Source organism: Centrocercus urophasianus, unplaced genomic scaffold (genome assembly GCF_019232065.1).
Source record: "Centrocercus urophasianus isolate 14NV4802_14NV808 unplaced genomic scaffold, USGS_Curo_1.0 seq_10, whole genome shotgun sequence".
NCBI lineage: Eukaryota > Metazoa > Chordata > Aves > Galliformes > Phasianidae > Centrocercus > Centrocercus urophasianus.
In genome coordinates, this window is record NW_024884142.1 from 80,083,705 (window position 1) to 80,155,793 (window position 72,089).

Here is a 72,089-nt window from a genome sequence, read left to right on the forward strand (position 1 = left end):
CAAACATATTTTCTCATGTAGTTGGTTTAATCTCAAAAGTGTTTCAGCTGTTCTGATCACTTTTTAGACATAGAGAGTTAACAATCTACTGTATAGTCCTGATGGGTTTTGCTGCAAGTATTCATACCCGGCCCAGAACATCTGTTGCTATATCCTGAAGTCACTCTTGACAGAAGTCATGAAGAATAGCCTACTACCACAAAAGGATAGATGTAGCACCTGTGGTGAGGTGATAGGTTGATAGCTGGACTAGATGATCTTAAAGGTTCTTTTAAACCTTAATGATTCCATGAACAGAGAGGAAAATTGAGATACTTTCTGGCTACAAGGGACATTTCTAGCTGTACAATGGAGACAATGGGATGATCACTTCCAAGGCATGACTGAGGAAGGAATCATTTGATATATGGGGTGAGAAGTTAGTACTTCTAGAACCAGATGCTAACTCATGCCTGGAGTGCAGCAGTGAACACAGGGAACATCCATGTAATTTACTTGGATGTTGAGAAAGATAACGTCGGCACTTGGGTAGGACTGTAAACAACTTCTTACAAGCATCTGGGGATAACACAGCCTCTTTGCCAGAAGCAGAGTACTGTCCAACACATTAAAGGTAAGCCAGATGAGTTGCAGAAAATACTGAGGGATCTTTAGGTTCTATCTGTACAGCAATGAGAGACAAACTTCCATTCAACATCCTATGGGTAAACTCAGGAGAAGCTTTATTGGCTTCCCTGTAGCTGCAATGGAGCTATGCTCCAGTTGTTCCTGAAGCTCTTACAACACAAAGGTTTTAATACCTCATTGCACTGCAGAATTGGGTCTGCCAATGTCCTGAGGAGGGATATGAACTCACTGAATCCTCCAGCACTGCCACAGCCTCAGGAAAGGAGGATTTTTATGAGGTCAGGTCTCCTCACTGAGAAGCAAAGGGATCTCTTTATGAACAGAACAAAAGACGCTGCTGTTTTATTAACTTTAACTGCCTAAGTACTTTACTTCAGTTTTAGTATGTTAGGAACGTGAGCAGCTTCTTTAGGTTTAAAATAGTTACACAAACATTCTTCAATGTATGCAAACACGACAATTTTTTATAAACTGTAGTCAACAAGACTTCCTGGAATTTCTGGAAGAACACGTAGGATTAGACAAAAAGATGAACTGTTCTTTTTCCAAATAAAAATCTGCACACAATTTGTTGAAGTGATTACATTATGTATCCTCAAGTGTAACAGTAACAGGGTTTCTAAGTCGCATCTCCTTCCCCTACAAGCTTTAATACCTGCAATGGAAAAATATACTGTTTCTCACCAAGGAACAAAACATGTTACCCAGTGTTTTCTCTTTGGAATATTTTTTTCACGTATCTGGTAGAACTGTACTTACTGGGCAGTAACTCACTGTGGTTGAGTGATGGCAGTGCTCATCACCTGCCAATGAATGAGCAGGCAGGCTCAGTCCTGTGCTGCCTCTGCCGGCCCTGCAGGAGCTCTCTGCACTCTCTCCAGCCCTGGAATTCAGAGTCCCAGTAACCTTTTATGTTAGCTATTTCAAAAAATGTAAGATACCAACAAAATAAAACTTAGATACATTCATCGGGACCAGTTTTCTCCCTCTTCTCAGAGCGAACTATAGATTCTCCTTGAACACAACTTCCCTATGTCCCAGCATTTCTCTCCATCTCTGCAGAGTTTCCCTTCCTCTTGGTAAGAATTTGCAATGGATCTCAGTAGTGTGAAAATGTATTCCTGTGTTCTTCTCTCCTATGAAAATAAGCTCATGCCTTTGAATTCCCCATTAGCAAGTCTCCTTCTAATCACCTTCCTCAGGCAGGCAATGTCCTCCTGTCTGTGCTTGGTGTCTTCCTGCCTATGGTTCTCTGTAACAAGTTGGCTGAGCCCATCTCCAATCAAGAGAGCTTCATAGGACCCACTGATCATTGAAATGTAATGAACTTCAATACTTAGCCCAGTATCATGTTCAAGAATCTTTGCCAGACTTTATCTCAACATGGAGGTAAAAAACAGGGAATGCAGTTGTACGTCATGCTACAAAAGCTCAGTATGACCCACACTGAGCTCCCGATATAAAATCCATTTATTCATGGCCAAATTTCCCAAACTGTTAGCATGTTTCATGCAATAAGTTAGTCTAATTCTAAATATCAACCACAGATTGTATTCTGTGCACATGTATATATATGTGAGTACCCAGCTCTCTCCTAAATGTCATTCAGCCGCTTTTAGAAACATTCATATTCAAAATTATTCAGATTTTTATAAGTGCCTCAGTGACAAGGGAACTGGTGCTCTTATGTCAGGTGCCACTGACAATCCCAGCTGCATCTGTCATTGGACTTTGGTTTGCAGTTCTACATGGCAATAGCCTCTCTTCTCATAGGTTTTCCAGGTAGCCCACAAACCATACTGAAGCAGTGGGACTCTGGTGCAGAAAAGCCAGATTTAAGAAATGGTTCTAGCAGAAATTGTTTTTCCCCCAAGATCTAAACTAAAGATAACTGCAAACCACAGCCCATCTGTGCACACCGAACCTTCTGAAACATTTGTTCTATTCTTTCTTTATTGCCTCTTTGAGTAATTAAGATAAATTTTGTCAAAACAGCCCCTTTAATACTGAAAAACAGTTTTCCTCTTCTAATTTTACATATACAAGCTGCATGCTACTTAAGCAGGAAAATCTTTAGTTCTGTATGTACAAATCCATCATTAGAGGATCCTGCTGCACAGCTGGATCTCCTGTGCAGCAGTCATAAAGCATCCAAGGATCCTGAGGGAAGACACCAGTAGCCAATGCTGCCTGCACTAACAGCACTCAGTAGCTCCCTCGACTGGAGCACAGTCTGACCTGGAGTTACAAGAGAAGCCTGACAGCAAAATACGCCGACTCACTCACAATAAAAGACTGAAGAACTTCTGTTTTTAAGAGCAAACACAGTGCTGCACTCGAAATACAGAGCAATGGGCTCAGCATGAGGCCAGAAAGATTTGGAAATGGCAAAAAACATTTCAAGTTCATTAAATACCCTTAGGAGGCAATAGCACAGAGCAAGCCAGGAAAATAAATGTTGATACACAAATAGCTATTTTTACATAATGACTATTAATTGTGAAGTTCCTCCTGGGCAGCAAACTGTAACATCAGGAGAAGTGCAGTTGCTTTGATACAACAGCCAGTGTGTATTTCCAAAGCATTTTAAAACAAGGGCGATGAAGAGAAAAGAGCCCCCAACCACCTGGAGAGCTGAACTCAATCACTCCCCGGGAGAGGGCTTCACTGCACTTCAGGTCTTTAGCCAGCTCAGTTCCACTGGAGATCCACTTTAATCTCTGCGACCACAACCTTTAGAAGTGTCTTCTTCTGCTTATATTTGCACTTACACTTTATGCTTATATTTTCTGTTTATGGTCACACTCAGTCTCTTTAAGTGTCTTTCAGGATCATAGAATCACAAGGTTGGAAATTACCTATAAGATCATCTAGTCCAACCGTCTCCTCATCACCATTGCCACCACAAGCACTAAACCATATCACATAGCACGTCATCCAGACGCGTCTTGAACACTGCCAGGGACGGCGACTCCACCACCTCCCTGGGCAGGTCATTCCAATGCCTGACCACTCTCTGAGAGAAATAATTCTTCCTTATGAACCTAAAGGATCTCCATCCTGCTCTTCAAATTTCTTCACTCACAAAATGCAACAACAAAAGTTTTTTCTGCTCAGTGAAACTTCCTGGGAAATAAGACACACGCTGATCTGACACTTGTAATGCCCAAGTAATTCCCATGAAAACATCCAAACTTCCATGAGTTGACCAATAAAGCTGCGATTCCATTTCTACAGCAGCGCGACCAGCCGCAAAGGGCCACAGATCAGAACACTTTCTGGGAAATCTCAACTCCTGACTGAAATCTGAGTGTTTGTTCCCAGCAAATTGCTGTTCCTGGTGAAGGAGTGCATGGTTTACAGCTACTGACACCAGCTAGATACAGCAAATCACTATTGAAATGTGGTAATACTGTAACTAAAGTAACTGAAGTGCAACATGCCTGACCACAGAGAGGGAAGAAAAAGGCAACCAACATTGCTGTCATCAAGTTAGTTTTGGTTACCAGCGTTGATCTAAAGGAGAAAATCACCGTATTCAGAAAAATCGAAAAACTCACATAGGAACCTGTAATGCTTCACCCGCTGGGTCACTTTCAAGCTACAACGTGACTGCAGCACCCTCAGCATGTTACCTGCTCTGCCACGGGGCTTCACAGTGCACGGAGCTCCTCTGCCTCAGATTGAAGGCACACTGCCTCTCCCGAAGGCACACTGCTGCGCTGTCGCACAGGGCCCTGCCTGCTCTGCTCTCCTCCTCTGCAAACTCACAGCAAAGTAGCGGGTGGTGAGGTGTACAGAGCAGGAGGCACAGCACAGCGTGACACTGGAGGCACTCGGATAATCTCTTATTGCTGACACAGCTCCAGACAAATCCTGCTATTTTCTCTCTTTTCTTTTCTTTAACCAAATATTCTAATAATTGTTTCAGAAAGAATGAAGGGCAGAAGCATACACGTCTAAGCAAATAAATAAATAAATAAGTGCAGAGATTTAGAAGAGCTTTTGCTGCTTATAAAATTAAAGAGCAGAAAAAGCACACGAATCAGCGGCAGTTGTTGGAAGCAAACACTTTTCCAGCCGTATGAAAAACAAAAGCCCAAAAGAATGCTCAAAAGAAAGCAGAACGACGTTGATGAGGAGCTGAAGGGCTCACCTTCCCACCTTCCCAGCCGGCGTGGGGTGGTTCCCCGCTCCTCCCGGCGCTCTAGGGCAGAACAGTGACGCGCGGGGACCTCTAGCGGCCAAGCGGGGTCAGGCGGGGCGGTGGGACACAGCCGACTTCATCGCCTTCTCCTTTCAATCACAGCCGCCGCTACAGAACGGCTCGGCCGTCCATTTCTCCTCACACGTGTGCAAACCTCGGCTGCGAAAGTAACGTGGCGGCGGCAACAACAACCGCCACGTTGTAAAGACAAACACATGTACCGAGCGACACAGAACGGGGACGGTGAACGCCGTTCGGACTCGGGGGTGCTCCCACAGCCTCACCACGGGTTGCGCCGGGCTGGGAGAGGCGCGGCCGGGAGAGTTGCGGTAGGACGACGAGGAAACGAACGGACAGAGAGAAGGGTGGTGGGAAGGGACTCCCCGCGCGTGATGCGAAGCCGTGAGCTCGGAGCGCTGGGGAGCTGCCAGCTGCTGGCGGGGTGATGTTGCCGTGCTGGAATAGGAACGCAGGCACGAGGGCTGAAGGCGCTGATTGACTTCAAACTACTCGCGGCGTCCACCCAGCAAAGGAGAGAGAAGAAAGAGGAGCGCCGCAGCCGCCTTCTCCAGCTGTGCAGGAGAGGAGGGCTGAAGAAGCCCAGCGACGGAGCCGGGCAGCCGCCGTCCACGGTGTGCGAGCAGCGCTCGAATCCCAACTCTGAGCTTTTTCGGGGTAAAACACCCTAAACTTCTCCCGCGCTTGGGCGGGCGCTCGCGGGGCCGAGGCGAGGGCTGGGGATCCGAGCGGCGCGGGGGAGGCGCGTCCCCTCCCTTCCCACCCCGCCTCCCGCCCGCCCGGCACCGCCACCGGAGCGGTGCGGAGCGGAGCTCCCGGCCCCGCGGCCGCACCCGCGAGCGGAGCCCGAGCCCTCTGCCTTCCTTCCTTTTCCTTCTCCTCCTTCTCCTCCTCCCCCCGGCCCGTCGCCGAGCGCTGCGAGCGGAGCCGGGGCAGCCGCTGTCCCCCGCCGCTGCTCGCCGCCCTGCCCTGCCCGCCCCCCTCCTCCGTCCCGCCCAAGCCATGAACTTTGGCCGCGGCCCCGCCGTGGTATTGAACGTCGGGGGCACCCGGTACTCGTTCTCCCGGGAGGTGCTGAAGGATTTCCCGCTGCGGCGGGTGAGCCGCCTGCACGGCTGCCTGTCGGAGCAGGACGTGCTGGAGGTGTGCGACGACTACGACCGGGAGCGGAACGAGTACTTCTTCGACCGTCACTCGGAGGCCTTCGGCTTCATCATGCTCTACGTCCGGCACGGGCACCTCCGCTTTGTGCCGCACATGTGCGAGCTCTCCTTCTACAACGAGCTTATCTACTGGGGGCTGGAGGGCTCCCACCTCGACTACTGCTGTCAGCGCCGCCTCGACGACCGCATGTCCGAGACGCGCACCTATTACTCGGCCGAGGAGCCGCCGGGAGAGCACAGCGCCGGTCCGAGGGGCAAAGCCCGGCGGGCGGCGGCGGCCGAGGGAGGGAAGTGGCTGGAGAGGATGCGGCGGACTTTCGAGGAGCCCACGTCTTCGCTGGCAGCCCAGGTGCTGGCCGCCGTCTCCATCCTCTTCGTCATCGTGTCCATGGTGGTGCTGTGCGCCAGCACCCTACCCGAGTGGCGGGCGCCGGAGAACCGCAGCGTGGAGGAGCAGAGCAGGTACACAGCAGAGTCAGTCAGGGAGCCCTCAGGGTAGGAGGATCCTTTATTTTCCCGCTGTCCCGTGTGTCCCGTCCCGTCTGTCCTGCCGCTCGTCCTCGTTCTCTGTAGCTGCAGCCGCGGCGGGGAAAGCCCCAGTGCCGGAACGGGAGCCGGGGGCTGGGGAGAGGGCGCTGCCCCGACGGCCTGGGTGGCTCCGCGTTCCGCTGCCGGGGGATCCGCCGGTACGGGTACAGCGCCGCTCCGCTCTCCGCGCAGGGTCTCGGAGCTGCCGCGCCCTCCCTCGTAGAAGCCGCGGGGCTCCTTACCCACAGAGCGAGGTTCGCACGCTCGGGAAATCGCGTTAGACCGTACTGTCTATTTAGGGAATCGAAGCTTGAAAAAACGCAGGTCCCTTCTCCTTTCCTTTGGGGAAAACACTTCGGGTATTCACACAGGTCCTTCTGCTGGAGCAGACCCAGCGTGACGGATCTGACCTGGTAAAATCTGGCACGTGGGAGCAGCCTCACCCCGTCCACTTTTGCCACTCAGCATCTCTAAGCAGACCATCGGGCTGAGCGCGGAGCTCCTGAAATGCTTCATCCCGTACCCCGCTGGGCGAGCGTAGCATATGTTTACATTTCTTATAGACACAACACGTGTAAACACGCTACACGTTGTGAAACAGTTGCAGAAACAAGAGCCCGCGTTTTAGGCTCAGCTCCGAGTCTTCCAAGCTAGAACAACCCCTTTGTTTTTCCTCTTTGTGACCTCGGCTCGGGGTTACAGCCATGTAACTGCTGACTTCGGTATCACCACTCTCCATCTTCTGCTCTCCTAGGGAACAGAATGAGCGCTGCTCCACTAAGAGTTCTCTCATAAATAAGCCTCAGACAACACCATTTAAAGTAAACGCTTCTTGTATTTCCCACATCTCTTCGTTTAAAACCAATAGAATATTCAACAAGAAGTGTTCAGCTTCTACTCTGCTCAAGGGGCCCCACAGTGAAACTGCAGCCCCGTCATTATGAAATTACCATCTTTTACCATAGAGTTAATTGGAATGTGATATATCACATTCAGCTAAATTAATTCCTTGGAAAGTATTTTCCTAGTTTCCATTAACTTAATGGAAAGTGCACCTGTATTTCTGTTTGTAGCCGAGCCAAAGCATTAATTGTATGAACAACAAGAAAGCAGCTACAGAGTGAGAAGCTCTTGGTTCCTGCCCAGATGCAGCTATGTCAGAAGCTGCTTTTACACGTTCTTCCAGTTAGGAAGCCTTACATAACCTCTGCGGACTTACTTCAAATGGGGGATGCTCTGCATGACCTCTGTGTAAGGCAGGACATGTAGATTTCCCCACTAGATACGGGAAAATACGTGCAACAGCAACATAGAACCAATGCGATCAAAGAGACGGCACTTCGGCCATATCTTTGATCACATCTTTATGATGTGGACATTAACGATTTTCCACTTAGAGTTTAATGTGCAGATGGACAAGGCAGATGACCAAATTTTTATTTCATAGTACCTTCGTCTTCAAGAACATGTATAGAAGCACGTAGTTTTTTTCCTCTGATTGATTGTATGTTGTGTAACAAATGTTGGGATCCTAAGTACTCATGAGATTTTCTGTATAGCCAAGCACCTGCCAGGGTAGGGAAGGCTGCTTTTAAAATGGAAAGGAGCACTGCCAACGATAGGGTAAGTTTCCTTAGAAGCAGATGTAGTAGTCTATGGATTGGCAATAACAACTGTAAAAATTACTGTGAACAATTTCTAACCTTCTTGAAAAAGTCCATTGCACACAAACACACAGGCTGGTTCATTTCATGTGTGTCTTTGCCCATGTACTATCTCTGTATGTCAACCAATAGCAATTTAATGTGAACACACTGACAACAGGCACGAATGAATTCCTGCCTGTTCAGAGCTTGCTCCTGAGGTGACCTTGTCCCAGAGCCACTCCTTTCCTTGTTCTGCCTGCTGCATAACGACTAAAATGCCTGCGATGTCTGGAGAAAAGGAGTGAGCTACCGTTGCTTTTGAGCAACCCAGTTAAGTTGCATCTATTGACACTTGCCAGAGGATTTGACTTAATGTATCTGGTTGTCATCTGACTTCATGTCATTTACATTTCCTTAGGTTTCCAAAACCTGAGCAGCTTACCTGAAAGTCTGACCTTAGAAATTGCACAGCAGTGCATAGAGTGCTGTACTCTGGCAGTACCACCTGTCAGTGAGAATGCTTGTAGAAACTTGCCACTGGTTTCCTAGCTATCCAAAAGTTTGAAGTGAAATTCTGTCTTTTGTTTATTAAGTGAGGTATCTTACTGAAACGAAGAAATTCTATGTAACATATAATATGCAAAAATGTTTATTGCCAAGAGAAATTGTGACATCATTGCAATATGGAGATGGGTTTTGACATATAGCACTGTAGTTACCAGTACAAAGACTTGACATCCTTAAAACACATTTCAAAAACTTTTAGAAATAAAAATTGAATGAGCTTATCTAGAATTCAACAGAAGGGAGATTTTGGATAGATAGTCAAATCAGTATCCATCAGTACTTAGAGCAGATGAGCATTACCTCAGGAAATTCAGTGACCCTAAAATCTTGCTGACACTTTCAGTCTTTCATAGGTTTACCAATAAAAACAAACAACTGTCCTTTTCTCAGTGTTATGTTACTTATGGTTGGAAAGGTGCCACACAAGTCATTTCTGTGGCTAAAGTGAGGTAACCACCCACAGAACTGCTTAGGGCAGCTGTAGTGGAAACAGCTCAGCCAGGGTGTCTCCCCCATACCTGGACGTTGTTTCTAAGGGCAAGGTAGTGACTAATTCCATAATGTACAAAATTAGCCTCTTTAATGATGTTTGCAGTAAGGGTTACTACTGCTGCCAATTAATACCAGCTGTGTTTTTATCTTTTTTTTTTTTTTTTTTTCTCCCTATTATACAAACACCTCTTCACCAGAAGAGGAATTGAGTCCACCAAATTTTTCCCATATCCTTCTTGGAGACCCTCATGTTGTTATGACTTTTCACTACGATAGGACTGTCAAAAGGTGAACAACATACATCCGTTTTTGGTCCTCACAATAACACCCTTTAAAGGGCAGCAACAGGGAACTCCAAGGCTTTTAAAAGAGAGGGGATGAAGAATCTTATCTCTGAATTTCACAGATCTCAGAGACAACGTAATTCCCTCATTTGAAGAGGGATTGCCTTCCTCAGGTCTACATTTAGGATGAGGGATGAGCTATTAAAATTTTCTCACATTCTATGATTTCTCTCTCTTGCCTAACTTGGCAAGTTTCACTTACCAGAACTAAAGATTTGCATCAGATCTGCACAGTTTAGGAGCAGACAGGAGGGACACATGTCTCCCTTCTGTTGCTTCTGGCAATTTCAAGTCATCTTTGCTCTCTTCTGAACTATGCCAACAGTTGCATTCTGAGAGTCTCTGATCACAGATCCATCCATAAACTGACCAGAAGCATCATCTTCTGAAGAGAGTTTAAACCTGTGACAGGATGTAATTTGAAGCTGCTTGACTCAGAGCCAGTGCAGTTCTACCTACTATTTTTCTAAGACTAATATGAGTAGCTAGGTAGCATAAAAAGAGACTGTTGCCTCTTTTCCACTTATGATTAAATTGACATTGAAATAATCTCTCAGTTGTCACTCGTATATGATTGCTGTGTTGTTAGGCAAAAGAATTTAAACAACATTTCTCAACAGATGCCAGTCAGCTTTTTTTTCTGTCTGCAAAACATCAGCTTAAAAAGTTACATTTGAATTTTAGAGGCACAAAAATCATTATTATTTCAGAACACCCAAATGTTCCTGCTCAACAACTGTTCATAAAAATAATAAATTCTTTCTTGGAGAAAATCTAAACACCTTTTTTCCCTAAATTCTAAAAGCAGGCTGAAGGTAATAAACAGAACTCCAGATTTAGTTTAAAAACCCAGATGTGGATTCTTCTTGTAAGAGATTTTTGAAAAGTTGAGATAATACAATGAATGGACATGCATCACTCCCTGGCCACAGTGGAACCTGAACAATCTCACCAAGGCTGGGTGCTAATCCCATGTTCCAAGAATGTGACAAAAATGCTGAGGAATCTCAGGGCTGGAATGCTCCTATCCAGATGTTGCTTGGAAGCTGGGAAGTGCATTTTCCTCTTCTCCAGGCACTGCTGGTCATTGCACCTCCCCAAGAGGCAGGCACTAACCAACATTTAATGCATTAAGAGTTACTGCTACCAGAGCAGGGACAGAAGGGGAAAATGCCTGCAAAACTGGCTGTTCTATGGTCCTTGCTCTGCACTTTGTAGGCAGGCAGAAATCCTGTTGATTTCAAAAGGATTAAAAAAGGCTTTTTGCTGAAATGATGATAAGTCTTCCTGAGCAGGAGTTTGATCTTTCTGGCTACTTCTTGGACGTTCTTCAGGAGACACGGAAATAGGATTTAGCAACAATTTAACACATCAGTGCTGACAGCCTTGAATCCTGCCATAGACTGTCTTTAACTGTTTCACGTTTTCCTCGTGTCTTGTTGATGTTTATGTTCTACTTACAAGCTCAATCAGTAACAGTGCCACAAATTAATATTTTGGGGAGATTTCAACTGAATCACAAGGGGATATTAAAAGTATACAAACTGGCACATTGGGCCAAGGCATAACAGCAAGCTTAAACACTTTATGATGTTATTATAGTAAAAAAAAATTAAATCATATAACAAAACGAATCTTGTTAGTGATTGAAAAATATTTTGCAAGCACTTTTATTTAGTGTACATAAAACTGCCTATTCCAAAAGGAAATTATCAGACGGAACAGAAAATTAAACACAGACTGGATTACAGAGGAAGTGAGGCTCAGAAAAGCTTCACTGCCAGTTTATGGCCAAAAGACTCATTAAGTACCAAGAGGCAATTTCTTGAAAAACAACAACAACAACAAAATCTCATTCTCTTTTATGTGACTTAGGTCTGGGCCAATGAACAGTAAATTTGTGCAGAAATAACCTATAATTAAAAATTAGAACTTCATATTCTCTTTGGTTATTCAGATTTTGTGGGGTGTTATCAAATAAATACTTCATGAGCTTGTTTTTCATTTCCTGTCTCCTTTTTGGATCTCAGCTATTTTAAAACTGAATGGATAAAACAAATATACACTAAACAAGAACAGGTATTACATTTTACCAAATAAAGCTCATGATTTAATTATACACTTAGTTAGATACAGATGCTGAAGCAGCTTATTATTTCAGGAACAGGCAGTCTGTCATGTGAACATGCAGCAATATTTTAAGAAATGATTACAGTTTGGTAACATTAGTCTTCTTAGTGAATTTCAGTTGGCCTTAGCTTGATATAAATTCTTTTAAGGATTTTAATTTTCTTACTAGGTATTACTTCTCCATTAACAAGGATAGCTTAGTTATAAAGATAAGTCACTGTCAGGAAGAGGGAGATGATCTGAGAGTGGAAACATTGTATGTAGCACTCTAGGTCTCACAACAGGTCAGAGGTTTCTAGTTGTGCTCACCAAATCACTTACTCACTTAGGTGATTCATTAGGATTGAAATCCATCTACAAATGAGGAAGAAAAAAGTGAGAGGAGGAACAACACATTTCACTTATGTCTAAGTAGTAAGAAAATACCCTTATTTGTCAGCTCCCAAGCCAGTATGTATTGAAATTGATGAGAAAAAGGATTGATTAATAAAATGTGTATATATATATATATATATATATATGGAGAAATGGAAGTGCAATATATTGTCACGTAGATGTAATACATCTCCACTATTTTGATCTTGCTTTTCATTTTACATCATTGATGTTCCTTAGCTCTCTTGTAGTCCACAATAAAAGGTTCTTCAGTCCTTCCTAAAGCAGTATAACTGACTTACAGTATCTCTCATGCTCAGGACCATTGGAGTAAAAGAATGGATTCATCACATTTCATCTAACATGGATTTTTACTTGCACAACTGTTTCCCAAAGTTATACCAGAGCACTCAATCAATTGTGATTCATAAAGATAACTTCTACTGAATCACAGTGATTAGGACTTAGCTTCTTCAAGATTTGACTCACAGATAACCTGCCAATTTGGGATACAATTGAGGAATTACACCACCATTGTTTTAGGGGCATCAGGAGGAAATACCAAATATAGCAATTTTTAGTGGTAAAATTAAGAACAGCTTTTTCATTTAAATGCTCAGTGTCATAGGTCACAGGTATTAATTAATTAATTAATTATCAGAGAAATCTCACAAGGAATGGAACAAAGTTGGTTGACATTATTGAATTCTTAGCTGCAAATTTATTTCCAGCCACATTTCTTGTAATAATTACAGGAAGATTCAGCCAACTTAGAAGCACTTCCAGCCTTCATCAGTTTATTCATTAGCATAACTTTTCTGTTTGGCTCCTTTTACTGAAGAAGGTTTTATGTATTTTCTAGCCATGTATGTAAAAAATGAGTGAAGTGAATTTACCCAATTACATTTTTCTCTCGATTTTTCAATGTGACGATAATTCACATTCATACAATAACTTTCACATATTCTGTACAAGACTTGTTCAGAAGGCCAGTTATGATCCGAACTTTCTTTTTAAAACCAAATTGGGATCTGACCTAGTTGCCATTCACTATTATTATTCACAAGAACACTAGTGTCTTCAAAGGCTCAGTGTTTAAGAGAACACATAATTCTTAAGGGAAAGCTATTTTTGAAATTCGTGGGTCCTTACATCAGAGGTTGCTAACATGAACAAGCAATTTATAAGCCCTTTATTAAGAATGGCTCCTTGCTTACAGGGCTTTCACTGGTATTTGTGAAACACAAATAAGATCATTATAAGGTCTGCGGCTGAAATCATAGCATACATTATGAATATACATCAACTGACTATTACTATTGCCTCTACTTTTTAGTATATAACTGAAGCGAATAAAGGAATAAAACAAAGTTAAAACAAAACTTTAGTGTATGAAGCTTTTGTGAAAGTTGTTTTATAGTCTTTTAACATAATTACAGCAGTTATAGAAGAATCTGTCTCTCTAGCAGCCCACTGTCTTAACAACAATGTCAACAGATTTCAGAAACAGTAAATATGTATGTATATATTAATGTGTTAAGGAAACAGAACTTTAAGTGACAGCTAAATTATTACTTACAAATCATTATTCTTCCTATAGACAGTACCTTATTAGAAAACCTGCAGTAGAAAAAAGTTGCATCTAGTATTTTCAGGTCTCCACTCTAAGGTCACTTAGGTGTCAGACCTGTTGGTAGAGATGGTACTGGTGAGTGGCTTTTTCCTTACACAAAAAGTTAGTGAAAGCAAACAAAGGAAAGAGGGAAATACTAATTGCCATTCCATCCAATATTAAGCAAGTGACAACAGTTTGAACAGTTTTTCCTAAAGAAAAGGGTTATTTTGAGATGTGATATTCAACAGAATGTGCACTACCGTTATCAAATAATTGCAGAGAAAATTTATTTTCTGTTTCTACCTTACGTAGAAGTTTCAATTTGAAAATGCTCTCAAGTCTCACATGCTCATGCAGGACTTTAAAACACTCAAGAGAGTGCTGAAATCACCGTCCAGAAGAGCAGTGCTTTCTTTTATCAAGGCAGCTGTTTGTATTTGAGAAGACAATCCTGCCTATCATTTTGCTCCCTGACATTTTGTTATGGCACAGTTTAGAGGGAGTTACATTTAAAAGAAAATATAAAATTCAGTGATGTTCAGCATAAAGGCATACTAGATTATTACTTTGGTACTGTGTTTATCCTATGGCGAAGAATAAAATACTATCTGTATTCAGTGGCAATACTATGAAATCTTGAATATAGTTCTAGGTAAGCCCCTGTTTGGGATGCAAATAAGACTGGTTTCAGCTGGTTCTTAAAGAGCCAATTTGCATGAATTATCTGATGCAATAGCTGATTTCCACCTACTCCATCTTCATTTTCATTCTAGTTTAGCAATCTGGATGAACACATCACCAGTTCACTGATCCACAGTCCTTGGCATTCCTAAATGGATCAAGCCTCGCAGCTTTAAAACAAAACCACGAAGTATTTTAGATTATGTTACACACTGGCATTGGTGGCACACCATTTTGTCTAGGGTCCCAGATTTTGTAGGCATATTTCTCCAGTATTAGGATAGGCATATATAATCCACAGAAAATGATCAGTCAATGAGGTCTTAGCACAGATCAGTTTAAACTCCTCATTAGATCCTAAGGTTATTTGCTGAAATCCAGTGCTTCATGCTCAGAATAAAAACAGTGTGGCTTTCTGTTTGTCATTTGTGAAGGTCTGAATGTCAATTTGGTAATGTCTGTGAAAAAAAAACATCAAACCTCCACCAAAGCCCTTTCACAGAACATAAATGCTGTGCTTTCTTTTTTTTGACAGGATAATTGAAGCTATCTGCATAGGCTGGTTCACTGCAGAGTGCATTGTGAGGTTCATCGTTTCAAAGAACAAGTGTGAGTTTGTCAGAAGACCTCTCAACATTATTGATTTACTGGCAATTACTCCTTACTACATCTCTGTTCTAATGACAGTTTTTACAGGGGAAAATTCTCAGCTCCAGAGGGCTGGAGTCACCTTGAGGGTCTTAAGAATGATGAGGATTTTTTGGGTGATTAAACTGGCTCGTCATTTCATTGGCCTTCAAACACTTGGTCTGACTCTGAAGCGTTGTTACAGAGAGATGGTGATGCTCCTTGTCTTTATCTGTGTTGCTATGGCAATTTTCAGTGCACTTTCCCAGCTGCTTGAAAATGGGCTGGACTTGGGAACTAAGAATAAGGATTATGCCAGCATCCCTGCTGCTTGTTGGTGGGTGATCATCTCTATGACCACAGTTGGTTACGGTGACATGTGTCCCATCACAGTACCAGGAAGGATTCTTGGAGGAATCTGCGTGGTTAGTGGCATCGTTTTACTAGCCTTGCCAATCACTTTCATTTATCATAGCTTTGTGCAGTGTTACCATGAGCTCAAGTTCCGATCTGCTAGGTATGGTAGAAGCCTCTCTGCTGAATTCTTAAATTGATCCAACTTGAATTCTGTTGTAGTTACTTGCTAAGCTTTGTCTTAGCAGAGAATGGTGGGAAGTCCCTTCATGTTTCCTCCTTGACTGGACGGTCCTATGGAACAACATTCTCGCCTGCCCGGAGAAAGCCCATCACCATTCAGACAGGAAAGATGGCTACCTACCTTGGGCACCTTGCAAGGAGAGAGAGTGATGTTGTCAAATTTGAGAGAACAAAATGACAAAAAAGGATTCAGAAGTCCTCAACCAGACTCCAGCTTGATCTTGAGTTTGCCTCTCAGCACAAAAGCAGAACAAATTAATGGGCTTAACACTGAGGTCCATCATTCCCATAATTACATCTTATATCATTCAGAGCAATGTTTAGCAGAAGTACATGCAGCTCTGAACGTTGTAGCAAAGATCTCCCTAACCACAGTTACTTTCTTCTCTGGAATCAAACCTTTAATAGAAGCGTTGTGCTTTTTGAAGATCAACACAAAAGTACTGGCATTGATAAATGTATTTTGAGGTAGTTTAGTGAGAGAGCTATCCAAATTTTATATACACTCAGTTCAACTCCATCCACCTGAAATTACATATTCATTAGCATTGTTTTTTTTTCCACTTAATTAAACATTTATATATATCACAGTGAAAGCTCTTAAGACAAATTATAAAATACCATCACTTGAAACAGTCTGGAGAAAGCATGGAAAACAAAAGTAGCTGCTCCCTGTCAAATAAGACTCTCCATCATCTTTAAATTACACAGTCCCTAACCAAGGATACACTTCATGGAAGTATTAAAAGCAACTGCCCAAAAGATGTCAAAGAAAGTGAAAAATAGAAGTGCAAGTTGCACTTGGCAAAAGGGTATATTCTCCAGTGTAACTACAAATTAAAGTGAATCAAGTTAGGTTCTGAAATGCTGTTCACTACATTTCTTGTGTAGTACTGCTAAATAGCCTTGTACTGTATAATTCTGAAAAGCTGCTATGTAGAACTGTGCAGTTACATATTAAAACACGTTTAGGTACAGCTTTACAAATTCGGGTACCAATAAACATCAGTGAGGAACCTCATTACTAACCTCAAAGTTCAGAGTTGTCAGCATAGTTGAATTTGGTGTGCTTGCCTTAAAATAATGCATTTAATATTACTGCGCTGTAGAAGCATCTTTTGTATATGTATTTGTTAACAGCTTTAGAAATAAAATGAGTACCACCTAGAAAACACAGATTTGGAACTGCTCTCTCAGAGAAAAGCATCACATTGTCCAGTGACTGGTATGTTGAAGGCTCTACTCTGAAAGAACACTTGAGACTTGAACAATTTATTAGCATTTTATGTGGTCTTAGTCTTAAGTAGTCTTGAGAAATACACCGAAAAATAAAATGTTTCTGAAGACCTGAAAATAATTTTAGCAGCTTTCTCAAAGACAAGCTTGACTTTTCCTTCAGCAGTTTTTAAAGGACGCGTTATTGAGTAACATTGCAAACATACCTCCATTTCTTGTCACTGACACATTCTGGTGCGCAGGTGGTCAGCTGTAAACTTCCCTATTCTGCTATACTTATGCCTTTTGTATCAGAATTGTGTAGTTCAGGAATGTGCTCTTGCAACCACAAAGTGGTGAATATCAGTTGAACAAAAAATTCTTAGGTGAGATTCACATCTGATGTTAGTTAGGCAAGCAGTGACTTCAGAGACACTCATATGTCTTACTCCGGTGGAGATGCTGGCTCTGTATTCCTGCATGTGTACCTATATATCCTGCATATATTATATATTATAGTCAGTTGCAATATTTTCTCCTCACAAAAAAACTCCTCCTTGATAGAACTGAAATTTCAACCTTAAATCCAAACACAGCTGTTTGAAGAAAATGATATTTTCATCTTCTAATGAGAAGTTTATTTTGACAGTATAAAAATAATCCAAATTTTAAGGAGAAAACTTCTATTTTTTTTAAACTTCTCTCCAAATTTTTTCTTTTAAAAATGGAAAAACAAAAACAAACCAAAACCAATGCCCAGTTAAGATCTCCTACCTACAGATGTTCATGTTATTTCTCAAGCATTAACCTTGGGAAAAATACCAATGAACGCCCTTAAAAATGACTTTGTCTTTTGTTCATTGACCAAATCAATATCTGAGGTAGAACCCTCCTCCCACAAAACAACTCATCATCAGGATGACAATTGTTTGAAATGAGTATACAATGGAAATGCACTTTAAAGTATGTTGCAATCTTGATTCCAAGACAAAATAAAACACATTTCAGTATTACTCAATACTACCATAAATCTAATTTTTAGATGCCTGTACAAAGGAAAAAAATTAATGCACATATTAACTTGTGAATATCAATTTGCTTCTTGAATCATTTTATATAAGCAATTAAGTACAGGAAAATTTCATAGATGAACAGATCCAGGTTATATCTGGTACACAAACAAAATGTTTGATCCTTTATGAATTGTTTTCCAGCTAATGAATTCGTTCCCCAGTATAAAAAGATTAGCTACAGAAAATAATTGTGTAAAGGAATAAGACTGTGGAAATATATGGAAATATATACTTTTTTTAAAGTTTATGTTCAATTTTTGTATGGCAAAACGTGGACAAAATGACCTTATGTATTTTTAATTCAGCTATAATAAAATATTATTTTGAAACTGCTCTCTTGATAAGACAACTAAGAAGAGATACTGTTGGGTTGGTTCTTCTGTTGTAACTTTTGTGGGCTTTTTTTTTTTTTTTTGGATGTTGTTTTGATTATCAGCATGTAGACTGGTTTCTCTAGAAACCAAGTTGAAATAACACGACCTCAACAGTAACCTTAAAAGAGAATCTTATACTAAGCAATTAGGGTTCTTGATTTTTAGCAGTATATGTTATACCATTCTCTATGAACAAGTGTTTTTCTTTTTTTTTTGTTTAGTGAAACCGTAAAGAAAATGAATTATATTCGTGGTCCAAAATAAGAACATATTTGAACAGGTGAAATTTTTACTGAAAGTGTACTTGAGATTGTGTGTTTTTTATGCAGCCATTGGGTACAGTGCTTTCTTTTAAAATATAGCATGTCAAAGCCAAATGAGGACAAACTGGCCCATTTCTAGTATTTGCCAGTTTTAATCCAGTACAATAAGAATATTTAATGGTTGGTACCTCTTTGATCATGAGAAACATTTGCAATTGAAACAGATTAGATAAAACACAAACAATAAAAGTGAAGATAAATGAAGACAACTTACAATTGTGACTCAGCCTTTCTGTTCACCTGAAGTTAAACCAATGCCAATGGATTCTGAAGTACCATTATCCATCTCAAAGACAGCAAAAGTTAATCATACCTTAGAGCAGGATCAAACTTCAGATTTGATCCTTAAGACTGACCTACTGGGTCATCAGACCTTCGGGTACTCAGTGCTGCTTAAACATTTGAGAATTACTGAAATCACTGTTATTGAAAGGTGCCCACACTACATCTATCTTCCTTCTAGAATTCCTCATGGAGCATCATCCTCAAAAATTGCAAAGAATGAGAGACAGTTTTCTTTGATGTAAGTCTGTGAAATAATATTTCTTTTATGGACTCCTGCAAAAAACAAACGAAAAACCCCAATTAATTTAGTCAACTGGTGATTTTACAGTTTTATTATCATAGCCATTTAAACACATGGAATTCACTCTTACTGCACAGTGTAGGTGTGCACAGTGCTGGTGTACACAGCAGCAAGTTTGAAGATAAAAAATCCCATATGCCTTTCTTGATACCTATGTATTTAAAGCAAAAGGTACTTGGTTTTCCTATTGTCTATGACATTTTGTCCCTGTGAAGGAATCAGTCTCCAACTTCTTTAGTGTTCAACTTTGCTGTTTCAGAAAGAAACTCATGTCCTTATGTGTTCAAACCACTTGTCTCTTCCCCTTTCAATAATGATAAGAAAACCTTACAAGCCTCAAGAGCCTGCCAGCAGTAGCAATGCACACACATCAGACACTGAATTCCATATTCAAAGCAATGAATCTCCCATAAGCTAGCAAGATGAACAAGATCTGTGCTGCTCTGAACATTCTTCCTCATAAGAGATTCAGGATAAAACAACCAATTAGAATTTTGATCTCTGGAGGTACCTTCATGTTTTTAATATTATCCTTTCCAGTGTGCTCACAAGATGTTTGCCAGAAAAGAACCTTAGCTTTGCAAAGAAAAATAAAATAAATAAAATAAAATAAAATAAAATAGAAATAATGACTTGTTTTAGACAACAAAATTCTTCAGAAAACATTTTCTGTTATTTGTTTGTGAAAGAAAACATACACAATAGCATATAGGACACCAGTTCTTGCTATATAAAACAAATTTCTGTTTACAGTAAGGAGACTTCCTTAAGCAAGAAAGGTCTTTTGGCCTCGATAGAGCTACAGCAGTTTACATCAGCTGAAAACGTGTCCCAACACATGTGGAAGAAACAACAAAATACCACTTTTATAGTGGAAAACTAATATGACCTGTAACCTCTGAAGTGCAACGTAAGGTAGGGAGTATCTTTTACAAATGATGTAATAGGATAAGCATCAAGAAGGCTGCATTGGGAGCAAGCACAACTGATAGTATGGTTGACAAGAAACTTTAAGAGCCACAGAAGATGAATAAAATAAATCCTTACTCAAATTAATAAAATATGAATGTTTGCAACTAGGTGCCAAACTCCTTTATTCTTTACAAACTCAAATGTTTATAATTTTATAGAACATTTATATATTCTTTGCTTCTCTGTCAAGAAAAATGTATGCTATCATTTGGAAATGTAATGGATATGTTTTCTTGATGTGAATACAGAATTAGATGCCTAAATTCATAAAATAAAATTTACTGATTTTGTGAAATCTTTTGTGGGTAATAGGTCAAGACAAACATGTTTAACTGTATAAAATGTTTTACTTTTAACAAATTCTGTGGCTATTCATATTAGTACCATGGCAAAAACTTTCCTTTGACAAATTTTGGCTTTTGAGAAGCTTGTCATTTAGAACCTTGAAGCCTTACTTAACAGAAAATCTGTATATTTAATCTACAAGCTACTGTGAGACAATAAACAAACAATAGAAAGGATTATTCTTTTCAACAACAGTAACTGTATGGCATTAAAACAATCTCTGGACAGAGATCACTGACAAATGGTACACTGCAGGGCTCAGTACTGAAACCGATGTTCTTTACTTCTTCATTAATGTGGAACTGAGTTCACCCTCAGCAAGTTTGTGGATAACATCAACCTGTGTGATGTAGTCAGTGCACCCAGGGACAGGACACCATCCAGGAACCTAGATAGGCTTAAGCAGTGGGCCCAGGAGAACCTCATGAAGTACAATATATCCAAGCACAAGGTCTTGCATCTGGGTTGAGAGAACCCCCACGATCAGTACAAGCAGGCAGATGAAAGGGTTGAGCATAGCCCTGCCAAAAAGAATTTGGGGATACTGGTGGATAGCAAGCTGGACATGAGCCAGCAATGTGCCCTCATAGCCCAGAATGCCAACTGTATCCTGGGCTGCATCAAAAGAAGTCAGCAGGGCAAGGGAGGTGATCCTGCCCATAAGTCTGTGACGGTGAGACCTCACCTGCAGTACTGCGTCCAGATGTGGAGTCCTCAGTACAGGAGGGACATGGACCTGTTGGAGTGTGTCCAGAGGAGGGCCACAGAAATGATCCAAGGGATGGAACACCTCTCCTATGAAACAGGCTGAGCGAGCTGGGGCTGTTCAATCTGAGAGTGACCTTTCAGAATCTAAAGGGGGGCTATAAGAAAGAAGGGGCTAGACTCTAGCAGGGACTGCTATGACAGGACAAAGAAAATAGTTTCAAACAAAAAGAGAGGAGATATAGATTGGATATAAGAAAAATGCATTTTATGATAAAGGGTAGTGAAGTGCTGGAACAGGTTGCCTAGGAAGGTGGTGGATGTCCTGTTCTTGGAGTCTTTCAAGGTTAAGCTGGACAGGGCAGCCTCATTGAGCTGTAGGTCTTCTTGTTCATTGCAGGCAAGTTGGACTAGATGATCTTTAAAGGTCCCTTCCAACTCAAACAGCTCCATGTTGATGATAATTACAGGCAACAGAACTATTGGGAAAACAAAACAAAACAAAACCAACCAACCAACAAACAAACAAAACAAACAAAAAAACACCAAAACCACAACAGAAAAGAAAAAGCAACCATGTAGTACATTTATTATTCCAGAAGAACAATCTAGAAAAATTGATCAAATTTGGCTTCAAGTTCACTGAAATATATTCATACTTCTGGAACTACAAAGTAACAAGAAAGTCCCCCAAGAAAGTGCAATGCTTGCATTGCTGTGGCTCATGATAGGAGCTAAAGCGATGAACTAAGAGTAGAGATGCACTTTGGTGATTCATTAAGTGCAGCCATTTCAAGTGTACTTCCAAAAAATGAACACAACTAATGTTCTTCAGAAAAAAGTTTGAATATTTTAAGAGATCTCTGAATTATCAGCTACTCTGGCATCAGCTCACTGCATTATTATGAAAACGAACAGACTTTCGTTTAGAACTCATGAGCATTTCTACATCTCACTTATTTATCAGTTTTCTAAGTGTTTACATGAAATAAATGATATGAGCATGCTCTGCAAACATTTTGTTAAAAGAACTTCTGAAATATTTTGGAAGCAAAAGTTCTCTGTTTTTAATGCTTTAACACATTATTTTACAGACACCTTCAAGCACTTGCATCTCCTATCAATCCAAGATGTAACCACAAATATACTGAATACCAAAAAGTAAAATAGGATTCTTGCTATCCCAGAGAACATTTAACACATTTTTTTTTGTCATAAGAATTTCTAAAAGACAGTGAAGAGATTCAATAAAATCTAGAAAATCAAAAACGTCAAAAATGACATTATTTCCAGACATTGTATTCCAGAAACTCCTTCAGACTTCAATTTTTGTTTTTCTATTTTTTTCCATTCATGCTTCATCAATATTGAAGTAGCAACTAGGAACCAGGCTTCTGTTTTCCTAAGTAATATATAGCCATGGGCCAAAATTATAACGTTGCTGCAAAAAACAAAGAGAAAAACAAACAAAACAAAACAAAAAAATACAACAAAAAAATCCATAATCCAAGACCAAATCACAACACCAAACAGGAAACAAGATGAAAGTGCAAGCAAGCAACACTGTTTTTCTATGCAGCACGAACATCACTACTTTGTTGAGTCTGGTATACTTTTAAGTACTCAAATACAATTCCTCTCCTCCCCCTCCATTTTACAGTTGCTAAAACAGGATGCAGCATTTAGAAGTTGATTATTCCTATGTTGCCAAAAAACCTTTGTCATCAGTACCAGCTGCGCAAAGATAGCACAGCTTCTCACCATGATTTTGTTGCTAGTGTTTAACTGGATGTCAGTGGAATCACTTGATGGAAAGCTATGAACAAGTAAAACCAAGGCAGTTTATATGAATCCTGAATCCTTGACACGATATAAGGATGCTATTGTATAGAAACTATATAAATGTTATAGAAGAGAAACAATCCCAACAGGTTAATTTCTAAGCACAGTCAAGCAGAGGCCATGAAAAGAAAATCTTCAGTAACAAAAAATATTTCAGTAAAAAATGAACTCAAATCTAAAAGTGTGGATTCCTGCTACAAAGTCTGGCTTATAGCCTTCAAATTTACGAAGTTTCCTTGTGTATCCCTGCCTCTGCATGCAGTGACTTCAGGCTGTACCTGCTGGGTACAAACTGAGCGTGTAGGTCACAACAGATGTTTAAACTATGTTGCCTCAAGAGACTTAAGAATCAGGTATATCTGAAAAGAAATAAAAAAAAATAGGGATGGACAATGAGTACAGAATTAAAGTTAGCTAAGATAAATTTTGCTTTGCTTCTAGAAAAATCTGCTTGACATCTGAATTTTGGAGGACAAAGGCTTGCATGTACCTGCCAGATTATTCTCAGCAAGACCAGGGACTATGAAGCCCACTGGCTTCCCTCTGAATAGCAGATACCATCTTCAGCATCTCTATCCTACTTGTTTCCTTACACTTTCTCTTTTTGCCTGATCCTCACTCAAGGAGCCTTAAGGTTAAACATTAACATCCCACAACTGAGGCACCTCTTACCTTTGCTTTCTTTTCACTTAAATTGTCCCAGTCGCATTTGAAATGCTATTCAGATTAGATAGCTGAGAGCAAATATCCATTTCATTTCTCTGTGTCAGCGTAGGCTAAAAAACTCTCTCCTCCTCCGCAGTAAGTGTCACATATAATGGGAAAGAAACAGTCATTCAAAGCAAAGCAGTAAGTCATGCGAAGCTTTTACAATGCAATACAGAATAGCCTAAATCATCCTACCCTTTGCCTACAGCTTCAGCCTGGCCCCTCACATCCTGCAGCCCGCTCAAATCTACTCAAACATCTGCAGTAAAGCTCACCAACACTAGATAACCTGGCAGCTGAATAGGTATTGCCAATAGAATGTCCATGTTGCTGATCTGTAAGTATCAAAAGAATAGAATATCCTGAGTTGGAAGGGACCCACAAGAATCGTCAATTCCAACTCCTGGCTCCTCATAAGACCACTCAAGATTCAAAACCTATGTCTAATAGTGCTGTTAAAAGACTTATTGAACTCTGGCAGCTCGAGGCCATGACCACTGCTCTAGGAAGCCTGTTCCATGCCCACCACCCTCTGATGCAGAACCTTTCTGTAACCTCCAGCTGCCCCTCCCCTGACACATCTCCATGCCTTGCCCAAGGGTCCTGTTGCTGTCACAGAGAGCAGAGCTCAGCGCTGCCCTCCACTCCCATGAGGAGCTGCAGATTCCATGAGCCTCCACTAGCTCCTCTGCTCTGGGCCAAACAACTAAGAGACTTTAGCTGCTCCTCATGCACCTTGTCCTCCTAACCCTTTAACATCCTGGTAGATCTCCTTTGGATACTCATGTTTTATGTTCCTCTTAGATTGTGGCACCCAAACTGCACCCACTGCTTGAGGTGAGACTGCACAGTGCAGACCGGTGTCAGACAATTCCTTCCCACTCCTGGCTGGCAGTGCTAGGCCTGGGGCACACCAGGTATGGTTGGTCTTTTTGGTTGTCAGTGAACACTGCTGACACACATTCAGTATTTACCACTTTATTTTTTGGTTTATTATTCTAAGTCATTATTTCTTCCAAGCATCTGTAAAGCAAATCAGACAAGCTTGAAACAAGGCATGTCCACTGGCTAGATCCTTTCCAGCAGTATGTAGAAGCAGTGCTAGCAGCAATTGGCAGTTCAGAACTTGGGATGCTTTACTTTCACTTGGTGTTTAAGAATTCAGTTTAAGACCCAGGTGAGGACTCATTACTTTATATTCCATGGCCTGGGGGCATTTATCACTACTTAGAGGCTAGGACTGTCGTGCAAACTCAAAGATCATCACAGAAGGCTGATTCATGGGGAAAAAAAAAAAAAAAGAGATGGGACTAGAGGGATAGGCAGAGGTTGAAAATACTCTAGCTGTGCAAAATGCTCTGAGACAATTATGAAGTCCTTTCTAAAAGCAACTCACCAAAAATTAAGAACAGACAATACAGATGATTCCCAGACACCAAACACAATAGGGCTGCACTGTGTTTTCCAGCCCTCCACCCCATCACTGTTAATGTCCTGCCATGCCCCTCCTGAGAACACATCTCTGCTTTCCTTTGCTAGACTTTTTTAATCCAACTCCCTTCCTCTTTGTTTCCTACCCTTTTCATAGCTGCCCCATTTTCTTTTTGTTACCGGCTGTACTGGCCTCTGTATGAGTACCAAACACTTCTGAAATGGTCTGCTTTCTCATCCTGTCTATTTCTTTCTGTTTTACTGTCATCTCTGCAGGTACATCCATAAATCACTTCCTTCAAGGAACTGTATTAAAAAGCATTTCTGCAGTCCACTCATCTCTTGTAAGCATAATCCAGTGGAAATCTGCCTCCTTTGATAAGAAACACTTTAAACCCTTTCTTCAGGTTACACGCTGTGACAATTTGTATTCCCAAATTTGTGATTTACTATTTATCTCTAAACATCTTGTGGAAGTGTATGCCTACAGAAGCGATTTTTCATATCACAGAGAAGAAAATCTATCACCAACCCAGCCCATTCAGCAGCTTTCTCTCTTTCCATTGACTGATAATGTCTACCCAAAAAACATACGGCATCTACAGTAAGGAGATCCAAGGACTGGTCTGTGCAGGCTGTAACGCAAAACACACATAAAAGCAAACAAAGGGCTTTGACTTAAAGGCTCAGAAAAGTTACATCTCCTTTGAGAAGAGTGCTGGAAATCTCCATGGACATGTGTCATCTCAGCATGGAAAGTCCCTATCCTAGCTTTTAATCATGACAGTTGATAGACTAAACACAACCTGTTGCTGCTTATACAAGCTGAAGTTGTAGTCAGCACCATGTCAGCCAGTTTCTTGCACTCCAGGCTAATACTAACATATGCAGCAAATTCTGCTGTGGTCCGTTCCAGAATCTGGGTTCCCAAGCAACATCCTTAGCAATTTTCTCCTGATATTCTAAAGCACAATATACTACAAACAATCCTTACTAATTTGCTTTTGAAAAGAGAATGAAACAAAAGCTCAGCTGAATTGTCTTGGAGACCACAGCAGGGAGATGACAACTACAGTACTGCATTAAGCATTTTCACTGCTCAAAGACGACACACGGATCTGAAACAAAAGGCATTTAATGTGCATGGATGGCACATTTCAGAGTAAAAACAGAGTAAAACCATTATAGAAACATGCAGTTATTTACCTGTAGTCATAAATAAACCATAAGATCTCTATGATGTCTCCTATTTCCTCTTCACCCACCAAATATGTAAATCATATTTCATTATTTCAGATTTTTTGTAACCAGCTTCAGGAAATTTTTAAGCTTTAGGGATAAAATGGCTCAAAAAGGAAAAAAGTGAAAACAAAAAGACAGGTATTGTTCCAAAGTCCAAACCAGTTTATGTGCGAAGCAAAGCCAGCTCTTAAATTACCCTGAGTATATATAGACCTTAAGTAAAAACTTTTTAACGGTGTTTGGAGAACAGTTCCCTTGTCTATACCCATAACATTTTTCTGTAAGGATAGAAAGTAGATCTCACTCTCAATTCACTTCTTACTGCAGCAGTGCAAACATGATGTTATAAATGTAATAACCTAGTGAAAGCAAAAAAGAAAGATGGAAAGAAATTACAGTAATATGGTTCCTTTTGTTTTAGCGTAATCTCTACATTATAAGGCAACTGTTTAGCCAATGCTGAGAGGCTTGAGTCTGTAGGTTCAGATTCTAGTAATCTAATATTGTCTGTGTGGTGGCAAATTGATTTGGGATGAGCAATTTAATTGGGGTCAAAGTAGTACCACCTCCAGCAATTCTGAGAACACATAGAAGCGAGTTTCTATTCTTTCTTTGAAAAGCAAGCAACAGGAGCTCTTGTCAAAAGGACACAGGGAATCCATCCAGAAACCATAATCCCATTGCAAAAATCTAAAAGGAGAACTAAATCAGGGATGTGAAACAATCAAGAAAACATGAATTAAAATGCAAGTAAAACCATGCTGCCAAAACTCAGTTCCCATACTTCCTCATCTTTTCAGCTCTCTGAAGCTACAGAGCGGGACAGTGCACTTACTAGAACATGCCTGCACTATGAATGCAAGCTCTAATACTCCCCAGCAAAAGGGAACTCAGATTTTTCCACTACAAGAGCCTAGACTCCTATACATTGAGCCACATGAAAATCTTCACAAACAATTTTCATAACAGAATCAAATCAAGACAAGTCAGGCAGAGTTGGTTCATCAAAGTTTACTGCGAAAAACCTTTCGCAGACAAGCTGGAGCACTCTAGCACTCTTCAGTCCATTTTTGCAGAGCTGCTACTGCATTTCCTTCTTTCCCTCAACTTCAGATTTTCTCAGTGTTCTCCCGCACTTTTAGCAAATCTTCCCAATTTCTTTCTCCTATGCAGGGAAATGCTGTTAGGGTTTTTTCATTTGCTGGGACACCGAGTTTTACACGTTCCTTTTCTGACAACAGTAAGAAAGCACAGACAGGTATACAAGAGCTGACAATGAAAATATTTTAAAAAGTAAAAAATATCACTTTACCATGGGAAGACAAAGAGTGAAAGCATCTAAAAACTTGCAAAAACTCAGTATATCTGAGTTACGCTACCATGTGAAGAGACTGCACTGGCACACTTGATACCTGCTTACAGATGTCAGCGAGGCTACAGGATTCTGCAGGGAAATTAACAAGGGGAGTTACAGATGTATCACAGCATAAGAGATCCTGCTGCTGGCAGAATGCAATCTTCAAAAAATAACATTTTTAAACCTATTCAATTTTCAAAGCTGGAGACACTGATCACATGGCAGCAATCTATTTTTATTGTGTTACCTCTGATGTACTAAATGATTCATAAAACAAGAACATTTTCTGTGAGAGAGCTTTCTCTAGTAACCACACAATTGACATTAGTATTACTAAATTTAAGCGTGTCTTTTTATATTTTCCCTTCTGCAAATCAGCCAAACAAAAACCCATTAGAGTACAGCTTGTTGAAAAATAATCTGAGCAAAGCTGGGCGTTCTGAGTGGGTATAGCAAGAGTTCAGTCAGCTCTCAATTACTTTATCTCATGGCAGTACCTGGAATTGTGCCCTAGAGGTAGCAGCAGTGATTCTAGGCAGGCATCAGGATCCAGAAAATCCGTCTTCACATCCCATTTTCCACAACTTACCAGGCTATGCCCCCTGTGGGAAGTAGTGTAGACAAGCGATGGAGTGAAGTGCAGAACAGTGGATGCTGAGGATTGGACATCCACACCATGTACATTCCAGGTAGGATAATTTCAGATTACTTTTAGTCTGTTCACTGCTAGGAAAGGATAAATTAAGTCCAAGTATTTCAGAACACTGTATAAGATAGGCAACTGATAAAGTCATAAGTGACTTATGAGAGGCAAGAAATTGAAAGACTTAAGCACTCAAATCAAGCCACCTGCTATAAATTGCCCTATGCATTTCCAAAACAATTGTATTTAGCTGTTAATATTGAGAAACAGCAGAGAATCTTTCCTCAGCTTGACTCTATACTATTGTCTATCTGTCACATATTACACAAATTGCACAGAGTATTTTGTGTGCAGTGTTTTTGTGGTTTTTTTTTTGTTTTTTGTTTGTTTATAAATCATCTTGCTTCATTTAGAGAATTGGCTGCAATATTGCTTAAATATGCAGTCATCTCTGGACTCCAGTCTTCATGCATTTGCACATGGAAAGGCTGACAAGAAGAAATGAAATATGACTACAATGCATCATCCTCCCAGTATCTACAACAAAGCTGAAAAATTAAGCATTTGCTGGGGACTATTGACTGCTTGGAGATAATCACTCACAGCCTAGGGAGAAGGAGAAGAGAGATGAAGGAAGATCTTGGCAACTGAATAAAAATAATATACCTTGAAGATAAATTTTACCACTAGATGTTCAATGATACAGCTCACTTCACTTGGGTGCCTATTTCACTACACATATAATATTTAAAAGAAAAGACCAAATAGTTTAAGACTTCTCTTCTGGTCATAGAGGAAAAAAATATATCAGAGTAGAAAAACACAGATGTGCTTTTTCAGTGCTGTTGTCTTCATCAGTCAAAAGCAAAGTGCAAAGGATCCTGTCTCTCAGTACGGTGTTTCAAAAGCGATAAGCATTGTAAGCCATAAAGAGAAGGTACACAAATTTCAAGATTACTTTCTTTAAAAAGTATATATGGTGCTTAGGTAATTATGATTTTAATGACAGAGAACATGGATGTTTCAATCAGTTGAAAAGCTTACCCTCAGTTCTGCAATTCAGATAATACAGGGAAAAATAAAAAGCAGAGACAACGAAACTGGGAAAAAGAGAAAGAAATATTTACTGGAGGTCCCTACAATGCTTTTCACATCTGAAAATGGGAGAGTTAAACAATATTTTGTCACTAACCTTGAACAAACAACTGCTTCCACAATTTCCAATGTGCTATTAAACACGCAACACAATTGCAAAGGAACAGACTACTAAAAGCATAACTTATTGCCCCAGAAGCTTTATTCAAGCACTGGGGTTTAGAAGAATTAGATCACCAAGTTTTCAATTCCTTACTTGTCTTTTTGAGTTAAGTTCTGTCCCCAAACCTGAAAAGAATCTTACATGACAAGAGATAGATTCCCCTAAATCAAATTCAACACCTTTAAGATGATTCCTCACTCATACACTATAGCCAACACAATGTCATTTTTTGCCAAAATTGCTATTGCTACTAAGTGTTTCTCAAGCAGAAGCCCCCCATGAAGATGAAAGTGTCCATGAAGCAAAAGTGAAATAAATTGTTTTTAAACTCACATAGAAGATAAATAGCTCTCTTTAACCCTATATACCTCATGAGAAAAAAATAAAATAAATGAAATAAAAAAAAAAATCAGAAGGATTTTTCTACGAGAAAGGCACAAAAACTGTGGTTAAATTTATACTCGTAACTACATGAATAGCTTTACAATTAAAAGCTATCTTAACCAATTTTCAACATTAAGTCTGTTGAAGAGAACTCTTTCAGCTAACAACAGTATTTCTGAGAATCATCTGTGATGTATCCAGTAAATTGAGCAATAAAGCACCAATAAATTCAGGTAGCTTTTATAAACAATCATGAAATTACCATTCTGTGCATAGGATTTGTTTCTTACAGTTGATAAAATGATTCAGACAACATGTTTACAATGTCACAGTCTCTTACATTAATAGAGCTTATGCTTGGCGATCATCATGTAGTTAGGAGGTTTGTATATATTATACATATACACACACAGATACACAAGGCAAATATTAAACAAATCCAATCTAGTACTTTTAAAAAATGAGTACTGCATAAACAAAACATAAGTGCACACAGCAATTTTATGTTCTAAATCCACCCACACAGTTGTTCTCAGGAATTCAAGGACAGATCTGCATGGGCAGATTCACAGAATTTGAGTTGCAGACATCTGTGCTGAAATATTGATCAGCATACGAGGGTGTCGTTCATTAAGCAACTGAACAAGGTCTTGTTTTTTTATTTATTTTATCCTCAAATTGAAAATAAAATCACAACAATTTCATCAACAAAAAACCTAGTACTCAAGGTACTCTGCTTCCTCCATTTACTCCCCAAAATCTATTCCCCTAAAAGCATAACCTTAAATTTGCATGTATGAAATCAGCTACTTTAAAAAATCCTGGAAAAATAAATGGAAAAGATTAGACTACAGCATAGCTTGTAGACCACTGTTTTCTTCAGCTTCTGTCAGTATCACTCCACAGATGAAGGTAAAACAACCCTAACAGACTGGCTGCAGTTATCAGTCTCCACAAATTGCTCATCTCACTGCTTAGAAGTTAGAATTCAGCTTAAAGTCTGATGCAGGAACTCTCCTCCTGCTGGGACACTTTGTTTACATTAGCAGTGCATACTTCCATGGTTCACAGAAATGGCCCATCCTCCTCTAACCCTGCTAGGGAGAGTGGCCTTTTTTTGCCCCCAGTTACTTCCTATGGCAGCAGTTTTACAATCTAATTCCACATCCTGTCAGCAAGGCTGATAACCAAACATCTACAGACTAAAAGAAAATTGGACCAAGAGCCTAAAGCACAAACAATTTTCTTCCTTTAACAGGAAAGGCTTCATATTATCCTTTATTTTATTTTCATTTTCAGGGAATATCTCTGTGCTTTTGTGTTATGAGAACAATGGAAGCTCCAATTGTAATTAATTTTAATTGTCCTCCCATGTATCTCTTTTGCAAGGCAAAGAATTCCCAACCTTCAGTTTTCTTAGCTAAAACAAGAGACAGCCCCTAGGTTTATGTTTCAACAGCTCACTTGTAAGAATTATAACTCAAATTAGTTAACTGAAAAAAAAGTGGTGCATTTGCACATTTTTCCTTTCCTCCTCAGAGCTCCTTTCTGTAGCTTTCAGTCAATACTGAACATTTTAAGAACTGGACTCAACAAAGCAAGGAAAGTGGCATCATCTCCATATGCGAGCTGCCACAAAATTCTTCTCCAAGATTCTGGATGCGTTCACATTGGAACAAAATGCAGAGGAATGAAATGTGACACAACTTTAGTAAAAGAGCTTGCTAAGCAAACCTATTTGTCTTCACAAATACTGAAAGAGCAGGGCAGGGGGAACTAAGGTGCACATGCAGAAAATCAAGCCTCAGGAAAGGGTCCGCAGCAGTCATGGTGCAAACCAGCTCTAACGGACATCAACAGACTGAAACAGTTTGCTAAGGAACATAGCCACGATTCCATTCTAAAAGAACACACATATCCTATCTTCAGCATCTCTGTTTTCTTACAGGCAGATTTGCAGTCAAGCTCATCTTCCAGTTTAGTTTTACCAGAAATAAGCAGAATTCTGAGCTACAAAATCCTTTCCACAATAAACAAACAAACAAATAATAAAATAAAATAAATCCAGCCCTCATTCCAATTCATTTATACTTCCCAGTCTTTAAAGCTACAGGGATTTCAGAATTCTTCCTTTGTAACATTTACAAAACGCTTTCATAAATCTCCTACTTACTGAGCAAATAATGCAGCACTGCTGGTTAATGCCCCTAATACCATGAGTAGATGTTTTGTGTCACACGTGCAGCACCACCCTGCCTCTCCAGAGGACAGCAAAGATGGACCTAGTGGAACAGCACCCTTCCCGGTGATGACATCTCCTCAGAGGCACAGCTAGGGCTGCACTCTGTGCTCATTGCACCCACGGGGCACCTGTGGCCCCACACGGCCCAATAACCATGAAGCACTACCACTGGAACATCTTTTATTATGCGGAGTTGAGATCCCAGAGTCAGCCTAGGGCAGACAATTCGCAGGGCATAAGCATTTGCGCTGTGAGACGCATGTAACCGCAGCAAGCTTTCACCACCAAGAAGCTCAGAGCAAACTGCCCCACACCCACGAAGCAGACACAGGGCACGGTTCGTGGCGCGGAACTCCCCTCCATCGACCTCTACCACCTTGGCACCACTGACCGACCGACAGACTCCCGACGGCAGCCGCCGCGCATGCGCAAACTGCCCGCCCTCCCTCAGGGCGCCTTCCCCGTGCCTGACGGCCGCTGCCTGCCCGGCTCCTGCGTGGCACGGCAGCGCACCGAGCCTTGTGTTGCCGCGCGCGCGGGCATCACGCGGGCATCGCTCTGTCCTCGCTCCTTCGGCTTCTCCTCCGGGCGCTGCACGCAGGCGCTCGCCAAGGACACCCGCGGGTCCTCGCTTGTCCGGGCGGCGGCCAGGAGGCGGCGGGGTCCTTCCGCGCCGCGCGTCGCCGCCGGTGGGTCGTGAGAGCTCGCGTGCCCACCATGTACTACAAGTTCAACGGCTTCACGCAGCGCCTCGTCGGGGCTGCGGCCTCCGCCGCCTACAACCCGCAGGTAACAGCGCTGCCGCAGCCGCCGCCGCCGCCCTAAGCGCCGTGGCGGGCGTGACCTTCGCTGCCCTCGGCCCCTGGGGCGGTTGTGCGGCCCGGAGCCCTGCAGGCAGTGCGGGATAGCGGCTGGCAGCTGAGCAGCGCTACGCTCGTCCGCCTCTCTGGTCTGTGCGTGTGGAGATTGCAGCTACTGAAAGCATTGCAACCCTTGTTTCAGAGACTAGGCCGATAGATTTCAGAGACTAGCAGTTTGCTTACAGGAAGATTGAAAAAACAAAAACAGCCATTCTTTTGCACGATGCTTACTCATCTACTTCAGAAAGCGTTTTGCTGACAGTAACATAACTGCTGGTACTAACAAAAAATCCCTTAGCTTGAGACCTTTACCGTGCTTTCTGTCTTAGCCTTAGCATTCTTAAAAGACTTCATTTTGCACTTATTTAAATTATGTAACATAGCATGAATAATTCAGCCCGTTTGAATGAATGGGAACTTTTTCAGCCAGTGCAGGTGAGGAGTAAAGCTAAAAACTGCTGCTTCTATTTAAGAGGTTAATGACTGCGATGACCATTACATATACAAACTGTTCACTCAGACAACGGGCTTATTCAAAACAGTAGTAATGGAACCATTCGTAAATGCTCATCTAATCTTACCTGATAGCTTTTCCCTAGTTCTTCAAGTCTGGCCATAGCCTGCGTAGAAATTTTGTCATGCTGCTCTATCTTCAGCTGATACACCTTACTTTGCTTGTACCTAGTAAAAAAAAATAATAATAATAATTAAAAAATCCACTAACCACAGATCTTTTAACTAGGGTGAGTTGCTTGGACTTGGTTGAGAAACTTGCTGTTTCTCTATTTTCTCATTCTGTGATTCAGATTTGCCAATTTCCCTAAAATTTATAAACTTAAGTGTGGTGCTATTTCTAGTAACTGTGCTCCTAATCTTTAACTCTTTTGTGCTGTCAGGAAAATGTAAATCTGCCTTGGGATTCATGCTAGCAAGGCAAACAGCTGTACAGAAAATAACATGCCTGGTCTACAGGTATGTAGGCATAAAATAATACAAGTCTGACTTCACAAACTACAGAATCATAGAAGTAGGAAGGGACCACTGGAGATCATCTAGTCCAAACCCTCTGATAAAATAGGTTTTCTACAGTAGGTTGTACAGGAAAGCATGCAGGTGGGTTTTGAATATCTCCAGAGAATGGGACTCCACAGCCTCTCTGGGCAGCTTGTTTCAATGCTCTGTCACCTTCAAAGAAATTTTTTTTCATATTCAGATGGAACTTCCCGTGTTCCAGTTTTTGCCTGTTGCCTCTTGTTATGTTGGTGGGCACCACTGAAAAGAGCCTGGCCCCATCTACTTGACACCTACCTGTTAGATATTTATAAGCATTGATAAGATCCCCTCTCAGTCTTCTCCAGGATAAACAGTCCCAGGTCTCTCAGCTCAAAACATTGCTCAGTTTCTTAAACATTAAATGTATCATGTAGTCCTTTGAACAGAAACTAGAATTCCAGGTGCAGCCTTAGCTGCATACTAACATAGATCACTATGAAGATCAATTACTCCTATTTGAAATGTAACACAAGCAGGTTAACACAATAGTGTTATGTCTTTTTTTATGGCAAGTTAGAAAAAAACAAACGGTTATTTCAGGAGCTATAATGTAAAACATCACTGTCATGTGCTGAACTATAATGGCTAAATATAACAATAAAGGTAAGGAGGCCACCTCATGACTACAGTGACTGTACACTTAAAATTTAATCCATCGAACTGGATTACATAGGTTTTATCTCAGAGTACAGCCGTCTGAACTGAAAGGCAATTAAATTGTGCTGACTTATAAGAGATACGTGAGGGATGAAAAGCTGCAGCAGTATGCAAATTAGGGGATGTTAGATTTGTGTAAAACAGCCACCAATTCAGGGCTTCTTGTGTCCTTGAACACCTAGCCTGCGTCTCCCTCACATTTTTTTTTTTCCCCCCCCTTCTTCTATTTTCTTTTTCCTTGCCTCCTCTCTTCCTCCAACCTATGCATTCTGATTATTTAAGGCTCAACTTTATAGCAACTGCTTGGAATATTTGGGAGGAAGAGTTAGAAGTCTCCTCGCTCTGTCTGACACAAGCGTTGGGGATTTCCTCTCCCAAACCTACTGCTGATAGGACCTGGGTACTCTGTGTAAAAACAGAATGACTTAGGACAAGTACCAGCCCAGAAAAGCTTATGATAGCTATAGATTTGTCACTACAAAAAAAAAAAAAAAAAAAAAAAAAAAAGTTTCTATTATCCTTGCTAAGTCCAAAGTTGTAGCTAAGAATGTCTTTCGTTAGTTTTCACTTTTTTTTTTGTTTTGTTTAAACCATGGGTCTTAATACCAAATATATATTTTTATAATGTATCCTTGTAATGACTGGCAGTGTGCCTGTCTAGCATGACAACTGGTACATTTACAAGTATTATATACCTTTATATTTTAATCTTTATTTATGCAGGGACTCAAACCAATAGTTTCCACTGAATCCCCACCTCTGGTTTTTGGGACAACAACTAAACTTGCTTCAGATTTACCAGCAACTGATTCTTTCTTGGGTAAAAACCAGGTGCCAGACCTACAGAAACTTTTTCAGGTAATGACAACTTTGGGAGTAAATTACAGAAAATGAAAGAGTCATCCGTATCTTGCTCTATTTTAACGTGGCTGACCACTTCCATCATTCTGCAATGCATACATTTTTCTAGTTAAGGAAGTATAGCATAACTTGTATTTCTTCCTCAGCCTTGTATGGGGCATAAGTACAGAAAGTGAAAAGTCTAGTAAGTTTATCTTTTCATTTGCTTCAAAAAAATGTTTATTGTATTATTTGACTAGTGGAAGCACTTTACATCTGGAATCCAAGCATATGACTGCAAATAGAATAGGAGGAGCAAAGCAAATCGTTTTGTGTGTAATAATTTGAATATTACAGGTTCTGTTGTTTATGCAGTGTTAAAAAGAGCACAGTAAGAGCCAGTTTGTTTTAGCTGTTTAATTTCTAAGCATACTGAGTCTTCTCATAAAATATCTTTTTTCTCTTGTTCTTAATAAAAACATCAAGAATGTATTTTATAATGTACCCTTTTCTCTTTCATGCCACTTGCACTTGGAATATATCAGTCTGACTCGGTGAATAACCTTTTCTACATAACTTTTCACATTCTTTTGTTAGCGTCATTTTTCTCACCCAGGTCCTCTTTAGAAATATTTCACAATATATTTTTTCTGCCTGCATTTAATGCCTTTAACTAATACAATTAACTTGCTTTGCATTCGTCTTGCTAAATGAAAAGCACTTAGTATATCTGTACATAGCCTATCAGAGGGGAGGTTTTCCTTATGAAAGTCTCTTAGTTCACCTGAGGTATCTTGTTCATTATGTCTTCTATATGTGTTTATTTTATTCTATTTATTTCTAAACTCTTCCCACAGAAAGCAGATGGGCTGCCTGTACACCTGAAACGAGGAGTTCCGGATAAGCTGCTTTATCGGACCACTATGGCTCTCACAATAGGCGGGACAATCTACTGTCTAGTAGCACTGTACATGGCCTCACAACCAAGAAGCCAAAAGTAGATGAACCATGACTCACAGGACTCAATTCTTGGGAAGACCTCTTGCGTGTTTCTCTTTACCTGCTTCTTAATTCTGTGATCATTTAATGTTCATCTTTTCAGATCAAATCTCTTGGAGGAAGATGTTTTTACGTTGGTTGCCTCATGTGTTCTAGAAATCAATATAAACAATGACTTTCAGTCATCATCTTAACTTACGGTTGCGGCTCGGTATTTGTTGTCTCGCAGGAGCGTATGAAGTTGGAGAAAGCTGAACTTTTTCTTCTAATCCCCACTCAGCTTCAATAATGTTGGAGATAGGACAGAAGTACCACTTTCTGGACTAGGCTCCACATTTGTTAGTGGGAGCTTGCTGCTAGTTTCCAAAAGAGTAAAAGAAAATCATTTAATTTTTATGAGATACACTGCTCATTTTACATAAGCAAGTGGCAGTGGGACTTCGCTAAATGTTGGCATATCATTAAATACTTGTTCCTCTGATGGTAGGGCAAACAGCTTATCTCCTTGGAACGTGTAAACTGGATTTATTTAATGTGAACATCATGGTATGCAGCAGTACTCTAGCATCAGTTGTACCAGTTTTTGGACTTCTTGGACTCATTTGTCAGATGCTCTCATGCAATAAAAATAAATACACAAGTAATAAAATGGACAAGTCTTGAACATTTCATACCATTTCAGCTGACCTGGTAGTACTGATACACTGTTATTCAGGTTTAACTTGTAGATCACAAACCAGAAAATTGGTTGATCTACCTTACTGTAATCTTTTAAAGATGTTAGCCCTCTTCAAAACCTACCTTGGAATTCATTTGTTGTTTTAATTATGTTTTAGTGAAACAGGTCACTGCATTTCATAGCTCAGCTGTGTATTCTTTCCAGTGCACGCACAAATTTATGTACATCTAGGTAATACTGTCCCTAACACAAGAAAGATGTAGAGCTGTTGTAGCAGATCCAGAAGAGGTCCATGAAGATGACCAGAGGGCTGAAACACCTCTTCTATGGGAGATCTCCAGGGAGACCTCAATGTAGCCTTCCAGAGCTTAAAAAGAGCTTATAGGCAAGAGGCAGACCAACTTTTTACACATACAGGTAGCAATAAAACAAGGAGGAATGATTTAAAACTGAAGAGGGGAGGTTTAGATTTGATGTTAGATTTTATGTTAGATTTGATGTTAGATGCTGGAACAGGCTGTCCACAGAAGCTGTGAATCCCCTTGAAGGGGATCAAGGCCAGGTTGGATGTGGCTGTGGGCAGCCCCTGCTGGGGGGAGGAGTGAGGGGGAAGCAGCCATGTCAAAAGCAAGGGATTGGAATTAGGGTCCCTTCCAATCCAAGCTATTCTCTAGTTTTATGACATAGGAGCATCAATGTCCTTTTCTGTGTGGGTGGAGGTGAAACTAATAAAGCTTTGGGCTTTTTTCCCCCTGTAATATCATAGCCTTGAATTGCAAGTTTTACGTAAGTAAAAGGTATCCTCTAATTTGATAGATTCTGCTCTAATTTACAAACAGAATATTCACTTCCAATCGCTCAGGCAATGAGTCTGGATAAGCATTGGCCTCTGTGAGGATTCATCTCTCAGAAAGGTGAAGAAAAAGTGTAAATAAGCAAAAACATGTAAATTAAGCGAAACAATTGATAAAGGAACATGAGACTTCCATTGGATCACTCTTTTACTAAAGAACAGATTTGTTTTGTAGTTAAGTTATACTAAAGCCTTGTTACTCTTTCACAGGAAAGAAAATAGCTGCTTGTATTGTGATCAGAATTCAGTCAATGCTGGTATTTCAAGAATGGAGAGATGAAGTTACTAAATAAGAAAATTGTAAGGATAGCAACACTCAAAGAATAATATAATGTTTTCCAGGAACTGACAGCTACGTTGCCTCAACTGAAAATATATTTTATATTCAGTAATACATGCCTCCATAGCTTTAAGAATCTTAAGTAGGCTGCTAAACTTTTCTATTTTGTAAGAGTAATTAAATAAATAAAGCAGCATGGAGGTCATTGTCTTTCCTGCATACCATATATTAAGCACTCCCCTACAATCCTTCCAATAAAGGATACTTTGCAAACAAACTTCACAGGGAAATTTCCACGAGGATGAGTTTCTGCTTTCCATTTGTTGCTGCAGTAGATGTGGTTAAATTAACTGAACTGTTATCCCAGAGCATATTAATCAAGTGCAATACTTGTCCAAGTACTTGTGGAAAGAACAGCAGAGACATATGTTGCTCAGCTTCACATTTATTTTGAAAGGAACTCAGCTAGAATATTGGGTTTATATATTACAGTAGCAGTCTTGGCTGGAGCTATGGATATCAAAATAGTCTGATTCTCCTTGGTCTAGCTTTTTCCAATTCACTGTCAGATTTAGCATGTGTGCTAAACTGAAGAGAAAATACTATAAAACTTTGCAGATAACCAGATACTAGATAATGCATTATTTTATTATAAGCACTGTAGGTTTTAAAAAAAAAATTCAATTGTTCATTCTCAAAAAAAGAAAAAAAAACACACAAAACAAGCATGATAGAGCTGAATCAGGATGTGAACGCTCCTTCAGTTTGTCAGGTTCACATCCGTATTTGAGTTGGAGATTAAAGAGCAAAGTGTTACCAGCTGTCAGCAGCCATTGGGCAGGGGTTGCAGTCCTGAGAGAAAGAGTAAAGTGTATATCTATTCCCTCAGCAAAATGCTCTGAAGAAGAAAACAACTCGGAAGCTGCAGCCAGAGGGTTAGAATATAGAAGTAAAAATCCTGCCTCAGTTCTCAATTAGTTTTGAGATGATCATAATAAAAAGGATTTAATGTTGCAATTTTTTTTCCCTAAGAAGAACAACATAAAACAACAACAAGCTGTTGGATACCTACTTTAAAATATTTGAATGCCACAGACCTTATGAAGATTGAGAGGATTTAAGTGCTTTGAATTATTCTTTATGATGGAGGGATCTAATCTTCTTATCCTGGAGTCCTCAAGAACACACTTAAATAATCTCTCTCCCTGGCCGGATGTCAAACAAGGACTTAAATAAGGAAAACAAGTAAGGAAAATGATGAGTGAATGTTGGTGTCAAGAAGGCTACTTCATTGGCACAAATAAGAATCAGAATTGGGTAATACAAATTTCACTATGCACTCTTCTTAAAAAAGAAAAAAAAAAAAAAAGTACTTTTTGGCTGTACCTCAAAATTTACACAGCATATCAGCAGCAAGGTCCAAGAAAACAAGTTGCATTTTTTAAGTGATAGCTTCTACCCAGATGTTTTGGCTTGAATACAGAGCAGAGAATAAATTGTAATAAACTCTCATATTCCATGGAGCTGGGGTTGGAAGGGAAAACAGCTGAGATTTACAATACTCAGGAATAAAATTATCTCATGATAATCATTCATCCCCATGACATTATCTTATGGTTGAGAGACCATCTTTCTCCTTCTTAAATGATCTCTCTGGCAGCCTGGATTCAACAGTTATATCTTCGTAATGTTTTTTAAATAAGATCTCTCTCCCTTCTTTTTATGTGGGTGTTCTGGAATAAATGCACTTGAGAAGATGTTGATGGCATGCAAGTATGTCTTCCAGCAGCTTTAAAAATAAAAGTAAGCTAAGGAGAGGATTCCTTCCCAGTATTATAGCATGACCGTGTCATTTCAACAGATTTTTGCCTCAACATTTTAAATCGTCAGTAGCCTGATTATTTCAATGTTAATTCATTAATTGATGTTCCTTTAAAGCATAGGTGTCCAAACTTTTGGCTTACTTGAGCTGCACTAAATGGAGAGGAATTGTCTTAGGCCTCATAAAATACATAATATATGTAACTATCAAAACTTTTTTTTTTTTAATATTGAACAACTGTTTTGTAGCTGAGAATTCGTTCTATCAAATAGTGTTATTGTGCTCTTTGTAGCTGATATCATTTCCACAGAAATAAATAGGAAGTGTTACTTTCAGAGCAACCTATGTTGTTAACTCAGCAATTCACATCTGCTTTAGCTATGCAGGTGAATCCCTTCCCATATTGTTGAGTCTTTGAAGCAGCCGTTACACTGCTGTACAGATGTAGGGGCAGCAAAAGACTTTCTGCTTCCAGGCACCTCACTGTCTGTCTCAGAGAAGCACAGGAAATATTTTATTTCCCTGCAACATTCTTATAGTTACATTGTCTCAAATGTGTATCATAGTCTTTTTTTCCTTTTTTCTTCTTTTTTTTTAAAATATCTTTCACATAATGCAGTCATACACATCAATCTTGCTTCTAATCACTCTATGTGTTTATGGTCTGCTGCTAGCTCAGACCTGAAGAGCACCATAGAATACCTTGTGTTGGAAGAGACCTCAAGGATCATCGAATCCAACTGCTGGCTCTACGCAGCACTACTCAACAGTCAAACCCTACGTCTGAGAATTTTGCCCAGATGCTCCTTGAACTCCAGCAGCTTTGGGCTGTGCCCACCATCGTCTCGTGTAGAGCCTGCCCCTCTCCTGGCACAGCTCCATGCCATTCCCTCAGGCCCTGTCACTGTCACACAGAGCAGAGCTCAGCGCTGCCCTCCACTCCCTGTGAGGAGCTGCAGCTGCTTTGAAGCCTTCCCTCAGTTCCTCTGGGTTGAGCAAACCCAGGGACCTCACCTATTGAGACTTCTTTTCAGGCTTTTATGAAACAACAGCAAAACCTTATTTTGCAATAAAGCAGACTGGAGTCTATGCAGGATCACCAAGATGTGGAAAAACCAACAGTTTCCAGTGCAGTGATCTTAAAACCTCTGTTAAGAGAAGTGTTCTTTAAAAACAATGAAAATGTGATTTCTGGCAAGCTTGAAATTAGATTCCCTGGTTTCTCAAAATTTCACCTGGAGGCCTTTCTAAAGCCCTAAAAAACAGTTTTTCATGGCAAGCCTGTTAGACAAAAGTCTGGACTTCTGCGTAGACATACTCCTAGTTGTGCAGAAATTGTAAATAATGCCTGTTAGATCTGTCTACAGAGAATCAATATTTGATCCCTCCAGTACAAAATGTGAATATCTTACTAACGCACCATTTTCTAAGTTTGACAATATCAGAGTGATTGAATAATTCAGAGCAGTACGTAACCTTAAAGAAATTTCTCATTTCTACACAGCACATTTTTACTTTCACTGACCAACAGATTGTGAGAAAACCTATGTAATACGATTTCTTGGATTTCAGACTCAAATCCCACATTCTGTATTTAAATCTTATGGGATAAACAAATCCATGTAAAAATTAGAAGAAAATCTATCAGAAGCAGTTTTAACCACAGCCTTCCCCTCTCCTTGACTTGCTGCTCCTCCTTTCCAGGAATGTATGTCAGTGTCTCTGTTTCTGGGAATAGGAAGCCACAAGCAAACACATGCTGATGGTATAACCTTTCTTACTCATAGAATGAGGGAGGTAGGGTGGCAATAGGACAGTTGTTTCTATGATACGAATTTCTTTTATGGATGCAACTAAACAGCAAGACTGCACTTTTCTCTGAAATTTTAGCACCTCACATGCCTGACTTGTCTAAGGAGGAGGGGATAAATACTCTGGCTGGTCTAACAGTAAGTCTAGCTACCACGGTTGGCACTTAGGTACAAGTGATAGAAGTCTGTGAAAAGTTTTAACAAGCATTTTTCTGCTAATGGTTTTGTTTTGTGAAAAATTGCAAGGATCCCATATGCTGTCATTTTTAGACTCAGCTTTGTCAACACAAAATGTTTGGCCAGAACTGGAAGAACCCTGCTAGGTTGCCATGTATCAGATGGATCCTCTCTTCTGGGAGGAATTAGAACAAGATGCTAGTTCATTTTCTGGTTCTATTTCCATACTTTTCACTATTTTATTACAAAAAAATTATGTTTGTTCAGAGTTGCTTAGCAATCTCCCCCAGTTTAACTTCCACTGGCAAAATCTAAGCCGGAGTGGGTACATACATAAGAAAGATGTTCTTTATATTTCTGTTACAATGGTCAAAACACCAAAAGAAGTTCCTGCCCATTTTCACAGATTATGATGGGAAGTAGCACCTATGGGTTACAGCACCACCATACTCACCAACCCTCAATATTTATTTCTGATTTTATCTGTCCTGATCAGAAAGATCAAGTTGCAGAGAGCAATTACTTTTTTATGAAGCGGTTTGCAATAGGCCACGTGTCTGCAGCTCCAGACAGGGCTCATGCTGACATCAATGGAAGTTCTAAATGTAAAAGTGACAATATATACGGCCCAGTTTTATGCTCTTCTGGGAGTGAAAAGTTAACAGGATGCAGAGCGTAGATCAAACTATAAAGGAAATATACAAAAATAGTTCTTTTGTCATCTGAAGTATCCAACATAGATCTACAAGATCATACCTGCATAGTGAAACAATGCAGTCCTGATTGTCAAGTCTGCAGAAGTGTTGTGGAACGGAAAGTGGTGTGTGTTCAGTAAATGGTAGAGTGTAAGTCTACCATATGCAAACAACGCTTCTATCAAACATTATGATCACATCTGAGAAAACAAAGGGAAAATCAACACCCCAACCACTGAAAAGGGCAATTTCTAACTGGACATACTGGAATAAATGAAAAAGTATATTAACTTCCTTAGATTTACTCAGAATCCACCTTTATCTCATACAAAATCAGTTGTGCATTACAAAATGCATTTTTTTTTTAAACAGTGATGGCACTGACTATTGTAAGCATCTTCATAGTTGTGTTTGTGGTGAACAACTGGGTTCTCTGGGCTGGAAGAATCTATCAGATCTCACAGCCTGAATGGCCATGAGACGTCATCTTATAATCTTTCGTTGTTGTTGAATGTAGGCCAAGCTCCGGTATTTATTTCAATAGCTCAATTTTTATTTTTTACGTTTTTTTAATCTAGAGTTCAACCCAAATGCGATTTATTCTATTAATCCTTCATTAATAATATTTGGTTAGACGTGAACTATGAAGGTGTTTCATTTTAATACAGTAATGAAAGGTTTGAAATGTATTTCACATCATGCGCAAGAGGATTGGGGAAATAAAAGAGGCCTACTTCTCAATTTATCAGCTGTAATTGTAATATCTGTTCAAAATAAACTTAGGATAATGACATTTTAATTCAGTAAGAAAAATCCTCCTTGATTTCTATTTCAAGTTGAGCTTAAAACAGTCCATTCATCTTGAAACAAAATATTCTGCTCTCAGGTAATTTAACCTTCAAAAGTTAACTCGAAAATAGAAAAAAGTAAATGCTTTTTCTGAAGCTTTATACGACATACATAAAAACACAAAAAATAACCAATTTATGGAATAAGCCCACGTTCAATATTTCTTACTGGTTTTTTTTTTTTTTTTTCTCCCTCTCTTCCTCATGCAGATGAAGCTTTCATTGAATTTAACCCAAGACTGAGCAAGTTTTAGCTTTCTCCAAGGTGAACTCTAACAGATTTTTTAAAAAACAGAATAAGATGTACCTGGCTCTAGTGCAAATACCTTAAGGGTGTTTTAACATGTGCATTTATCTTTCACAGGGTTAAATCAGTAGAGTACATGTGCTAGAATAAAAAACGCAGTACAGAGGAAAGGAGGAAAGAAAGACAAAAGCTAATCTGAAGGCTAATTTAGCATAATGAGGACTGAAAAAAAAATATGAAAGAAAAAAATAGAGCATGGTTTTCTAGTAAAACAGACTTCAACAAGACTAGACTAGTACACGAGTTGAAATCCATACTCCACTTCTTAGAGAAGAAATAGAAAGAAGCATTCAAAGAGCAGAAGAGAAAAATGATGGCAATGTGAATTTCCCTCTAGTGTTTCCCCAGCACGTCCAAGCTATCACAAAGAAAAATTATCCAAATAGTTCTATTAGAGCCAACACAAATAACTGCATTTGTGATGGAAACGTTCATCTGTGAGTTGAAAGAAGGCAGACCTTCCATTACAGACCATTAAAAGCATTGTATGAACAGAACTTTGTTCCTCTCAGAAGGCAATGAGGGCATTGAGACATCTCAGTGAAGAGGACTGTTTATTAACGTTTCTCAAACAAACGTAGGTTGAGACTTTAGACCTCAAAATGAAGAAGTCTGTTGATGAACACTTGAAAACAAGCTTGATTTGTACACTATTTTGTGGAACTTTAATGAAATAGAAAACTGAAGAATTTAATAACATAACATAGAATAGTGCTTTCTGTCTGGAACTTACAATTAGATTATTAATTAAAGTGACTGTACTGCTTCTTCTAGCTAGAATGATTTGGAAATAATTCCTGGTTGATTGACCTCTGTGTTTTACCCTATCTATTGAATTTTAATGTTGCAGTGTTTCATGTAAATATGTTTTTGTCTTCTTTGTTGAAGAGATGTGATTCTCCATTTCAAAAGTACTTAAAACTTAGTGAGATAATACCTTCGAAATATTTTCATTGGAATTTGAAAATTACCTAATATTAAGACAATGTAAGATTATCCTGAGACTCACAGCCACTTTGGACAGACACACAGCTTCAGAACAAACATCCCTGAGCACCAAGGAGGGGACGGACATGAAGCATTAAGAATGAAGAGGAAATTAAAATCTATTTTATATAGGGCTATATGAAAAGGAAACACAGAAGGCTGATGATATGAAAAATTCTCCCTTGATTTCTTGTGTTCAAAATTTTTCACTGTTGCAATGGGAGTTTTGCTGAAAATCTGTGATGTTTTGCTATGAGCCCTACGAACGTCCCTAGACTTAGTTCTTAGCCCCAGTGAAAGACCATAGCCCCTACTGGATAAGTTATTGAACATTTGCAGTTTAACTTCACAAAGGAAACGATAAGCATTCAACACTTGACAGGATTAGAGTGTAGTAGCTATCATGATTGCTTTGCCTGAGACTGACCTTGGGGATTTATCTCATTGAAAAACATGGGCAAAAAAATCCCTCAGTACCTGTTTTGAAAGCACAAAAGGGCATAAAAGTTAGGGGCCATTCGTGGAAGACTTGTAAGGCTTTGATCTTCAGCCTGACTAATGCTAACACAATTGTACAGATTATGCCTAACTGCTTTACAATCTCATTGTGCCCCACGTTTGTTTTTCTAGGACTTCTTCTCACGTCAAAACCCAAGACACAATGTATTTTAATAAATTTCTATTGATAACCACTTTGGAAAGGACATTTTCAGGTAACTCTGAGATAACAGTGTATGTTCACAAGGCAGCGTGGAAGAACTGAATCCAAAGTGTTCTGTATGCAACAAAAATAGTAATGACTCTCCTACAGTACTCATGCTTTAAACCTCAGTCTTGCCCTTCCTTTGAGGTAAACTCCTAGATCCCTTTAATATTTTAATCAGGGAACAGATAATTACGAGCTACAGACAGGCAAACAAATTGCCCCAACAAATCACAAGCAGCATTTGAGTTCCGCCTGCTTTTCCTAACACTGGTACCATAAGTCTCAACTCTCTACTCTGTCAAGGCACTGATTTTTAAGAAGCTTACAGGAATTTAATTTTTCAGAATTTGAAGGAGATCAGCAAAAACATTTAAAACAGTGTAAATTGGCAACTGAAAGATAAACAGTAGGCCAAATCACAAGTTGCATAACCAACCCACAGCATTGCAAGAAAGTCTTTGGGCCAGTGCAGAGGGGAGAGATGGCAGTGCACCAAGACAGTACTACTCTGAAGGACTGAGACTGCTGATGTAACTTGCAGTGATAGCCTGTAGACCCGAATTGGTTTGTGGGCTTTGTGATGCTCTGCCAAAACATATTTGCTGGTGAGCATTATCTTTGTAGGAAAAGGTGCAAGAAGGTATGATTCAAGGTATGATTCACTCAGGGACATAGTGATATAGTGCCAAACAGCCAGAGTATTGGAGAACCCAACTCATTGCATTCTGCTGCATGTATATCAGCTAGAACACGATCATCAGCAACTGATGTTATTAAAAATATCCATAATACAGTAAAATGCTGTTTAACTAATCGTTTAATCAGGACAAGCAATGTTAACAAACACTGAAAACTGCATCAAACTTTGTGGGCCATCAAATGCTATTCAATAAAATAATAAAAATATTTAATGAGTTGCCATCGTGCCTCAGGCATATCCTTTGCTCATAGCATCCTACTGTGTATCAGGCAGCATCATTCCCTAGCAACACCAAACATTATAATTAGCATTTTAAGTCCCAAGGTTATTAGCCAGCTATGAACTCGCAGTAGTTGGAAGATAAAAACGGAATATTTTTTATTGCTCTCATTCACCAGGTGGTGTTTTAATCATGATGGTGCCTCATTAAAAAGAATTACATTAATGCTGTCTGTTAGTAGAATCTGCAAAGCCTGTTGCACATTGCCTTTTAAAAAAGCCTGTCAGCTTCCTATATTTTCAGAGTGCTTTGAGGTTTAAGTTAAAACCTTTTTGAAGAATGGAATAACTACACACTGGAGTTTTCCCCTCCAGTAGAAACCATGTTTGTGAAACTGAAGTCTGAGCAGATAAGTGAGCTATATGCAGAAATTGACTTTGTGAACTTGCAAGTGGAAGGAAGGCAGAAGGACTGTCTAGCATTTGGCTTCCACTCCCAAGATTCTTCTCAACAGAGGGAAGCATTTTCCCATATTTGCCCAGCACAGCAGTGCCTCTGCCTTATTCAAAAGGGTCCATCAATGGGCTAGAAAATTCTTAGAAATATATGAATTGTATTTACAAACAAAATAAGTAAAAGCATTGCTATAGAATAAAAATCTTCCAGTCCCTGAAAACAGTTAGTCTACTCCCCAAGTAAATGAAGGTAAAGGAAGCCCTTTGGCACATATGTTGTGCTGGGCAGGCTACAAACCAGGCCCCTTCTGGCAACTTCTGCTCCACCTATTTTGCTCTTCACACTCTTTATTAGTCCACTTCTGCTTTCATGCAAAGACCTTTTGAAACTGTTTACTGAGGCTCATATTTGAAAAGAATTAGTTTTGCTGAGAAATTGTCTTCCCCAGTCTTGGAGACTCCCTTTCAGAGCACTGCTCCTGGTGACTACGGCTGCATCACACAGCATGGGATGAAGCAAGCTGGCCTTTTTCCTTTGAGTTTGAAAATTGACACACACAGGTTGTCCATAATTTCTCATTTGAAGACATCGAGTGTCACAGCTCTACCTGTGCCACGTTGCATTCAACCACACCACTACTAAGATGTACTTTCCCCACTTCTTAATACAACATGTTTTACAAGAAGTAAAAACCTAAACAGAATCAAAACTAGTCCTGCGTTTGCAAGATGTCTGAGACAAAAAAAAAGAAAAAAATCAGCTTTCAGCTCACCTACAATGTCAATCTCTCTCATCCACATGTTCCTTCTGTTGTGGCACTAAGCCTTAAGTAGAAATCATCTAGGGATAATTCTAAATTGGCTCACCAGTTGCCCTCCTATTCAGCATATAGCAGCAACTTTCCAATTAACAGACATTCTTTCACTGGAGCCTACACTCTAAGACTCATTACTAAATTTATCCACAGATTGAACATCTGTAATCAGGCCAGGTACTAGCAAATCCCTAGTACCTCCCTCATCTAATCACATTATTGCTCATTAATTTTCTCCTTCAGTGTTGTTGTCAACTACCCACACAACTTCAGCTAAACAAGTGGACCCTTATATCTGATTTTTATTAGTAGTAAAATTTAAACATTTATATTCACCTCTGTAAACCTGAATCTTGTTCATGCTGCGTATCATTACATAGGAGTGTCTACAGAGAGGCTTGTACAGACCCTTCCAGTCTAAGAATAATTTCAGTTTTTAATTTTTCGAGCTGGAACACGACAAATTCCTATCTGAGACTGCATTTAAGAAATTTGAGCACTAAATGGATAAGAACTAAAAGAGGAAGGAGGCAAATCCACTTTCTCCTAGCAGGTGAACATTAAAAACAACAACAAAAAAAGTCCAAAAAAATTCCAATACCATCACAGATGGTTTGAAATCTAAAAAGAGACAGTGACACATCTGTTCAGTATGTGATGAAAACGAGCTGTAATTCATGAAAATAATATTTAAGAAAAAAATCCTCAAACATAAGAAATACGTTCATAAAAGAGATCAGCAGAATCCACATCTGTGGTCACTCTGTCTTCCTTTTGCTTAGTGCTCCTTTCTTTCTCCTCTGGCACACCTTGCATGCCTTCATCACGACCAGTTTGTGACTTTCCTCCCAGCCCCAGTACTTCGCATTTCTGCAATGGGATCAGACCCCTGAATGAGCAGAGGCAAACACACAGTCAACCTTTCGATCTCAGCAATGACGCTGTTTATAGACACAGTACTCCCTCGTGATGCCTCATGTTTCTCTTGGTGTGTCCTGCAAGTGTGTACAAAATATAAACAATCAGTGATGAACTGCAGCATGAGCTGCACAGCTACCCCTGCAATTCTTTCCATTAACACCAGACTGTGGTGTCACCTTTCCTTGTCAAGCATTTTCCCCATTATCTTATCCAGCATGAAACCTAAATACTCTATCATCTAATACTCAGTAGAACCCTACTGCATGAAACTTTGTCACAGCAAATGTCCTAAAGAAGCAGAGGAGCTGTTCCTACTGTGTTCTTTGCTGTGCCGTTCCTTGGACAGCAGCATCTGGCCACTTGCAAAAGGAAATGCAACTGAGCCCTTTCAGGCTCCAATAATTTAGATAAGAATCACCCTTAACATAAGATGATGAAAACAAGAAGGAGAATACCTCAGCCCACACACCATTATCAAAGGCAAAAAAATGCCTTTTTGAAAGAGTAATTTTTCTTTCTAAAAATGAAATAAGATGAGGACCAGACAGTGTAACATTGTGCCTTCTTCAGGCTGACATTTTAAAATGCTATTTGTCCTTCATTCTTCACAGACCTCAAAATGAACGCTCATCCATACTGTCAGTGAAATAACATTATTTTAACTGCCTCAGAATGCTTCCAGTTTTTGTACTAAATTTTTCCAGCTCTTATAAGCTGAGCTATACAATCTATTATAGCTTTTATCTTCACACTAACCACTTCAGGAGCAATCTGTGGATATTCTAATCTTTCTTTTTCTAACACCATAATCTCCTGATCTTTAATCACAAAAAGAAAAAAAAAGATTTGAAAAGCTGTTCTGTGCCTCCTGTTCCATGTTAGCAGTTGCTAAGTCACTTTGCTGAATTACTGCCGAGGAGCTGAGCCTTTCTGCTCTACTTGATATTTACTTTAAGTTATGCTCCCTTTGTTCACCTTCCACCGATTCTTCGTTAATCTAGGAATGAAGAAATGAATAATATGTGGTTTCAGTGTTCTCTATTACTCAATGACATTGCTTGTGACACCTTCATTCAGTACCACATGAAAAACAAGCACATGATGTTTATTGAGCTAGACTAATGTAAGGTGAATGCAGATGTATTTTCCAACCATTGTTATTTTTTTCTTTTTTTCCTCCCCAGTGTTCAGTAAATGGGAGCCAATTGTAAGATAATCTAGTTATACCAGACTGAACATTTACATGAATCAACGCTAATGCTGAAGTGAGATTTTTTTGGATAAAGAAGCTACACTGATCTCCACGATGATCTGCAGAGGCCCCTTCCAACATATGGTTTTCTATGACTAATTCCAGTCTTCTCCAAATTACATTTTTCCTTTGAATTTTCCTCTGCTTTGCCACCCAGGCTTTCTTTCAACACAGGCAATATAAAGTCCTTCTCTTTAAGACCACGTGTCCATGTATTTATGAACAGCTAGTCTTTCAATAAAGCAATTCAGGGTCAAGTCTTTCCTGTCTATAGACTCTCTTTTCTTTCATGTTCCAGAGCAATGCCTGAAATAGCTGCTTTAGATTTATTGATGCATTTTCTCTTTGCACTGGGACTTCACGAGACTGAGGGCTACCTTCCCCCAGGTAATCATCTTTAATACTAAATTGTTTATCATGTTGTCTGGTTCCATTACGATTCTCTTCTAGGTAGATAACCTTCAATTACTTTGCTCTGGGGTATAACATATCCAAGTGAAGGGAGACTATACTGTTGTATAATCAATGTATATTCAGATGTATAATCAGTGGATATTAAGATGTTACAATCACAAAAAAAGAACAAGAGAGTTAGGCAAAGTAGACTAAGGTAACAAGAGAGAATAAGTGGAAGGCTTACCTGTATGCTAGGCTCACCCACAAAAAAACACCAGAAAAGGGGATCTCCAGATGAGATCCTTCCCCACTGGTAGCCAGCTCTTAAATAGGTCTAGGAGGGCTGGAGCCTGGCTCCACCACTTCCTGCAGCACAGGTGAATTGCCTTCACCTGTGCTCCTCTGGCTGACTCATGGCTCACCTCAGGTGATCAATCAGAGGTTCAGGCCATGATTCAGCAGTTCCCATACAACTGTCATCCTTTTTGTAGTTTTAAAAGACTTGTGATGTGTACACACACACTACAGCCTTTGTTTAAAGAAAACAACAAAATAAATGAAGAAAAGCCTCTCTCCCTTCCTCCCAGTTGCTCAGTATCGACAGGGGGACTATAAGAAAGAAGAGGACAGACTCTTTAGAAGTGTATGTTGTGATAGGGCAAGGAAAATGGTTTCAAACTATAAAAGAGGGGAGATTTAGATGGAATACAAGCAAGAATTCTTTTACAGTCAGAGTTGTTGGGCACTGGCACAGGTTGCCTAGAGGTGGTGGATGCCCCATCCCTAGAGACATTCAAGGTCAGTCTGGGGGGACTCTGAGAAACCTGGTTAAGCTGTAGGTGTCCCTGTTTGTTGCACAGGAATTGGTCTGAATGGCCTTTCAGGGTCCCTTTCAACTTAAATGATTCTATAATTCAGATGAAGCCAAAACTTATTTTCACAGACCCAGAAGAGTCACACTGATCACCTCTCATGTGTTTCTAAGCCAATGAAACAATATTTTTCAACTTCATTAATGGCACAAAGAATTACACTCGGGTTATTTCTCTCTTAGAAATTAGTATTTATAACTTATTCCTGCATCCACTCAAACAGAAAAAAACTATGACTAATGTGAAGAGGCTGCCATTGTTACGTTAAATAGTGCATTGGAAAAGCAATTTCTTCTGCCTAAATGCTTCCTCAGTGCTATTGCTAAGGTTAGACAAAAGGTCACAAACTTACTTTTCTGCCCTTGTTAGGTCTAGTACATGTATTGTGCAACAACAGTTCTGCAAGCTGGTTACTTCTGTTGCATCACATAATTAAATGCTTTCAGTTATCTCTGAGGGGCTCATAAGAAAGCAAGTGTCACTTCCATCCACCCCTACAAATCCCACCCAATGCCTATTTACATGTTCTTCAGAAAAAGGGATGTCTCACCCAGTGTGTGTAGTTATAGGGTGCAGCTCAACAATCTGCTATGGCCTCAGGACACTAATATCAGGGAAAGTGTTAACAACTGAGGTCGTGGTGTGAAACACAGCCATGGACCAAAAGCTTCACGTAATTATTTGAAATAAGTATTAAATAATTCTTTTTTGGTGGATGACTTTCTTCAGTACAAACAACCAGATGAAGTTTTGAAGGAGTATGTGAGAACATAAGTGGGATGTTAATGAGTGAGCAGGGTGGTATTACCATGCCCCAAAGAGAATGTTATCTCTGCGCTATGAAAGAAGCTAAAAATGATACCTGCCAACTATGGAACTTTTTCTGCTTGAAGAAATAAAAGATTAAATAACTTCAGAAAATGCCAGGGAAGATGAGTAATTATTCAGGAAGTCCATATTATTTTACATTAAGGGTGATGGAGCACTGGAACAGGTTGCCCAGAAGGGTTGTTAAGTCTCCTTCTATGGAGATACTTAAGACCTGTCTGGACAACTACCTGTGTGACCTATAGTAGGGTACCTGCTTTAGCAGCAGTTTGGACTCAATAACTTCTTGAGATCTCTTCCAATCCCTGCGATTCTGTGATGTTAATTACAGCTTGGAAAGAAAATTCCTGGTAGGGATGTTTCTGTAAGTTTACATCACTGAAGGAGAAACTTTCATGTTCTGTGTAATGAACTGAATAATAAAAATGTTATACTAATCACAAAAATAAATAGTAAAGAAAACCCAATAAAATCACAACCGAAAAAGAAAACCATAAGAAAAAGAAAAAGCAAGCAAAAACGTACAGAGATCTCATGCTGTAGGAAACCATACTTTATAAACAGGAACCAAGAGCTACTTAGAATTGCCCATAATTTCTCTGCTAGGCCAGGAAATCCAATATAGAAATGTACCCCCAAGATGTTTTGTTAATATTCTGCCTTTAAAATAATTCAAACAATATAAATCAAGAACCATGCAGAGTCCTTTGCAGAACATTTAAATCTATAAATTTAAACTATGGAGGGAAGAACCTTGTGAAAAGTCAAGAAAACCTGAAGAATAAGAGTCCCTCAGGAGAAAATATACAATTTTGTTCGTCTACATAAACTTTCAGTAAAGCATAAAGAAATAACAAATTGATGAAATTCCATTCTTCACTTAGGGAGAAAACTGTGGTACCACAGCAGTCTCTCTGTCCAGAATTATGAAGATCGCGTGGGGGCAATTACATTAACCTCAGTTGCAGCAACCAACAATTACAATAACACAAGCCCTGCATCGTCATTTGTCTTATTAAAGAAAATGCCATACATATCAAGACTACGTGGTTGTCAGCTTCCTGTCCAATCAAAACTGAGCATTCCAAGCTTTCATGAGTTTCCTAGTCTTACACGCACAATACAAAAACTCACAATAGTACTTTCAGAATCAGCTCAACAGCTTCTAACAAAAATAAATGTTAAAACAACAATAAATTGAGGTGATGCTTGAGTTTAACAATTTCACATGCCTTAAGGAATTGTCATCAGCTAGCTCTTTCTAGCAACACAGTATCACACAGAATGAATATCTGAAAGCTAATACAATTTTAGTATTTCCACACATAGCAATAAAAAATTCTCTGTGGCTCATCCAAAATTCCCTCTCTATATACAGTGATCTCCAGACAAATTTCATCTTTTTAGACATTTGTGTCACTTCAGGTAGCTATCAGATGCCATGGCTTCTGCCATGATGCAAAATTCAATAAAATTTAGGTATGATATTACAAACATATCAGGCCCTACCTTAACTGGATCACATTTATTCCTAAACACTTGTTCATTAGCATCCTATACTGCAACCACATTCACACAAGGCTATGCCAATAACTCCTCTTATGATTTCAGGCTCTGAGATCACCACCATCACCCCCCGCTATTAAACTAAACTCAGAAGGTATTTACTTACCTCTAAGGACGCTTCAGCTCCTCTAGTCTTGCCATTATGAGCTAAGGAAAGACTTACAGCAGATCAACAAACCAGGAAAACTTTTCAGTAGGAGGAAAAAATGAGGCAACACCAGGAGAAACAAATCCCAAGCAGATAGTAAGGGCAACATCCAGCTGGCACTCTCCACCCCCTGTTGATTGACTATTTGTTACCTTGCAATCTGACTCCTCCTGGCATAAATACCTTTTCCTCTTTTTTTGGCAGCAGATCCTGAAAGCCATTCCTTAGGAATTAGAAAATGTACTATCTAAAATCAAACAACAAACCAAACATACAAAAAACCATACCTGAAAACTCAGTGAAATCCTTATTTTTAAAAGGAATGGAAAATATAAGTGGTCATCTGAGAACAATCTTGCTACTTCTGCAGTCCATTGACTGCTTTGTCTAGATCTTATGTATGATTTTCTATCCCTCTTTCAAGTCTTCTCTGTTAGGAAGAATAAGAATTCCTAATTGTTCCATATTTGCACATTTTTCAGAATATCTGAGCTTTGTTCCTGTCTGGTCCTTAATTCCACATTAAAAGAATAAAAGCTGAATGTTCAGAATGATAGAAAAAAACAAAAACAATTAGACAGAAGCACGAAAGTAGGAAACAGTAACACCTGATGTAAGGAATATGTTGGTTTTGAGACTGTGGTCTATTTATTTACTTATTTATTTATTCTTCCTGAGAGAAAAAAAGCTTTGTAAGCCTAGACTTCAGAGTTCAGTTTTGGGTGAAGAGATTTCGGATGTTGAGAGCAGCCTAGAAGATAATGCAGGATACAGTACACCTGTGTTCGCAAGGGCATGTTAAGTAAGCCTGGTTTTCCTTTTGAGGGCTGAGAAAATGATTTATACTCACTTAATGTTTTGTGGGGGTTTTTTTGCTCTAGAAGATAGATATCAAAATGTTTGGCTGTAAAAAAGGAAAGAAGACTTGTTAAAGGGTGTATTGTTATGTCTAATGAATGGATCAGGAGTACTAGGTATTTACCTCCTCAAGAGGGAAAACAAACAAAAACGCAAAGAAAAATCACCAAGTTAATTGTTGTATGAAGTTAGACAAGGGTGAGCACTCAGGTCTGTAATTGACCTACAAGCAGTCCACAGTTTAAATTATAAGTTTATTTCAAACTGATTAGTTTTCCTTTTCTCTTAGAATAAGAGTTCTTCAGCCTCAGGATCTGTAGAGAAAATCAGTTCCTTTCATTGAATATTTTTTGTATTTTTCCTAATTAAAAGTTAGCTATTTAACCAAATGAGGCATTTGGTTTGATCTTAGATACTCTTCAAAATCGCGTAGAGAGAGAAATTGTTAGTTAAGAAAATCCCAAAATTCCAACCTCTTTTCCAAGCAGTGCTTTCATTAAGAAGGTTAGCGAAGCCCATTTTCACAGTGTGTTTGTCTTCAGTGTTTTTCCTCTTCCAGAATTGTTTATTTTTGTTTAGTAAACAGTGTACTTATGGGAATGCCCCATATTTTGAAGTCCTCATCCAAAGACAATTCACAAAGAAATGCTCATCATTGTTTGACTTGCAGTTTCAGCTTTTTTTTTTCTTGGTCTTTCTGTGCCTATATATGTAAGTGAATTGTTTGCCTCCAGCCTATTCCACCTAGCGACAGCAATTAGTTAGTCAATTAGCTGTAGACCTGCTCACAGCTTTGTCAGTTAAATTGACATTCAAAATGGGATAATATCAAGTCAAGGTTGTGTTCAACTGTCACACTAATGTGTTTCACTAGATGGAAAAGAATGTTTTGGGGTTTTTTTAGTTATAAGGACCAGTTTTAGGGGGGCAGTTTTAGCAAGAGATGGAAGGTCTTCAGAGCAAGCCTACTGTAGTGTGAGAACAGGAGCTAGCAGCTTTGGGGATTAGTATAGACCCAGGATCAAACCATAGGATCTAAATTTATTCTGTGCTCTCTGGTAACCGTTTTCAGCCTAAAAGCCTAACAGGGATCTGCCTCAGTCAATGCAGCATGCTAACCAGTCACTGTGTGTCTAATAGAACTCCCTGCACAATACAAAACACAGTTTCAGGCTGTATGTTTTGAAGCTCTATACTCTGTACATCCCTTTCTCAGCTAAGCATATCAACATGAATCAAAATCAATAACAGCATACAAAATTTCAGATATGCTGATGGATTAACTCAGCCAGTAAGATCTTTTTGTCTTTGTTATCCTGGATTGTTACATGGCCATGTTGCTTTCCTGAAGCATTGGTGTTGTGTAGGCAGGTGCTAACAAACATGAATCCCTTGCAATTTCTTTTTAATAAACTGAAAGTGATTAAAACAAATACAATGAAATGAAAAACGTATATACTACAGAAACAGCTATCTTTGGCAATAAATCTACCCTTGATTACACTGGTGTTTTTTTTTTTTTTTTTTGTGCTCTTTGACTGAAGACAACTTTTATGTTCCTCTGGCTCTATTTTGTATTTCTAGAAAGTTTCAGCCCTGGTGATGCTTTTCAGTGTACAACCTTTTTATATGTTTTCTTGATTTGTTTTACCTCTGGTATCAAATACAATTCAGAAAAGATGCAGACTCAAGCATTTTGTTTATTCAATCCTGTGCAGTTTACTTTGTGCAGAGAAAGCTTCTTCACTCGACAATATCATCCCTCTGATTCCCTTGAAAAGTTCCTGCAAATGGAAGCATAGCATGGCCTGGATGTAAGCACATACATCAAAAGCCATGCTTGAATTATTAGAGCTAAGCTGAGGCTGTACTTCACTACTGTTGCCAGAATCTCTAGAGAAATATCTTACTGTTATTAGCACTGCTCTAAGCCACTTTATGATTGTTTTATTGAAAAGACAAAAGTTCAAAGCTCCCTTTGGGAGATTCTGGCCAAAACCAATCCATTTTCATATTTTTTCAGCACTCCATGAAGTGGAATATAGTCCACATTTTTCCTTTCCTTTGGGTGTATCTTTTCCTGGCAATTTTCTGAAGGGGAGAATACCATCGTTTCCTTGAAAAAAAATATCATCAGCGCTCTCTGCAATACTTATCTGAGCCTTTTTGGTCACTGTATTTCCTTTTCCTACAAATTAAATTGATTTGCAGAGACAGAACTCTTCAAAGATATTCCCATAAGATCTTGGGTTAGATTAAGCCAGTGCTTCAAACGATAATGAATCTGTTTCTGAAAAACAAATGTTTGTCTCTTCCAAATTGTGCCTGGGGTTCCCTTGAGCTTTACAATTCAGTGAGCATTAATGTTACATAGCACAAATGATGGGACTTCTCTGAGAAGACAGAATGCAGCTGCTAGTGCTTAATTAAAAGTTGTAAGATTTGGTGGGTTGCTCTGATCTCTTTGTTGTTTCTCCACATTTTGAGAAAAACATCTATCAGACAAAATATATGCTGCACATTTGTCCAAGTGAAAATCATTAGCAGGGACCATCTCTAAAGATTTCAGAAGAAAAGGACAATTCCTGTCAAGATAATAAAATTTACACACTTAATTGCATTTGTATTGTTTTTTTTTTAGATCTGTGTTAACAATAAATGCTTCTTACATGTTCAGATTGCAAGCAGATGAAGGTAAAGTGGTTTGCACACAACAACAAATATAGTTGCCAAAAGCCATTTATACCTCATTTATGTGAATATCAAATGCTCAAGAAACCTATACCATGTAATATACAGCTTTGCATCACTGCAGAACTTTGATACAAGTACTGGGGCAAGACCAGAATGGGTCAGAGGTAGCATAAGATGCTGCTGGAATGGGTATAAGTAAGATTCCATACTGCTGCATGAGCTATAGCAAGAAGGATCTCATTGCTTTCCTATCTGCCCAAGGAGTGGCACAGCTTCTAATGAGGAGATTGCTTAGCATCGTTTGAAGAAAAGGGGCTATGCTGCACCAATTCAAATAGTAACAAAAGCAGGGAAACCTGCAGTTCTCCCTCTCCTAGTGTATTTTGGAAAAGACATAAACATGTTTGCCTAAGGAGGTTTGGATGCCCCATCCCTGGAGGCATTCTAGGCCAGGCTGGATGTGGCTCTGGGCAGCCTGGTCTGGTGGTTGGTGACCCTGCACATAGCGGGGCAGTTGAAAAGACTAGATGATCATTGTAGTCCTTTTCAATCCAGGCCATTCTATGATTCTGTGATGTCTAGACAGTGCTCCAGAGCACAGGGCAGAGCATCTGAGCTAGCACAACCAGGCTGAGAGATGCATCTGAACGCAGGCACAGGTAGACATAGCAAAGCCCTTTTAAACCCTGTGCTGCCTCTCTATCCAGCAGTGTGTTGTCTTGCACAGATGCAGCATTCTGAAAATAACTTGAAAATCTCTGTTCTCTCTGCTGTGCACATTGGATATGCCCTTACTTTAATCTCTGTAAGTCCTGTAGGTGATTTTATAGCTGAATAAACAAAGAAGCGTGAATGATGTCTCCTTAGTTTCTGCATAGCACATACTACTCACTACATTTAAATTTGCTTGAGGATGTCTCTCATTAGTCACCAGGGTTAATTTTCTTCATCTTCTCAATCTGATATTGTGAATCTCTATAGTAAAAGGAAAACCAACATTGTACTGATTCACCCTTTAAAATCAGTGTTTTGGTTAGAATTGTCATGTTGCTGTTTCAGGCAAATACCGTCCAAAACTTGCTGTCTTTTGAACACAACTTTGTGCAGAATAAAATGCTCGCTGTGTGGCCTTATTTAAGCTACCTGAGATGAATAAAAAGAAAGAATTCCTTGTAACTCTAGGAGGATTTGCGTAACATCTCTTTAAAAGATCAAATGTTCAGTAATCAAAATCTTCAGCCACTGTTGTTACCATGAAATATTTCACAAAAAGAGTACCCAATTCAATAACTTTAAAAGAATTTTTAAATGAGCAATTATAACACAGAATAAAACTCCATCTTCTGTTGATTTAGATCATTAATGATTTCCTAACTCACTGCAAATCTAACACAGACACAGAAAAATTATCTAAAGAAGGGGAGAATCATCTATGAAAGAATAACTGGAAACATGACATTTTAACAGTCTTGATTTCTTGATAGAATCATTTTAACAGTAATGAATCTGTATGACTCACAGCCTTTTGAAGCCAATGGAAAAATGCCTACTTTAAATTTGGATTTGACTCCATTACATACAAAAAGAACTTTAGGTTTACATTTTCAAAAGTGCCACATGGTTGCTTTGAAAGCATCTGCCTTAGTGATGGCTATTGACTTGAAATCTCTATTTATGACGGTATCTGCCTGACTTGCAGTTTTGATCATAGGCTTGTACGAGACACAGCAAGCAGTGTGAAACAAACTCAGCCCTGCTCCCTTCTCTCTGGTGGTCCCTGCTCTTTACAGCCTCCACAACCTGCCAACAGTCCCTGCCTCAGCTCTCTTGCTTCAGCTGAACCACTACTGCAGAGGCAGTGCAATCACCAAAGGAAAAGTGAATAGTCCTTCTTGCCTTGCCCTTATGTTGGCATTGCTCAGAAGTGCATTTTACCGTTTTTGACAGATATTAACTAGACATGTAGAACTATAGGCTGGATGTATGCATCTACTTTTATTTTAGTTTATTTAACCTGAGGAGGTGGAAAGAGCAATAGGTAAAAACAACCTCTGTTGAACTGCCATCCCACCAGAGCAGAGATCTAACACTTTTTTTCAGCCTAATGAGAGCTGAAAGTGAGGAACTCAAGTTGCAGTCATCATCTCCCCATATCCCAATTGACTGGACACTTCTCAACTCAGCTAAAGCAAAGTTACATAAAAAACAGAGAAATGCTTTGGGACAAATGCATAACTGGGATGCTGAGAAGGGAAATTCTACTTATATGAAGCATCTCTGTTACTCTCAGTTTTGAGTAGATAAACCAAAATCAGAAGTTAACGCCTCTAGATAGCAACGCATATGATGGACAGTTTTGAAAGCTTTATCACATCAAATCCTCATGTATTGCAGCATATATCTATACCCACACAAAATACAACTGTCAGTCCCTGCCTAGCAAGGCTGCAACAGGGCTGGTCTCCAGCTCTCCACATCTCTGCCCCCATGAGCCTACACCCTGGCCTGGACTGAAAAGATCTGCTGACAGAGGCATAGAAGTAGAAAACAGAGAGAAAACACCATTCCATAGAGTCTACAGAACTTTACTCTTCCGTTCACTACAGCAAGAATCGTATTCTTGCAGTTTTTCTGTCCAACTTGGAAAATTTTACATCAACTGGTAATAATTTTATCAATAATGTTCTCAAGCAATTTTTCTGAACCCCATATTTGCACTCCATGGCATTCACCTGTAGTACAGGTGTGGCTGGTGCATATGATCAGTTACGGGCTTTCAGAGGTAGCTGTACACAGTCCTACTACCTTCTTGAATACTGTTACATAAGAGTTTATCTTTCAAGATTTATGTGGCTTCATTTTGAACACTCACCACTTAGTTTAAATACAGATTACTCTTCCTGTATTAGATCAAAAATATTTAGGGTTACAACTTAAGAAGAGGATTGAAGAGTAATAGAGAAAGCTTAACTATACATACAGTAGTACTTAGTGATATGTACTGCTTAAAGCTCTTACGAAAAAAAACGTAAGTCCCTAATCACCCACAATCATGCCATTGAAGGCAGTATCCAGGCAATGGATAAATGCTATTGTGTATCTTTACTAGTAGGTAACAACATCACTGATAATAGCATCTCATCATGCTACTGTGGAGCTTTAAAGACATTTTTTATATTGAAAGCAAAATATGACATATGCAGACAGAATTTAGATTTCTTCTGTTAACATGACAGAAAGAAGAACAGTGTGGCTTTAAGTCCAGGGGCAGATAAATTGTTGGTCTTTACCTCATATATTCATTTATGCACAAGTAGCTATTTGTGTAGACAAAGGAAATGTCTGCCTAGGGCATTCTCTGTGAAACAGTAGAGCCACACTGATTTTTCTAGCACCTGAAAAACCAATCTGGCTGCTGCTGCTATGAAAACTGAGGGTTAGTTACTTGAGGTGAATAGAATAGTTCATTTGAAAGGGATCTGCAAAGCCCACAGAGTCTCACTGCTTGGAGCCCAGAACTGCCTGTAGTATTCAAGGTGAAGCTGCACCAATGTTAATACAGTGGGAGAATCAGCACATCTGGCTATGCTATGTTTAATACACCCCATAATGCAGTTTGCTCTCTTGGCTGGCTGGGCACAATGCTGGCTCATGCTCAGCCTAGGTTGACCAGCAACTCCAAATGGTGGCTGTCACTATAATTGCAGGTGGTACAAACAGAAGTGAATTCCCAGGACTCAGCTGTCTCTGACCAACCTCCAGCCTCACCTGGAATGGCAAAATTCTTCATTTCATATAATGCTGATAAACCTTGAACAAATAGCTATGAAATAAGAACAGAAATTAATTGTACCTTTTACTTGGCAGAATTTTAAAATATAAAGCTTGAAAGACCTCTAAGATCATCTAGTCCAATCATTCACCTACACCAATATTGCCCTCTGATTACTTAATCTAAGCAGCTACAAGGCTCTAGAAGTTGGAAGTTCATTAGCTGTCTTAGCAATAAATAATGCAAAAGGCAGAAGTTCTAAAGAGGACAGAATTTGCCTGAGAGCTCCTATCAGACTTGTTACTGAACTCTGCTGAAATTAAGAGTGTATCTTCATGGACAGATGCAGACAAGACCATATTCAGAGTTCTTGCTACGAGATGACATAATTTTAGTTGGTACTTCCAGTCCAATTCACAACACAGGTGTGTTACAACAGAATGACTGTCAGGTTGGAGCCAGAGCAGAGGAGCTCATTACTCATCTCTCCTTTTAGATGTAGCTTGACTTGCTTGGGAATCTTACTCTCCTTTTCTGAACCACCTTTCATAGAACAGTAATTTAACTCCTCTTTAGATAATCTTCAGCAAGGTTTCAGAAATATGAATTTACCAAACCTTTCTATAAATAGGAAATTGCCCTGTGCATTTTACACTATCTAGGCTCTCTGCCCTCAAATCACCTTCTTTTAACTTGAGGTACACAATCCCTTCTATGGTGTTGAATATTTTTGGAACTGTACCTTCTGTATTGGTGCTGGAGTAGGAAACAGCAGAAGGTGAATGCGTCTTAATGTTTGGATCACGCTGGGAGAGCACTTTTGCAGCTAGTCTCCTATCACAATGCAAGTACTGCTTTTCTCATTTTGAGGCATTTTTAATTATGAATTGCAAACAGTGTGTTAAAGGGCAAGTATTTTTCTATACTTTAGCTTCTTTTATTTGCTTGTTCTTTGCCATCTGATATATGAATTCTCAGGAGATTTCTAACATTGCACTTCTAAATGAAAGTTCCTGTTTTTAAAATTAGTTTGGTATTTTAACACAAAGTGATGAGGGGTGAAGGTGGCTGCACAAAGAAAACAGTTGAAGTGTTGCATTATGAAAGGTATTAACATACATGGCAAAATATTAGTTATTTTGTTGATCAAACCTCAGGATAGCGAGTTCATTTGCTAAGCGAGGTAACAGCATTTTTCATAAATGAAATAATCAAAGTAATCCTCTGGCACTGAAAACTGAATATCCACTTCCAAGGTGTGTTTATTACCATGTAATATGGTAGGATTGCAGTAGGTGGAAACTTAGACTTCAAGCACCATCTAATGCTTCCCTTGTAGTAAGTGCTGCTAAGTCATTTCTCCAAGTTCTGATTACAAAATAAAATAAAATCTCAAATGCCCTGATTTTGTTGAAACACAATGTGGAGTGAGCTCAAGAACTAAGAAAAAAATTAGGATATCCTAATGGTGATACTCAGTTCTAATAGTGATAGGACAAGGGGGAATGGCTTTAAAGGAAGGGAAATTTAGATTAGATGTTAGGGGGAAGATTTTACTGTTAGGGTGTCCAGAGAGGTTGTGGATGTCCCATTCCTGGTGGTGTTTAAGGCCAGGTTGGATAAGGCCTTGGGCAGTATGGTCTGGTGGCTGGCAACCCTGCCTGTGGCAGTTAACTTTCACTTTCTACCCAAACAACTTCATTTTGATATTTTCACCACCTTGGTTGGTGCTTATGTTTATTTCCAACTATAAATGCCCTTCACATCAATGTGTTTAACTTTTGAACACTGGAGATCACAGAAGTTTCTAAATTTCAGGTTTTTTACTGTCAACTGGGAAAAAAATATATATCAAAGTGAGTGCAAATGTTTACAACTGTTTTTCTTTTTTTTTTTGTGTGTGTGTGTGTGTATTTCATTTTGTTTTTTCAGCTTTTAGTGAACAGAAAGATAAATTCCTTTATGAAACAACCTTTACATCAAAACACAGTCATATGTCACCATTAAATATAAATGCATATGCCAGGCCACTCAAGAATTTGCATGGTATAGTGCACTTACGTTGGTATACACAGTGTGGATAGATATCAGGTAAATACAGGAGTTCTCTACATCAGTGTGCAATTTTCATAGAGTAAACAGAAAGCCACAGAAACAAAGGAAAGGAACACTCTGAAAGAACCCAAGCAAAGCAAAACCCATGTAGAGATTTTGGACCGAGAGTACCACATAGCAGGCTGCAAGCAGTGCTCAAAGCAACAGTCTGCTGTTGCTTTGTTCTGCTCCACGCTGGGAAACAAAACCTTGTACATGATTTTCAAAAAGATATTATTCTATCAGAGAAATCTCCGCTGTCATCAGATTTGCCTCCTACAAAAAGCAAAAGCAATGTTTGCTTCATCCTTCCTGTTTAGTGTTGGTAAGTGCAACATAATTCAGTTGTTTACTGAATGCATTCCCATCTTGGCATTCTTTAAGCTGTTTATAAGACAGAGAACCACTCACTTCAGAAAAAATAAAAAAAGAGACTAATGTTTGATAGAAGAATATACTATTGATTAAATATTCAAAATTAAGTGCCTACCTTTCAGTTCATAGGATTTACTTATAGGCATCCATTAGCTTCACGCTCTGAAGCTTACTTCATGAATAGAGAAGAATATGCTCTGCTCTTGGATTCAGAGTTTACAACATTCACAATGAAAGTCAAAGATCCAATATCTGCAAGCCACATCACCTCATTTCACAAAGAATCACCTGACCCAGAAGTACTGCAGCCCATATTCTTAAGCTTTCCTGGCTTCATATTCAAATGACCAATGCTTCAATTTTTTTCTGACTGTCTAAGCCAACAGGTGATGCACAGACTTCTATAGTACTTATCTGCCAGTACTAACCAATCATACCTTCAGATGATTTTATCATTCAATATGTTGAATATTTTGGGAAATGTACCTTCTGTATTGGTGCTGGAGTAGGAAATGGCAGAAGATGTATGTGTTTTAATGTTTGGATCATGCTGGGAAAGCACTTTTGCAGCAAGTCCGCCAGTCATGGCTATTTCTTGCACCACGGATGGCCTTATGAAAGTGTCTCAAAGCAATCAAACTTGGCTCCTTTCAGATTCATGCTCAGCTTAAAGACATGCTAGGAGCATCCCTCTTGTTTGGAGGCAGCCAGCCCAGGCAAGGGCTGGTCTGAGCCATCCCCTTGCCTCCACAAACACATGGAGTGCAGGTGCTATATCCACAGCATTGACTGTTTTGTTCTCCTGTTGAACTCTACTACTTGCTAATATAGACATAGCCATATTCAGAAGAGTTGGCATCATACTCCCGAAGTCATGGCAATAATGGCATACCTACAGTACGTGATAGGGAATGGGGAAAAAATGTAGCTCATGGCTGTTTTTAATCAGTAGGGACATTGGGGAAAAATTTAGCTAAGGATTTCTATACTTGGGTCCTTAATGTTAAATCTTAGCTTCAGTTCTTACTGCTGTGCTGTGCCATAAGGCTGTATCAATGCTAGAAGAACAATCCTGTCCACTGATGTTCCCTTTTGTGCTGTGGAGTCCCTTCTCACTGCATTATTTCTCACTTTTTTTTTGTCTCCAAAGTTTCCAGAAGTTAACAATGTAGCACTCATCAGACAAGGATTTATTGTAAAGAAAAAAAATATTCTAGAAGAATACTGGGGAATATACAGTTTAAGGGTAAAGGCAATCATTTCCAGTGGAGAAGGGAGGGGGGAAAAACAGTGTAAAACTTATAAAGAAAATAATTTAGATTTTTCTACTTGCTGCATATGCTGTTAGTAATTGTTATTTGCACATCAGGCAACACATCACAAAAGAAAATTTTTTTCTTGTGCACATTTCCTTCTCCTGGATAAGGTTATTATTATGCTTGGCTTTTGCTTTCAAAGGTGCAAGTGTAGAATAATCGGCAAGCCTATTTTTTATAAAAGCGATATATATAGGACAATTTTCCCCACAGTAAGATGCTAAAACCGGCATTCACAAAGATAAATTAGTTCTCCACAAAGCCGTGCTGCAAGTCTGGGGAGAGCACATGGGAACAATGAGAGAAATTACTACCTAACAGTTTTGCTGATTCTGTGACTATCAGTGATGTTTAAGGACATTCCATAGCCAATAGGACAGTTTTGAGGCTGGAAGTGGTACTGGAACTTATTCATATGATATTGATGAAGTATATGAGGACCACTTCTGCATGTGTACGAGGAAATTAGAAAGACTGCATATTTTGTGAAAATTGCTAATAAATCTTGTGTCATACTCCAAGCATTAATACTTAATGTCTTCCTTTCTTCCTGGAGAAACAATTGTAATGTGACTCCCATTCAAAGCCCAAGGACATCAGTGGTAAAGTCACAAATATATTAACTTTTGGCCATATTGAGCAAGTGACCTCTTTTTGTGGAATTAAGTCATTTGACAGCTAGGGCAACTTTACTCTTACTGTACTATCATCCCAGGACAAATAGGAACAGACTTTCAGACTCTATCACATGATGGGTTGCAATACACCTCTTACCCCAGTGAGTTCTGCATCACTAAAACAATACTGTGCATGAATGGTTAAATAGGTAGTCTATGTACTCACATTGTGTACAACAGTTATTTCACTGACTGCCTATAGACAAATGTTTAGGTACTTCATATACTTCTAACACCACAGGCATATAAATCATTGAAGTTTTCATTACATTGACAAATGTCTTTTCCCATATATACATTTTTTAAAAATTAAATATTAAATAATCACACAGTAGAACACCAAAAGAAAAACAACCCCACCTCCAAGCAAGAACAAACATAAAACCAACAAAATGAAAAAACACCACCAAATGGAGAGAATTACAGAAAATCTATTCCAAATCAAAGGGCTTGTACTTCTGAATTCTTCACTACTTTTGGGTATTCTTAGGAAATCAGCATCTGTTAAAGACTTTCCTTTCTTTTTCCTTGATTTATCCAAACATTTAAAAAGGACTGGAAATAGTGTTATCATTTTCAAAATACAATGGTAGAGCTGAACATCTAAATTTAATTGACTATAAAACCTCAAAAAGCAGTTACATAAAAACATGCTAAATATAAAGATTCAAGGCATGAAAATCAAATCTTCAAAAATGTACATATCCAAAAATGTGCTCGGCATGTAGATAAACACCAGCTTCTAAGAAAATCTATAAAAATGACTAAGAGAGTGAAACTGGCAAGAAGATACTTCTAGAAGAGAAGAAATATTGAGGGAAAGGATTTTGAAAGTGCACTGACCTTGAAACATTCTTTAAATGATTGTTACTTAAAAACATATATCCAGTTGAGGTCTTGAAGTAACAACTCTACTTTGTCCTTTGCCCACAGTATTTCCTATGTTGAAAATTCTCACAGTTTTCAGTCCTTCCTATGGCACTTCCTGATGGCTGAAAGTAAGAGACCAGCAGTCAAGCATGAGCTTGTTTTTATTAGCTCCATTGAAGAAAAGCAGCCATCTGAAGCTCATTAGGAGGCACTATCACCTGAATAACCAGACATTTTACCCACAGCCATGACTATAATCTTCAGAGCAAGGATACTACTGGCCTTTGCAAGGAATTGTTCCTTGTGTTGCTGAAATGGACTGCTTCTTTGTGTCTGAAAGTAGATCTATAGCAAGAAAAAACATGCAAGTAAGCACGTACACAGAAGGTACAACACTTTACAAAGCAGCTCTAGGTGTAGCTTAGAAAACTGTGATGCTACCTGAGGTCACAGTGCAAGACCCTGAACTGCTGGAGCTAGACTGCCACCTACACTCCAGACAGAAAGAGGTCTATACTTGTCACAGATTGATTCTTAAAATAGAAATATTTATTTAAACTGCCAAGTAGCTTGAGAGGACTCATCCAGTAACTTTTCATTGACTTTTCTTTTTCTTCACGACAACCAAAAGTTATTTCAATGGGAAAGACGTTATGGAAAAGGTAGTATTGTATTCCACAAAGGTGGAGGAAGAATAGAGGACATGAAGCACTGATAATGATTGAATTATCAAAGGTTTCCATGTACTACTGGTCAGGGAAGAATTTGCCCTATAGCTTCACAGAAACTAGAAAGTTCTGATGATCCAGAAATAACTGACAGAAAAGGATATTCTAAAAAGAATCAGTTCCAACACCCATAGGGAAATGACCTCTTCCGTACTTTGTAGGTTTCCCATATTAAGCAGATGAATGCAGTTTTGAAAAGGTGCCTTTTTACCTCTTTCTCCCTTTTTTATTTTTTATTTTTAAACACAGACCTCTTCAAATAGCTTGTTTTCAATATATTTCTGAAAGGGAACTACCATGTGTCTCTCTGAGATGGTTGAGGGCATGTTTTGTGCGAGCCAGATAGCAGTGCTAGCAGTTGTATCCATTTCAATTCTCCAACAAATGCTCTCTCCAGCATAAGCCCTATTCATACAGTTCCATTTCAGGTATATTCTAAGGAGTAAGGACAATCATATATAGATAAATAAATAAATAAAACAAAGTATGCAGAAGAAAACTATAACATTCAGTAAAACTACTTTCTGAATTCTTGTTTCAAGTGCATTTCAAGCGTTTCCTTATAACGCACTAAGACAACCAGGTGATTCAATCCACATGCTTTCCTTTTGAGTCACAGTCAAAATGGAGCTTCCTGTGCTTCCCAGGCATTAGTTTCTGTTAACAAAAACACAGCTTGGTACAATGTTACTAATTTTTACTTCATTTTGAACTGATTCAGATCACAAGTACTCCCATGTGCTTTGAGTCCTACCAGACCTTGAATAACGTTTAACCAGTTAATCCCAATCAAAGCATACTTATGTTTTCTCTAAGCATATGATTAATTTACCATTAAAGTTTCCTCAATATTGGTTTTCGTTAACTTGTTTTTATTTTGGAAACACTGGCTCTTAAGTAGTTTATCATGTTTGGAACTTATCCCAGTGTCAGCCACATGGATTCAAATCCAAAGTAAAACCATTGAAGAAGTTCTTTAATTTCACTGAGGTAACTTACCAAAAGTTTTCACTTACTCTACATCTGTTGGTAATGATTCATAGAGCTGAACAGTGTTAGTAACATACTGACACCATCTCCAACTTCTCCCTTCCAACTTGTCTTAGACTTGTCATAGAATATGCTGATGTTCCTAGCAAAGGACATTTTGTGCCTTGGCAGATTTCATTGCTTGAATTTGAGTACAACAATGGAATAGAACCCTGTCCTATTTTTCTCACGAGGGCTATTTGCTGATGTATTAAAGGTTTCCTCCTCTTTACTGATGCTAAAGAGCATAAGTCAACTAATCCAGACAGAGCTGAAATCATCCTACTGCGCTGTTATTTCTCCTGCTCTAATGGTTGTGCTGACATTTCCAAAGTGTAGTTGTGCTATTTCTTGAAATCTTTTTAATTGTGATTTTTACATCTGACAAGCATTCCGTTCCTCATGCTGACAGCATTCCTTTAATTTCTAATGTATTTGCCAATTCCAAGAGAGTATAGACTCCTCCCATGAGGCACAGAGGTAACTTTTTTTTTTTTTATTATTTTTTTTTTATTATTTTTTTATTATTATTTTTTTTTTTTTAGGGGATGAAGTAATTCATTATTTGGATTCAGTTGCCCCAAGCTCACTCTCACTTTGAGTTGGTGAGTCACCCGGGTTTCTCCTTTTGATCGAGAGCCAGAGCCAGTAATGAGCTACATTCATCAACTGTATTTTTATTTTTATTTTTTAAATACCAGAGCAGTTGGTGGCTACATATGAATACAAAATACAAGCTTGCCATGGGGAAAAAAAAAAAAGTCTCATTGAAGTTTTAACATTTTCTCATTCAGAAGTTAATAATTGCCTAATAGTTTAGTCATGTACAAGAGATCACAAGTGTTCTGCTGCAGAAATTCAAGGTTTTTCAGAATACAGAAGGTTGAGTGCCAAAACTGGTTCCAGATAAGACAAAGAACTTTGAATAAAAGAAGAGCCAAATAGAACTCAAAGAATGTGTTTTCAGATAAAGACCACATCTTGTCAGCATGTGTAATTAGCATGCAATCTTTACAGCCCATCCTTTCAGAAGAGCTTATAGCCATACATGGCAGCACCCCAGTTGCGAGAGTGGTTCCATCATGTTTTGATGGTGGCTATTATGTCATAGTCCTAAGGGACTTGCAGTAAATTTTACTGGGGAGTTGGCTTATACAGGTCATCACAGGTGATAGCAGAAGATAGTTTTAATGAGAAATTACACATTTTAGACTTTTTACATAGAAAAGGTAATTTGTTTGCATCGTCATTTGGAAGTGTGTGCAGACTATTGGACAGAAGATTCCAAAACATTTTTTTGGACAGAACTGTTCAAAAGATTCCAGGTTGGGGTATAACTCAGAGTTGTCAGACACTTTTTATAACCTTCCCCAACTTTTTCTACTACTGAACAAAGGGGATCTGCCTGCCACTACAACAAACTGTCACAAATATTATTATTTCTCTGAGAATCCCGTAAAAGTTGCCTTGGTTTTAGGAAGACTTCAAGAACATTTGTACTGTGAGTGTCTGATGCTTGGTGCTTCTGTCTGCAAGAAAAGGATGGCTTCCGTAATAATTTAAAGGCTGTGGTGTAGCCAAAAAGAAAAGAAAGTGGAGCTCACCCAGTTCTAATTTGGTCAATGTAAGTATGCCAACTTCTTACACATGGAATTTTAGCTTTTTAAATTATTATTATTTTTTAATTTACCACTATCTACATATTCAATATCACAACTACATCCACATATATTCCTACAGGATGGATGCTGTGTGGCAGATGAAAACAGACAGAGAGGAAGAGAGCTTGTAAGGAATTTCCTTGTATTTTCCTTACAAGAGAAGCTGAGCTGGCAAAGTGTACACTACTCTACAAGTTACTGATTGAACTTTGAAATAACTTGTTAGTTATGGTCCTGCTTGGCATTTTGAGCAGATAAAAAAAATATTGGAAAACAGTGTATTGTATAACTATCATTTACAAAGGAACCTAAAAATTTCAGTCAAACATTCACAGATAATTGTGTTAAAGCCCCAGTAACAAATATATAAGTAATCTATGAATGTCTCAATTATATCGTTCTTGTTATTTGTTTTAAGCTTCTATTTCCAGTTTTATTTCTGCACAGCATTTTTTTTTTTTTTTTTTTTTTTTTTTTAAATTTGGCTATCTTCAGTCCCTTTACCACCATACTTTAGAAGCCACAGACATCCCTACTCTCCAGCTACACTTTGTTTTTTCCTCTCTATGAGCTGTAACATCTTGTTTACTAAGCACATGAGTGATATATGGATATATAATACTCTTTTGCTTAACTTCCAAGGGAACGTTAAGCAGTTCCTGAGCTTTTGTGATCATTACAGCTGGTGTTACAGCTGAAAAGATTACCGTGGTGAAAATGGGAAAAGAAGCAAACAGGAAAGGAATACTCACCTGCACCCACATGTCTAGGTTCACAGGAAAGACTCCATAGAGGAGGGATCTCCAGAAAAAGATTCTTCCCTAGTGGCAGTCTGCCCTTAAATGGGGTCTAGAAGAGGTACAGCCAGGCTCCACCCCTTCTGGTCATACAGCTGAATTGCCTTCATCTGTCATCCTCAGGTGATCAATCAGTGGTTCAGGCCATGACTCAACAGCTCCCATACACTGATTAAGCAAGGAAGGAACTCTGATGTTTAATCTATTACCTCCATTACAAATACTCATGGTATGTACTGGAATATATCACGCTACAGAATTCTAAACACGTATATCAAGAGAATTTGCATAAAAATAAAATTATCTTTCTACACCTGATTTCTACAATGTTTCTGCAAGATGTACAAACATCTGAAATTTTAATTCTGGTCTACAAGGCATATGGTAAAACTTTTCACCACTGTTTCTTTTTTAAGAAGTATACTGGTAAACCCATGTGTTAACTGGAGAGGCTCATAAAACCATTGATTTTATTGTTGTTTTTAATGGAATTGACTGATGCTGTTTTCACCTTAATGTTTACTCCCTCTTTTTCAAAGTAAAACATGACAAGACTTTTCTGCACAAACTGCTGACCTAAAAATTATAATCTCTGGTCTTGTTTGCCTGTTTGTTTTTAAGTATACTTTCAACAGCAAGATCACCTGTGGGTAGAAACATCAGAAAAAGCAATTTAAGAAATATGTGTAAGAAAAAAATCTCTAAGTCTGGCAACACAGCAAATACGTCTATTCAAAATACAAACATATAAAAATGTTTGAGCTGGATATAAAAATAGATATGGATATATCCAGTACAGTATTACTGAAGGTGTCTGTGCTTCACTTACAGATTTTAAATTGTCAGCTAGTCTCCTATACCAAACAGCATTGGATATTTATGAAGAGAGTGTATGGCAGCAGAGCAGGCATACAGTGTTATTTCCATGGCCAACCCAGGTAGCACCTAAAAATCAGCAGCTCAGGGGCTTTCTGGGACAGAGGGTTCAAAGAGACTAGTCTACTTAGTAGCCATCAATAGATCTATATCCCATCAATTTCGTTTACCTCTTTTTAAGATTATTTATGCTTTCAAACTTCTGTGATAATAAATGCATTACAACCTCTTATTCCTTCTGACATCAGGAACAGGAATGATATTCCTCTATTCACATT

At 39.1% G+C, this 72,089-nt stretch overlaps 2 protein-coding genes and 1 long non-coding RNA gene across 9 annotated transcripts; 2 read left to right on the forward strand and 1 right to left on the reverse strand.

Annotated features, from left to right (window-relative positions):
* Positions 1-5,854: 5,854 nt before the first annotated feature.
* Positions 5,855-20,414, forward strand: KCNG3 (potassium voltage-gated channel modifier subfamily G member 3). Of its 2 annotated transcripts, none has more exons than XM_042832694.1 (2): positions 5,855-6,510; positions 14,929-20,414. In XM_042832694.1, exons 1-2 carry the CDS (start codon positions 5,855-5,857, stop codon positions 15,572-15,574), a joined length of 1,302 nt encoding a protein of 433 aa, XP_042688628.1. In that variant the 3' UTR covers positions 15,575-20,414. The 2 variants fall into 2 exon arrangements, with proteins under 2 accessions (XP_042688628.1, XP_042688700.1); XM_042832766.1 differs by having other exon boundaries at positions 5,855-6,477.
* LOC122168027 lies at positions 8,823-34,737 on the reverse strand. 5 transcript variants are annotated; one of them, XR_006171183.1, is made up of 6 exons: positions 34,486-34,737; positions 33,759-33,858; positions 28,288-28,392; positions 23,725-27,664; positions 13,705-19,160; positions 8,823-12,076 (listed from the first exon to the last, which is right to left on the reverse strand). It is a non-coding gene; the product is annotated as an uncharacterized LOC122168027 (long non-coding RNA). The 5 variants fall into 5 exon arrangements; XR_006171197.1 differs by having other exon boundaries at positions 13,705-15,747; positions 18,817-19,160; positions 23,725-28,392; XR_006171193.1 differs by lacking the exon at positions 23,725-27,664.
* LOC122167927 (cytochrome c oxidase subunit 7A-related protein, mitochondrial) lies at positions 32,971-37,379 on the forward strand. Of its 2 annotated transcripts, XM_042832978.1 has the most exons (4): positions 33,026-33,106; positions 34,074-34,149; positions 35,611-35,745; positions 36,585-37,379. In XM_042832978.1, the coding sequence occupies exons 2-4, from the start codon at positions 34,135-34,137 to the stop codon at positions 36,726-36,728; spliced, it is 294 nt and encodes a 97-aa protein (XP_042688912.1). In that variant the 5' UTR covers positions 33,026-33,106; positions 34,074-34,134; the 3' UTR covers positions 36,729-37,379. The 2 variants fall into 2 exon arrangements, with proteins under 2 accessions (XP_042688833.1, XP_042688912.1); XM_042832899.1 differs by lacking the exon at positions 34,074-34,149 and having other exon boundaries at positions 32,971-33,106.
* Positions 37,380-72,089: the final 34,710 nt, after the last annotated feature.

Excerpts from the sequence above, each read along its gene's own strand:
- KCNG3 (XM_042832694.1), top strand. The coding sequence starts at position 5,855 with ATGAACTTTGGCCGCGGCCCCGCCGTGGTATTGAACGTCGGGGGCACC. Across the intron at positions 6,511-14,928 it reads TCAGTCAGGGAGCCCTCAGG|GATAATTGAAGCTATCTGCA; the intron begins GTAGGAGGATCC and ends TTTTTTTGACAG.
- LOC122167927 (XM_042832899.1), top strand. The coding sequence starts at position 33,035 with ATGTACTACAAGTTCAACGGCTTCACGCAGCGCCTCGTCGGGGCTGCG. Across the intron at positions 33,107-35,610 it reads CCGCCGCCTACAACCCGCAG|GGACTCAAACCAATAGTTTC; the intron begins GTAACAGCGCTG and ends TTATTTATGCAG. Across the intron at positions 35,746-36,584 it reads ACCTACAGAAACTTTTTCAG|AAAGCAGATGGGCTGCCTGT; the intron begins GTAATGACAACT and ends CTCTTCCCACAG.